General features: G+C 36.4%; 1 protein-coding gene and 4 pseudogenes across 1 annotated transcript; 1 reads left to right on the top strand and 4 right to left on the bottom strand.

The window, feature by feature from the left end:
• Positions 1-13,981: 13,981 nt before the first annotated feature.
• On the bottom strand, positions 13,982-14,935 carry LOC119520824 (annotated as a pseudogene).
• A 21,836-nt stretch (positions 14,936-36,771) lies between these two features.
• Positions 36,772-51,303, bottom strand: LOC119520823 (annotated as a pseudogene).
• Positions 47,589-48,985, top strand: LOC119520842 (annotated as a pseudogene).
• A 7,983-nt stretch (positions 51,304-59,286) lies between the features above and the next one.
• LOC119520727 lies at positions 59,287-60,227 on the bottom strand (annotated as a pseudogene).
• A 7,956-nt stretch (positions 60,228-68,183) lies between these two features.
• Positions 68,184-68,963, bottom strand: LOC119520852 (E3 ubiquitin-protein ligase RNF114). Its single transcript, XM_037818736.1, has one exon. It carries the CDS (start codon positions 68,961-68,963, stop codon positions 68,277-68,279), a length of 687 nt encoding a protein of 228 aa, XP_037674664.1. The 3' UTR covers positions 68,184-68,276.
• Between the last annotated feature and the right edge of the window lie 3,126 nt (positions 68,964-72,089).

Below are 72,089 nucleotides of genomic sequence, written 5' to 3'. Positions count from 1 at the left end.
GCCTGGTCTCACTGATATGAACTCATTTTACTATGTAAACTCATAGATATGAAATATAAGTTACCAGGGTACAGGATGAGGCTAAAAAATGGGGAGCAGTTGCTTATTATGAACAGAATTTTCAACTAGGTTGAACTTCTTTGGAAATGGACAGAGGTGATAGTAGTATGTTATTGTGAGAATAACTAACAGTGCTGAATGCTGTGTGAATGTGGTGGAAAGGCATAGCTTAGGGTCACATATGGCACCAGAAATTTGGAGGTTAAAAGATGGGAATGCATAAAACAGTGAATCTTGTGGTGGACAATGACCAGGATTAACAGTATGAATATTAGAAATCTCTTTCATGAGCTAGAACACATGTATGACACTCTAACTAGAAGTTAATAATAGACAGGTATATACAGAAAAAATATAACTATTTCAAACTATGTACTGCAGTTAGTAAAATTTTAACATTCTTTCATCAACATTAACAAATGTACTATACCAATTCTATGAGTCAATAATGGAGGGGGGTGGTTAAGGGTATGGGAGCATTTGAGGTTTCTGTTTTTGTCCTTATTTCTTTTCTGGAGTAATGGTAATGAAAATGTTCTAAAAATTGAAGAAAAAATTAATTATGGTGATGAATGAAGAAGTATATAATGTTACCATGAACAATTGTGCACTTTGGATCTTTGTATAATTGTATGGTGTGGGAAGAATCTCAATAAATTTCAATTAAGAAAATAAATAAAAAGGCATTTCCTGGACCAGACATTATGTATTCTCACTTCCCATCAAGACAATTAATCTTCTGATAGACAAACTTCATATTATCTAAACTTGGCCATGAAGTTTCTCAGTAAATTGTTTTTGAATTTTCCCAATGAAATACAATTGAACAGGGCAGAGCTCACTCAAAATGAGTCTTCTCATTCTATATTACCTAACATTTGTTGTTTGAAGACAGCAATCAAGTCCCCATTTCTCTAGGAAAAATGATAGTATTTCCTTCTGTAATATGATGTCTATCCCTCAAACAATTCTTGTAAGTTTTCTTTGCTGAAATCTACATTTTAATGACTCATTTAAAGTTTTACATTTAAATGAAACTAGCACTACAATTATCTTACCAGTGGCAGACAGGTAGATGATGTTTTTCTTCTTACCATATATAGATTCTTAAGTAATAAGCTTTAGTTTTCCATGAACACAAATTTTATCCTTTCAGTTCAGAAGGAATCTTTATTGTTACCACATCTTTTAAAGGTTCTGGAAAAGAGTAAAATTCTACTACACTCCAGGAAGATTTTGCTTTTAAAAAGAACAAGAGCTGCTAGAATTGAAGTACAGATTGAAGTAAAGAATTGGAGCATATGACATAATTGTAACAGTCTCCATCACTCACTAATGGCATGCTCTATAAAATGTCTTTTATTAAGAACATATTTAGATGAGTATATCAAAAGGAAACAGGGAAAATGTTTGTGGAGTACAGAATGAGACAGAATCACCCTCTCTCAAAAAATACACTCCAAGTATAAGTTTGGCATCCACCATCAAATCAACATGAAGTGGTGTGAAGAAGAGATAGGGTGCACCATCTCTTGGCAGTCATTTGTTAATTAATGGAGCTAACTTTGACAGTTAAATCTGAGAATACAAGTTATCAGGAGATAGAAAGAGGGTAGAGATTGGGCATTTGATACTGAATGGGTATAGGAAGCTCAAAAGTATTGATTTTATAGATCCCAAAACTGGCAGATACTGTGTGCTGGCAGCACAATAGTGTAAGTACACATGACAAAGGTGAGTGTGAGTATACTTGAAAGAGGAAGACTAGGGGCATGTAGGACACAAGAAGCTAGACTGGAATTATAAAACTTAGTGAAACATTGAGTGGACAATGATGGTGATTAAATGTGCAAAGATAAGGATGTTTTTATATAAGGGTGAACAAAAAATATCAATTTTGTAATGAGTTGGTAATGGAAGTTTATGGGGAAAATACAGTCAATGCAAACTAGAGTCTATAGTTAAGGATAATATTACAATACACCTCCACTAGTTGTAACAAATATAATATACCAAAGCTACATATCTATAATAAGGAATATAATGGCAGGGTAAGACATTATTGGTAGTGGCATGGTTGTCTGAAGTTTTTAATGTCTGTTATTTAATTTTATTTTTATTCTTTCATTTTTTTATTTCTCATTATTTTATTTTATTTTATTTTATTTTATTTTATTTTATTTTTTCTCCACTTCCTCTTATTTTATGGAAGGAATGGAAATGTTTGCATGTAGATTGTGGTGGTGAATGCATAGTTATATGATTATGGTGTGATCCACTGATTGTTTACTTAGGATTGAATGTCTTAAAAGTAAACAGAGGGATCCCATTGCTGGAGAAAATATGGAGAGAGATATACCTAATCACTGCTGGTGGGGAAGTAGAATGGTGAATTTCATCTGTAGGGTAGTGTGGTGGTTCCATAAGAAGCTAAGTATGGGTTGTCATTATGTTCCTGCAACCCCATTATATGGAATATACTTGGAAAAACAGAGCAGGGACACAAATAGACATTTGCACACTGGTGTTTATGGCTGCAGTGTTCACCATTTTCAGTAGATGGGGGTTGCCTCAGGGTACACTGATTATGAATGGAATGGTGTATTGTTGTGTGTACATACAATAAAATATTGAGTTGCTACAAGAAGAAATGGAGTTGTAAGGTATGCAAATAGGCCAATTGACCTTGAGGGCAGTACATTGCATGAAATAAACCAGAAATGAAAAAGACAGACTGTATAATTCCTCACTAATATGCATTAACTATGGTGTGCTAACTCCAAGAATTGAAACTGAGAGCATAGATTATCCAGAAAAAGCTTATTGTAATGGTTCCTAGACTGTATACTCTTACAGCAGTTACCTCTATTCATGAGTTTCAACAGTTATTTCTAGATTCTGAGATGCTGATCTCTTGTGTACAACCTGACTAGTCCCTGGAACTTCAAGTCAGTGTGAAACCTGAAACTGAGAGATAGAGTTCAGCAGCTATGAATGTTCCCATTATACCTTACGGAAAATATAAAGAAGCTGAAAAAGAGATCAGACTTAAATATGAGAGATATGAATGTAATAGCCATGGTTAAGACTAAGATAAATCAGACTAAAGAGTAAAGGGTGATAATAATTGTGCTTTAAAACTTCAACTTCTGTGTGGGACCAAAGTTATAGATGTTTATCTGGTAGAAAAACTTTATTTTCTGTTGCATGCTATATAATTTAACTTGGATGTTCAGTTTATTCAAACACCATAACAACATGCAACCTTGAATAGGAGTGAGATTTGGTTAATTTATACAGTTTTTGTGAAGCCTCTGTATATCACAGAGTAGTTTGGGCATAGGCAAAAAAGTATTTGAAAGACCACTTAAGGGAAAGGGAAAAATGTGGAAATATTAAATTTATATATCTGGGGAATTCCTTATTTCCTTGCAAATATCAGGGACTTAAAATTAAGTTTTGGGATTTGTCCATATGAAGCCTGTTATTGCAAAAGAGAGGCTAATTATACTTATAATTGTGCCTAAGTGTCAACCTGAGAATCTCTTTTGATGCTCATATGTGGAAGCTCACTCTAAGCCAACTTGGCAGGTGGACTCACTGCCCTCCCCCTACATGGGACATGACTCTCATGGGTGTAAATTTCCCTGTCAATGTGGAACATGACTCCCAGGGATGAGTCAGGACCTGGCATCCTGAGATTGAGAAAGACTTCTTGTCCTAATGTGGGAAGAGAAATGAAACAAAGTAGGGTTTCATGTGATGAGAGATTTCACATGGAGTCAAGAGGTCATTCTATAAGTTAGTTTTATGCATTATATAGATGTCCCATTTCAGTTTGCAATGTATTAGAATAGATATAAGAGAATACTTGAAACCAGTGAATGGCATCCCAGTAACCTTGATTCTTGAAGATAACTGTATAACTATATAGCTTAAATGGTGTGACCATTTGTGAAAACATTTTGGCTCACACTCCCTTTATCAAGTGTATGGACAGATGAGTAGGAAAATAGGGACAAGAAAGTAAATGAATAACAGGAATTGATGGGATATGTTGTGTTGGGTGTTATTTTTAATTCTACTATTTTATTTTTATTTTTTATTTTGATGATTTTGGGGGGAACATTAGATAGTTCAAAGATTGATTGTAATGATGCACAACTATATGATGATCCTGTGAACAACTGATTGTACACTTTGGGTGATTCTATTTCATATGACTATATCTGAATAGAATTGCAGGGAAAATACCAAAAAAACAAACAAAAAAGAATCCATGTGCTATTTAATAATATTAAAAGGAAACAGGAGACTTCCAGGAAGATGACAGATTAGGAGAGGCAAAGCAAAATTCTCCTCCATGAAAAGGACTATATTAAGTGCAGAAAGTTCTCCAGAAAAGCTGTTTGAGGATGTCACCAACTGCACAGGGACATGTACACCACATAGTGAGGCCTTAGCAAGACAGAGAGACTGCACTTGTAAGGAACTGTGAGTGTATTCAGCCTGGACCACTTCCAGGTATGGGTGGCTAGAACTGGCTGACGAGCATGGATCAGGCAACTTTCCAAGACCCAGGCACTCATCTCAGCAGTTGGCTGGAGAGATAACCCTTCATATCCCCATGGACAAGAATTCTGTGAAGAAGACTGGTAGCTGGAGCCAGCTTTCAAGCATGGAGCAAGCAGCTTTCCATGCCCTGTGCACCCATCTCAGCAGTTGGCAGGATAGATAACCCTTCACTGCCCCATGGCCAAGAGCTCTCCTGCCAGAGACTGATAACCAGAACCTGCTGATGAGTATGGAAGAGTGCAGATTTCCAAACATCATGCACCCATCTTGGTAGTTGGGTGGTGTGATAACCCTTCACACTCTCATGGCTAAGAACTCCAGTGCTGGAGACTGGCAGCTGGAGCCAGCTGATGAGCACAGAAGGGAGCAGCTTGCCATGTGCCATGCATCTATCTCAGCAGTTGGCTGGTAGGTAACCCTTTATAGCCCCATGACTGCAAGCTCTAATACTGCAGCATGGTGGATAGATCCAGACACTGAGCATATAGTGAGCATCTTTCCAAACACCATGCACCCTCACAGCAGCTGGCTGAAGAGATGACCCACCGCAGACTTGCAACAGATCTCTCATGGGAATTCAGGATTCTGCCAACTTGTGGTGACTGAAATCACATTTCTGTCACTGAAGTCTGTGGTGATCACAGCTAAGAGGCAAAGGCATCACATGGAAATGACAGGAGACCCTCACCAAACCCAGGGGTTAGCAGGTGCTGGTTGGGCATGTGCTGTGCTGAATGTGAGTTGGAAGGTGAGATATGCAGCTCAACAGTCACAGAGGGTCCATTTGCACCATCCAGAATTGCCAGGAAAACTGTGCCCTGGAGCAGAATCCCTGCCAAACTGCAGGTCCTGCCCCTCCCATAGGTCTGGCAGTCCCAAATATACAAGGAAACTGGTGTGCTGGTGGGATTTCTTCCAGGTTTGGACCACAACCAGCACACAGAAAATGAGAGGGAGAGCTCCCCTGAGGATAAGAGGTGACTCAAGAGCAGCATATATTATTAAGATGGGGAAAGTGCCCTCCACCAATCTGTAGCTCTGCCAAATTATAGATAAATGTTCAAATAATCCTCCATAACCCAAAATAACCTTATCAAGATAAGCAAATGCCATGAGGCCAACAGCAAAAACAAAAAAAGCACATGAAGAAACTGGAAGTTATGGACTACCCAAGTTAAAAAACCAGAGGAGACACAGAACTTGGAGCAATTTATCAAAGAAGTACACAGAAATCTACAAAACAACTTCAATGAGCTGGCTAAGGACATAAAGGAAAATAAGACTCTAGATGATCATAAAGAAGAATTTGAAACAGTAAATAAAAATAGCAGACATTATGCAAATAAATTACACTTTTCATCAAATTTAATATATACTTGAGACAACCAACAGCAAATTTGAAGAGGCAGAAGTGAAAATAGGTGAAAAAGATCACAGGACAATGGAATGCAAGCATATAAAAAAGAAATAGTGAAAAAAAAATCAAAAAGGACCTCAGAGGAATGAAAGACAACATGAAGGCCAAAAATATAAGAAACATTGGTATCCCAGAAAGGGAAGAGAAGAGTAATGGTCTAGGAATGATAACTGAAGACATGGTTGGGGAAAATTCCCCAACCCTTCTAAATGACATACCTATGAAAATCAAAGATGCCCAATGAACTCCAAATATAATAAATCAAAATAAACCCACAGTGACAAACATGATAAACAGGTTTTCAAGTGCTAGAGAGATGGACAATCTCCTTTAGGTGGCAGGAGAGTAGTGATTCACCACATAAAAGGCAAACCACATAAGAGCAAGTACTGAGTATGCAGAAAGTGCTATGGAGGAAAGAAGAAAGTGGTATGACAGTTTTAGTATTCTGAAAGAGAAAAATTGCCAACCAAGGATCCTTTATCCAGAAAAGCTCACCTACAAACTGAGGGAAAGTTTAATATTTTCACAGTTAAGCAAATGATGAGGAATTTTTTATAAGGGGGACTGCCTGCAAAATATATTAAAGTGATTAATTCTGATTGAGAGTAAAAAGGGAAAGAGGTCTGGAGAATGGACCAAAACTAGAGTATTAGTAAGGGAAATTTAAATGGAAGGAATGAGAGTAGGGGAAAGAAATCTTACAAATAAAAACCAAATGAGAAGATGGTTGATACAAGAACCACTTTCAAAGAAATAAATGGAATGTGAGTGGATACAACTCCCAAATTAAAAGATACAGATTGGTATAATGGATTAAAAAGTATAAGCCATGAATATGCTGCAAAGAAGAGACTCATCTTAGACCCAGTTACCCAAAGAGATTGAAAGTGAAAGGATGGAAATAATATTCCATGCAAGCTACAGCCAAAAGAAAGCAGGGATAGCAATACTAATATCAGATAAAATAGACTTTAAATGCAAATATATCATAAGAGAAAAAGAAGGACACTATATTCTAATAAAAGGAAACATTTATCAAGAAGAGAAAACAACCATAAATGTTTATGCAGTCAATCAAAGGACTACAAAATACATGAGACAAACATTGGCAAAACTGAAGAAGGCAATAGATTTTTCTAAAATAATAATGGGAGACTTCAATACCCCACTCTCTTCTATAGACAGAACAACCAGAAAGAAGACCAATAAGGAAATTGGGAACCTAAACTATTTGATAAATTAATTAGACTTATAGACATATTGAGAGTGTAACATCCCAAATTATCATGAATGTATTTGGTACACATCGAATGTTCTCCAGGATAGTTTCTGGAGCATAAAATATCCTCAATAAATTTTAAAAGATTGGAATTATACAAAGCATATATTAAGATAGTAATGAAATGCAGCTAGAAGTCAATAACTATCAAAGAATGAGAACATTCCCCCAAAATGTGGAGGTTAAAGATCACATTCCTAAATAACCATTGGGTCAAATAAGAAATTGCAAGAGAAATTTCTAAAAATCTAGAGACAAATGAAAATTAGAATACAATGAACCAAAATCTATGTGATATAGTAAATGTGGTGCTGAGAGGGAAATTTATAGTTCTAAATGCCCACATTAAAAAGGAAGAAAGAGGTAAAATCAAAGAATTAAAGAACAACTGAAGAAGATAGAGAATGATCAGCAAACTAGTCTTAAAGCAAGTAGAAGAAAAGAATTTAAAAGGACTAAAGCAGAAATAAGTGATATGGAGGAAAAAGAAAAACCAAGAGTTTAAAAATAATACCAAAAGTTGCTTCTTTGAGAAGATCCAAAAGATTGGCAAACTGTTAGCTATACTAACAAAGTCAAAAATAGAGAAGAAAAAAATACAGAGAATCATAAATGAGAGGTGGCATTACTGTGGATCCTGAATAAAGTTAAAAAAATCATAACAGGATACTATGAATAAATGTACTCTAACAAACCAGAAAATTTAGAGGAAGTGGATAACTTTCTGGAAACACATGAACAGCCTAGACTGACACAAAAAGAATTAGAAGACACAAAATACAATCATAAGAAAAGAGATCCAATCAGACATCCCAAATCTTCCTAAAAATAAAAGCCCATGGCCAGATGGCTACATTTGGGAATTTTATCATACTTTCCCAAAGGAACTGACACCATTCATGCTCAAATTCTTTCAAGACTTTGAAGAAAATGGAACACTACCAAATTAATTTTATGAAGCCAACATCACTGTAATAAGAAAACCAGGTAAAGATGGTACAGGAAAGGAAAACAACAGAGCAATCTCCCTACTAAATATAGATGCAAAAATTTTCAACAGAATACTTGCCAAGGGAATTCAAAGATATATCAAAAGAATCATACACCACAACCAAGTGGATTTCATCACAGGTGTGCAAGGGATTTCAACATAAGAAAATCAGTGTAACACAACACATTAACAAATTGAAAGGGAAAAATCAAATGACCATCTCAATAAATGCTGAGAAAGCATTCAGCAAAATAACACATTTTCTTTTGATAAAATCACTTCCAAAAGTAGGAATTGAAGGGAACTTCCCCAATGTGATAAAGGGCATATATGAAAAATCCACAGTTAACATAGAACTCAATGGTGAGAGACTGAAAGCCTTCCCTCTAATATGGGGAATGAGACAAGGATGCCTATTGTCACCACTGTTATTCAATATTGTGTTAGAAATTCTAGGTAGAGCAATCCCACAAGGCAAAGAAATAAAGCCATCCAAAATTTAAGGAGGAAATTAAACTATCATGTATTTGAAAAATAACAGGATATCAATTACAGCTACTTGAGCTAATAAATTCAGCAAAGTGGCATGTGCCGGTTTGAGTGTATTGTGTCCCCTAAATGCCATTATCTTCGTGGTCTTGTGTGGGGCAGAAGTTTTGGTGTTGGTTAGATTTGCTTGGAGTGTGCCCCACCCAGCTGTGAGTGATGATTTTGATGAGATGTTCCCACGGAGGCATGGCCCCACCCATTCAGGGTGGGCCTTGATCAGTGGAGCTATATAAATGAGCTGACTCAAAGAGAGAAAATGCAGTGCAGCTGAGAGTGATGTTTTGAAGTGGCACAAGCTTGCTAGAGAGGAACATCCTGGGAGAAAGCCGTTTTGAGGCCAGAGCTTTGGAGCAGACGCCAGCTGCCTTCCTAGCTAGTAGAAGTTTTCTGGATGCCATTGGCCATCATCCAGTGAACGTACCTGATTGCTTGGACACTTTGTGGCCTTAAGACTGTAACTGTGTAGTGAAATAAACTCCCATTTTATAAAAGCCTATCCATCTCTGGTGTTTTGCATTCTGCAGCATTAGCAAACTAGGACATGGCAGAATACAAGAGTAATGCAGAAAAGTTCATAATATCCCTACATACATACACGTGGACAGGCTGATATTTTTTGAGTTGAGATTGCTGGAGGCATGTTTGTGGACAGGGACGGAGACTCCCAAAGGGCGGTCATGGAGGTGGACACTGAATATTTTTCTTTCTTTTTCCAGTCATTTCCATTGCCATTAGGGAATTCCCTGTTCTGGGAGCCAACGTACTCTGGCTCTGTCAGTGAGTGTGATCCGCCAGTAACTGTAAAGGATCACCCCGAGTCCCCTCTTACCTGCTGCTGGGCATGGCAGAGATTTACCACAGGTGTGGCCAGTGCATTGCTCCACATCCGAAACAAGATTTTAGCAAAGGGAGAATTCTTCCCTGAAGAATTTAGTTCCTGAATTTGCTGATGCCCAAGGGAGTATGCCCAAGTGGAACTGACTGTGACCATTCTTCTCGTATCGCACGAAAGCAGGTCGGTGTAATCTCACCCTGATCTGGACCTACGCCTTCATAAGGATGGAAGCCAAGACTTGCGATGTGTGGGTTTACGTAATTCATGTCTTCACCGTGTTAACATTGTTTCACATTCCTTGTACTGAAAGAGTGTCTTTAAGAACTGGAAATTTATCAGTAAAAAAATGTCAATTTCTTTAATTATTCTTGTTGTATTTCCCTTAGCAACAGAGATGTTCTCTTACGTATTCACTGGAACATTACCACAATCTTTAAATTAACCTGGTCGTAGGACAAGTATGTCACCTAGGGACCTGGTCCACACCTCAACAATTACCCAGTCATGACCTAGCGACCAAGCAAAATGTTAATCCTAATGATAATGTTCGAAATAGAGAGAGGATAAAAACAAAACAGAGTGTCCAGTCTCATATCAAACATTGCATTTTTTTCAGGTATATTTATTCTCTTTCACATGAATATACATCAATTATTTCCTTCTGCTGTATGAATTAGAAGACTGCTGAGCCATCCTTAAAAAATATTCCCCAAATTCTGTTTTGTTCAGAGATTTTTCTTGCTGAAATTGACTTTATGAGCTTTAGGCGAGATAGGCCGATAATCATTTTGCCCACACTGCGATTAGTTTTTAAATGGAAAGCTTAATTTTTGTTTCTTTCAATGTACTGAATTCATGATACGTGTTATCTATAAGCTACGAGAAACAAACAAACATCAGAAAAATCACCACTTTGTACTAAAGCAAAGCAGAGCTTCACAAAGTCAAATAACCGATAATAACTACTTTGCTTCCCCATTGCTCAAGTTTGCATAAATGTGTTATCTTCAAGGCATTAGTTTAAAGATTTCTAACATTATGAACAATACTCTTCCCACAGTTCACGTATTACCCTTTGAGTAGTTTTTCTTGCTGCACAGACCTGTTTCCCGTTTCCGTCTCTTGTCATCTAGTTACAGTAAAACTGCTTCAAGTCCTCATATCCACTTTCAGAAAGAGGCTTTTCTACTGTGCCTAGTGTGCAGAATCATTTAAAATCCCCACAATGGCTTACTGAATTTTCCTCCTTACCCCAAACAGAAGTCCCTGTACCCACGTGTGCCCAGTACACAGCAGGGAAACCCACGGTAAGGAAAGTCAGTGAAGAGACTCGGAGAAGCCCTGGGGGTGGTGGTGGGGAGGCGGCATCTCTCATTGCACTTGGTCTGGGCTCGCAGGCTGTAAGAGCATGGAGCCGTGCCCTCCCGCCCCCTCCCCGGTCAGACGGGAGAGCGGCAGCGGAGCACGGAACCCGCCCCGGGCCGACGAGGAGGGAGCGCTCGGCGGCGACGAGCGCCGGGCGGAACACAACCCCACCGCGGGACCACCGCCAACGGGGGCGTGGCGTCACGGTGGACCGGGAGTCGCCGCCGGTGGCCGGCCACGTCACCGCCATCCCCTCCGCAGCGCCGTCGCCACCGCCAGCTCCCGGGCGAGGGTCCAGAGGTGTGGGCATTCCCGATCACCGGCGGGGGGCGGGGAGCGGCGAGTGGAGAGGAGCGGCGAGGCGTGCCCCTTCGTGCAGGAGCCAGCAACGCGCGCACGGGCGCAGGCGCCTGAGCGGTGGCGGGGTAGCCCGCGGGGAAGAGAGCCCCGCGCGGCGGCAAATCGCCCGGCGGACTTGGGCACCGCGGGCAAGGGAGAGGAGACGCAGCCGGCCCTGGGAGGCGATGCACGCGGGGACGCGGGGCCCCAGTTCACAAAGGCTGACGAGGCCGGTGACGCCGGGAATACGGCAGGCGGCGAGGAGGTGCCGCAGAGACGAGGTGGCGACGAGGGCCCGAGAGCCGCCGGCAGGGTGATGAGGGAAGCCGCGGACACAGCCGCTCCGCCCGGAAATCCCAGGGGCCTCACCGCCCGGGGCACCGATTTCCCGAGGGCGTCCCCACCAGGCCTTGGGCACCGGCCGGCCTCTGCCTCCCTACGACACCCTCCCGGCAGGGAAAACCAGCGGGCCCCGCTGACTGGCTCGAGTCCCCAATGTCAGCCGCTGCCCCCACACCGGGGCACACACGGGGCACGCCCGTCCCGTGGGGAACGTCGCCGGCATCCGCACCGCCAGCAGCCACGGTCCGGGAAGTTACGCCCGCGCGTTAAGGCTGACATCGGTGCCGTACGAGCAGGCGCGGGGCCTCGGGCAAGGAGAATGGCCAGGCGGCATGGAGTTGGGAAGAGCGTAGCTCGAGGACAGGCCCGCGGGAAGCACCTACCGTAGGCTCCGCGGCACAGCCCAGTACCAGGAATCGGGCGCGAACTCTCCTCCATGCAGGGGGCGTTCTGGCGGCGCCTGGAACCCGGACTGTCCTTGTGTATCCTCCTTAGGCCACCCATGCCCCCTGCTCCCTGATCTGACCCAGTGCCTCCATAAGGAAAGAAGCTAACATTTTGGATGTGTGTTTATTTCATTCCTTTCTTCACAGTGTTAATATTGTATCATATTCCTTGTATGGAAAGCTTTTCTGCTGTGCCTAATGTGCAGAATCAATTAGAAACCACTTAACTGATTTGGGATTTAGTCAAATGAGCAGAAGGAAAAGTAAATGGAACAGTGGAATTGACGATGATAGAATGAGAGATTATGTTATAGATTGTGAAAATCTCAGCTGAGCAATGAATGAACTGTGGAAATGAGAATAGTGTTGAATAATAATAAAGTGCCACTTTTCTTAGATTCATGAGAAAAAGCCGTTAAAGAATCGGTTTTGTAATAGATGAGTTAGAAAAGAAGGGGGTGTGAATGCAGTGGTGAACCACGGTACATTTTCAAATATCTTTGAGAGAAACCTTGGTGAATACGTAAATGTGGGAATTATGGGGAAGAAGGAAGATGGTTCCTATTGCTACATTAAAACAGGATGGACAAATGAGCTAATTCCTCCTTTACAGTCTCTCACACATTTATTCAGGTGTAAGGGGATCGAGAAGGGAAAGTCTCACTTGGAGCTTGCAGAGCACTGCTGTTCTCCCTCATGGATTTTGGAATGGGAAGAAATAGTGAATAGACATTTACCTGATGCTAAATAATTATTAGGCCTCCTCCACCATGCCATCTCATCCAAGAAGACTATTATCCTATTGCTCCAATATTGAAGCCCCCTCAACTCACCATAATGAGCACCCCATAGATCATTTAATTTGAAAAAGTTTATTGAAAACTATGTGCAACCTTGGGAGGGGGGAAGATAAAAAGTTAAATTACAGCAATTACTATCCTTAAAATATGCCAATTAAGTCACAAAACCACTGAGTTATTCCTCCAGAATTGTCATGGTTCTCATATTATTATAATGCCTGATAAGATTCTCTCACATATCTTATTTGATGCTGTTGACATCCATATGAGCATAGTAAGTTATATGTATTAGATGCTGTGGTACACTGCCCAGTTTTGCTTTTCAGGGTTGAAGTATTGAAGTAGTTATTTCCCCAGCTGCCCAGCACACCAGCAGCTGATGGTTCACAGCTGAATTCTTCTTTGGGACTTGCCCCTGCTCAGAGGAATTGCCTTGCCCAAGACTATGCCTAAGTGGATAGCCCACATTCAGAATTGGCCATTGGGGAAGTACAAATACCTGACACTTTTATCACAATTTGAGACACACTGAAGAGTGGTCCCAGCTCCAGAGCTCCATATAGTTTAGCTGAATCTGCTGTTACAACTTTATCACAATTCAGTTTCTTCTGTCCAATCCTGTTTCCCTCATTCCTTTACAGGTATTGTTCCTCTGTGCACTCCTCAATAACCTTCCTGCACATCCATATCAGTTTCAGAGTCTGTTTGCATGGAACCCAACCAAAGTCATCCATTTATATATAATAAAACTGAGGCCAGTAGAGCTAAATATTGAAGCTGTAACTTAAATTCCACTCTGTTAATTCCATATGTTTTGATATTTTATTAGACCCAGCCATACCATGTATATATAGCTAAGATGCCAGGAGACAAAACAATACAATTCATTTTAAATCATCTGCCTTAACACAATTAAAGGCTTAATTAGAAGATAAAATTAATTAAAAATTATAATTTCTTCTATGTTAAGAGGATGGGCTTTAGAGTACGTGTTTCTGTAAGTTTTTTTTAGGGCTTCTTTCCCATCCTTATTTTTTCAAACTGTAGATAAGGGAATTTAGCATAGGGATAACCACTGTATAAAAGACAGAGACAACCTTATCCTGCTCCATTGAATAGCTGGAGGTGGGTGCAGATACATGAAGAGAATTGTCCCAAAGAATATGGTGACAGTCATGAGGTGGGAGGCACAGGTGGAGAAGGCGTTTTTTCCTGCCCTCTAATGAGGGCATCCTCAAGATGGTGATAAGGATGTATAGGTAGGACACGAAGACAATCATAACACAGCTAATGACACTAAAACTGAAGAAAGCCATGATGACAATGCCATTGATATGGGTGTCAGAGCAAGAAAGTTTGAGCAGAGGTGGAGTGTCACAGTAGAAGTGGTTGATCCAGTTACAGCCAGAAAAGAACAATCTGAAAGTCATCCCCATGTGGATGGCTGCATTCCCAGAGCCTGCTAGGAATGAGGTAACCACAAAAAAGAAGTAAATTCTCCCAGACATGAGAACTGGGTAGAGCAGAGGATTCCAAATGGCTGCACAGTGGTTATATGCTATCATGGCCAACAGGAAGCACTCAGTCCCCAGGAAGGAGCCAAAAAAGTAGAACTGGGCAGCACATCCATTGAAAGAAATGGCCTTATTCTGAGACACGAGGTTCACTAGCATCTTAGGAGTGACAGAAGAGGAGTAACAGGCATCAACAAAGGAGAGGCTGCTGAGAAAGTAATACATGGGGGTGTGGAGAGAGGAATCAATCTTAATCAACATGATCATTCCCAAATTACCCACCATGGTTGCCATGTAGATTAACAGAAACAATCCAAACAGGATAACTTGTAGATCTGGGTTTTCTGAGATTCCTAAGAGGATAAATTCTGTCACTTCTGTCTGATTCCTACCCTGAGTGTTTTTTATATGTCTGATCATCTGAGCTGTGGTAACAGAAAAGATAGAAGATGGCATTTGGTTAGAGGAATATATGATAGTGCTATTAACAAATTTTTACTAATATATGCTCATACATGCTCTAACAGAAGAGCATAAAGTGAAAATGATGAACTTGACGTCAAGTCACAAAGCCTGTATCTGAGTACTAACTAGCTTCCTTGAGCAAGTGACTTAGTATCCATTAACCACAATCTGACATTCCTTCCAGCATTAACCATTTATTGAATAATAAAAAGGAATTAAGATATAACTCTTTCCATTACTTATAAAAAATAAATTGTGAGATCAGTTAACATACCCTTTAGATGCAAGTTCTGGCCAAATATGAGGGAATGAATTCAGGCCACTGAATATTACTTTGCAGTACTAACATAATTAATAAAAAAAGAAAAGTGAGAAAAATTAATCAACAGCATCAAATAAGAGAAAGAGCTGAATCTTCTAGGTGTTAAAAAAAAAATTGCAAAAATTGATGGCCAAGTAAAGATGGAACCATACAGCTATTATGGTTCCAAACTCATTCCACTTCCCCAGAATCAGTGTCTACAAGAAAAAACGTGTCAATAAAGCCCTGAAAATTTGTAATATTTTGATATTTAGAGAACTTGATGATAAGAATGAGTAGACATCCCAGACAAAAGTGATAGAATTTGACAACTCACTGAAAACCTCTAACATGATGTTCCACAAGATACAACAGAACCAGGAAACACAGCAGCAGCACTTGAAATTTTCCAGCCATCACACTGAATTGGGGAATAATTTAACTTCAGGTGATCCAAATGGAAATAAGATTCATCCCTGATAAGGTGTAATGGACCCTGATACAGGAACAAAAAAATAAAATATCAGAATAGATGAGGAGTCTAGATCTTCAAGTGAAAGTATAGGCAGCAGCTCCAGTGGTAGTCCTCTCCACTTCCACTTCAAAACCTCAACTATCCCATGACCTCAGTCTATTGGACAGTAGTTAAAACTACAGTTGACCAGCCCTCAAATTATAGCTCAGAAGTTAAGATAAAATGGTAAAAATCCCTTACTACTCACAACAGGGAGTCATCTGAAACTGTCTGAAATTGAAACATGGGACCAAATTAAGTTATCTTTGCTAATATTGGAGATAAAGGATCTACTGGACACAGCTGGGGAGAAAGGTGGGCAGTAATTAGTCCATTATCCATAGAAGTGTCTACACATGCTCTGTTCCAAGTAGTTTACATGGGATAAGGGCTTGATAGACTCACCCATAACAAAAGCTACCATGTTCACAGAGTGCCATAAAACTTTCAAAGTGCCATCACTTCCATTATCTTATGTCAGCATCATCACAAATCAGTGAGGGAGATGAACAGGTACTTTCTTATCTCAGATGAGGTCAGTGAAATATAGAGATTTCTCAGCTAATCAGCTAATCAGTAGTAAATCCTGGGATAAGACATAGGTCTCATTCTTTTTATTATTGTTATTATTATTACTATTTTATTATAAATTTTATTTTTAAATTTCCTAAATTCACAAAACACCTTATACCAACCAAGTACCAACCCCCCATTTCCTCTTCCTCTCCTCTCAAATCTACTTTGTGACTCTATGAATTTGCCTTTTTTAGATATTTCATATAAGTGAAATCTTGTAGTGTTTGTCCTCATGTGCCTTGCTATTAGACTCAGTATCATGTTTTCAATGTTCATTCATGTTGTAGCAAACATCAAAATGTCATTCCTTGTGGACCCAGCATTGTGGGACTGCGAGTATCTTCTTGACCAAAAGGGGGATGCAAAATTAGATGAAATAGTTTCAGTGGCTGAGAGATTTCAAATGGAGTCGAGAGGTCACTCTGGTGGACATTCTTATGCACTATATAGATAACACGTCTTTGGTTTTAATGCATTGGAATAGCTAGAAGTAAATACCTGAAACTACCAAACTCCAACCCAGCAGTCTGGACTCCTGAAGACAATTATATAATAATGTAGATTACAAGGGGTGACAGTGTGATTGTGAAGACCTTGTGGATCACACCCCCTTTATCTAGTGTATGGATGAGTAGAAAAATGGGGATAAAAACTAAAGGACAAATGGGGTGGGATGGGGGGATGATTTGGTTGTTCTTTTTTCACTTTTATTTTGTATTCTTGTTCTGGTTCTTTCTGATGTAAGGAAAATGTTCAGAGATAGATTGTGGTGATGACCGCATAACTACGTTATCATACTGTGGACAGTATATTGTATATCATGGATGATTGTACAGTGTGTGTATGTATTTCAGTAAAACTGAATTAAAAAAAAATTCATTCCTTCTTATGGCTGTAAAAATTGGTGTACATTTTTGAGTCCCTGCTTTCAGCATCATTGAGTATATGCCTAGGAGTGTAATTGCTGGGACATATGGAAATTCTACATTTAACTCTACAAGGAGCCACCATATGGCTTTCCACATTGGCTGTGCCATTTTACCTTCCCAAACACAGGCCTCCTGGTGCCAACTCATTTCCTGTTCTTGAACACCACAGTGCCTTTCTGTGGTGGTTTGAAAGTTTATGTACCCAGAAAAAACATGTTCTTCTATTTAATCCATAACTGTGAGTGTGGGTATATTGTAAGTGTGACCTTTTAATGAGGCTTCTTCAGTTAAGTTGTGTCCCACCTCAATCAGCATGTGTCTTAATCCTATTACTGGAGTCCTTTATAAGAGAATGAAAATACGACACAGAAAGAGAAAGCCCCAGAAGAGCTGAAGGTAAATGGAACCTAGAAGAGAAGGGAAAGACCAACAGATGCCACCATGTGCCTTGCCATGTGGCAGAGGAGCCAAGGATCACAGGCAACTGATCATCAGGGAGAAACCATCACTTTGTTGATGTCTTGATTTGGACATTTGCCAGCTCCCAAAATGTAAGCAAATAAATTTCCTTTATTTAAGCTAACTCATTTCACAGTATTTGCCATAGCAGCCTCAGAAAGTAAAACACTGTCCCTGTATTTCACTGACACAGATATACATCCTACCTCCTCTTCCTTGGTTTGCTGCTTGAACTTCAAAGAACTGTATTATTAGAAGGAATGAAAAAGAAGTAACAGAACTTCTTCTCTCATTCTGAACCAGAAAATTTCCCTGAAAATATTACTGTATCAGAAATAGTGCAAAGAATGGATTGCCTCTGACACATGCTAAACACAAAAGGAAGGGTAGTGCTGAGTAACAATAAGTAGTGGAATATATTAGAATCTGTTGAGCACTTCTTATATCCTGTAGGCATTGTGTTAAGGCTTTTGCTTGCATCATTTTATTTAAACCCTGTGGGAAAGTAATGTTATTATCCCATTTTGGTAGATGGGAAAGGTGAGGTACTAAAGATGAGGTTGCCATAGGAAATTCCTAGAATAAGTAAATTCATAGAGACAAAAAGTGTATTACAGGACATCAGGGACTGGGTATAATACTTCTGTTTTGGGTGATGAAAAGAAGCACAATATTTTGGATGTAATAAATACTACTGAATTTTTCACTTGTATGGGAAATTTTGAGTTCTATATATGTTACAAAAAATAAAAAGCTAAAAAATTAACTTGTCCATAATCACAAAGTTAATCTGAATTTAAACCCAGGAAATGCACTTCATATTCTCTTAATATTTGAGATCATTTTGAATGACCCCCTCAGTTAATAGATGAGAGAATTAACACACAGAACCCTTGATGTTATAAGTCTTAGGGCTGCATTTATACTGTAGAATATGTTTATCTACAGAAAAAACAGCCATGTATTTTCTGAAGTGAAAAAGTAATTACAGTTGTTGGAAATCATCTTTTCTGGAAATCACTTTGATTTATTTGTGATATTAATGAAATACCATTTGTTTAAAATCTGGTGCTGTCAATTACATACTTTCATCCCCGCTCTATGCAATATATCTTCTTCTACTTTGATTTTCCAGTCAATTCTCTAACCCAGAGATTCTTGATCTGAGTTTTCATTTTCTGTGAGTTCCTGAAATTGGTATTGGAATTTCTCGAGATCTTTCTAAGTGTTTCAAAAAAGCCTTTAAAATCATGTTTTTTACTGCTGCTTATATTTCATCTAATGTTTCACAAATCTTATAAGAATAAAAATGGACTGAGCATTTATGTAACTTATTTTCTTAGCCACCCAGTGCTCTTCAAATTTGGTTCAATGGGTGGTTAACAGAATTAATAAGTGTGTGATTTTTTCTTCTTGTCAGTAAGTTGTACAGACAAAACCCTTTATAGTTTCTACTCACCTTTTGTAACTGCTTGAGTTCTCTTTTCTCCCTTTGCTTGTTCCTGTCCAATGCATAAACTCAACAAGAAAAAACAAAGGTGGAAAAAAAATCCTCTTTTAAGAGAACACACTAACTGTAATTCTTCAGGTTAGGCAGTTGGCATAGCTAGAATGCACCTTAGAGGTGGCCATCCATTTCATATACAGGAAAACTGAAACTCTTCACACCTTCCCCTTCATAAGAAAGTTTCTCTCCATTCTTGCCTACAGGAGAGATATCTTCTTTCTTTCTTTTACTTTTCTTTAAAGGTGAACACCCCGCATTGATACATCAGAGTAAAATACATTTCAAACTATAGAGCAGATCACTGCAGTGCAGCTGTAATTTTGACCACAACTATTCCTACTTGCATGGTCTCTACACTGTACTCTAGAGGAAATATCTTTAATTATTTCAAATAAGATATATCTTGTTTTCTGGTCTCTGGGGACAGCTTCCCTCATGTCACTTCATTGTGGTTGACTCATTTCTTCCCTCTGAACTAAGGACATAATACTATTTTTCACATTTCTCTCCTTCTCCTTTGGGACAGCTGGGCTCAGTGGTGAATGAGTTTTCAGTCCCACATTCCCAAACACCATGTCTCCCTTGGAAGCTAATGGTTAGTTCTCCTAGGGAGAATTGAAAGAATCCACAGAACAGCTGATTCCCTCAACCCCTGTTCCCACTGTCTCTAAGGGATATGTTTGCTATAAGGAATTGTGTGACCTGAATTATGGGGAGTGGTCCCAGTGGAGGAGGCATGGGTAGGTGGAAAGAGCCAGGGCTGACTTGATTAGAACTCTGGCTATCTGGTTAATTGATAGTGTAGCTACAGGTATTTCATTGTATCTTTCTGTGTCTCTACATTTTCATTTTAAGTGGCAATTCTGATGACTACCTCAAGGGGTATCTGGAGATAAAATAATGAAGGTGTATTACTGAGCCCAATGTCTGGAATATTTAGATGATTAATAAACTTGAATTTAATCCACTACTACCTGCTTCCTCACTCTACAGAAAAAGAAATAGTTATCAGCCTATGTAGCCTAGATTCTGACTTACAGGTGCCCCAGTGACCAAATGTATCCTCCAAATAAGAGACACAGAGTCTGAAATTGAGATGCATTAATAACTGAAGATCATTTAAATTATGTATACTACTTTGAGGAGACACTCATTCTAATTTGCCTCTTGGGACTATGTGATTAATACAATTTGTTCTAGATGCTGGGAGACACAAATGCTTAAAATACTTGTTTCATCTCCACAAATTCAGAAAATTGAATTATTATGCATTATTTTGGTTAAATCATGTCTTGTTTTCTATTTGTTTGTTTCTTTTTAGTAAAATAGAATTAAATACAGTAGGTTACTATCAATGTAAAATCTGAAACATAATGGTCACACAATGAAGATTTATTTGAAAAATACATAAATCACCCTTTCACATCTAAGTGTGAATTAGGTGTTATATGGGATTAGACTGTGATAAATTAAAGCAGATTGTGATTTGCACAATGACAGTGTGGACTGAGGTTGGAAAAAAGATCACATGGCACTAAGAGATTATTGGGAGGGACACAGAATATTACGAACCTAGGTAATAACAAAGTGGTAGACTAAAACCACTGGACCACAAAGTGTGATTGGGTTGAGAACATGACAGGTTCTAGGAACTTATCAGCCCCAGACTGTGAAGCAGGACACTTCATACAGCTCTAAAATAAGCAAAGAATCCATGTCCAATTCTATGTTGACTGTCTTTAAAAGAGGAACCAGACATGTGACACTACATCATCTTGCCACTAGGATGGGGACCATGAGAAGTAAGGTTGCAATGTGATCTCCATGGAGAATTCTGAAAATTCACATGACATTCAGCTTTGTGACCTTGATGTCATAAGAGATGAACCATTGAGAATTAGGTTGCTATGGACTTTTCTTGGAGTAATATTGGCCTCTAAAGCTAAATAAAAAGCAACAGGCATCTATTGAGCAACTAATAGAGGCAATGCTGGCTAATAAAGACATGACCTCCACTCTAGAGGAGCTTATAAGTAGTGTAAAGTATGAAGCAGCATTTTGAATGATGGAGACACATTTATTCATCCAGTCCTCTCCCTGGTCATAAGTAGAGAAGTCTAGGGATGAATAATAATAGCAACTAAAATTAACTGAGTATTAATTGCCAAGTGCCCTCCTAACATATGTACTTTTAAAACTTTTTAAGCATTTCCATCTTAGATAAGTAAACTGGGTTCCTGAGCCTTGAATCTACCTCCATTTTACATCTAAACATATTTTACATATAAACATGGTGTATTATTTCATGGAAGTTACATATAACAAACTTGCCAAAAATACAGCTCTTCAGTAACTCTAGGGGAAAAAGTGGCTCAGAGTTTTACCAAGAGCTGTTCAGCATTTTGTAACTGATACCATGAGCAAGAATGTTGCAAGATTGGTTGAGTTGCCTGGATAACACACCTTTATGAGTCTGAATTTTTACTGTCATGTTTATGGAGATTTTTTGCATACCTGTGCAGGCAGTCATAACTGATCAATTAGTTACTAAAATAACATGTTATTTTATTATAAGTTAATTTATTTGGCCAGTGCAAACTGTAGCCACAGTCTAACTCCTGTTGCATTTAAAAAATCATAAAAACTGTACACAAAAAGAGACAACTTAGTAAATTAGCAAAATATAAAATTAACCAGTGTGGACCTTGGAAAGCTAATGAATTCTCTTTCACTCCCTTTATCTGTAAATTGGAGATTCACTCATTTCATCGGAAACCAGAGACAATACTATTATGATCAGAAGATTCAACTGGCTTGCATATGTGAAAGTGCCCCACAGAATCCCTAGGGAATAAAAGGTCTCAAGAGATGCCAATTTCCTTACCATGTCTACCAAACTATGATCTCATACAAGATCAAATCTAATTAATTTGTTTTGTAAATTTAAATTTCAGACACTGGTCACAATGCTAGACTAAGATTTTTTTTTTTAATTGTGTCCTTTCATGAGATTTTTAAGGCAATTTTGTTGAGATATATTTACATACCAAAAACTCATCCAAGGTGTACAATCAGTTGTTCACAGTATCATCATGTAATTCATTCATCACCACAATCAATTTTTGAACATTTTCATTACCCCAGGAAATAATAAAAATAAGAATATAAATAAAAATAAAAGTAAAAAAGAACCTCCAAAACATCTCAAACTCCTCTCCCCACCACCAGTGTATCCCATACACTGGATAAAGGGAGTTTGAGTCACAAGGTTTTCACAATCACACAGTTGTCCCATATAAGCTATATAGTCATACAATTGTCTTCAGGAATCAAGGATGCTGGATTGTAGTTCAACAGTTTAAGGTATTTCCTTCTAGCTATTCTAAAACACTAAAAACTAAAAAGGGATATCTATATAATAACCTCCAGAATGACATCCAGAATGACCAGAATGACCTCCCAACTCCATTTGAAATCACTCAGCCACTGAAACTTTATTTTGTTTTCATTCTTTTCCCCGTTTTGGTCAAGAAGACTTTCTCAATCACATGATAATGGGTCCCAGCTCCTACCTGGGAGTCATGTCCCACATCCCAGGGTGACTTATACCCCTGGGAGTTGGCTTAGAGAGAAAGGCCACATCTAAGGAATGAAAGAGTTTCTCTTGGACACAATTATAAGTAGTCTTACTCTCTCCTTTGCAGTAGCAATCTGAAGATTGCAAGCACCAAGATCAGGAGATTGGCTTACTAAAGTAGTAGTCTACAATGCTTGCAGGAATATAAGGAATTCCCCAGGTGGGGAAGTTTAATATTTCCAAATTTTTTCCCAGTCCATCAAGGGGGCTTTGCAAATACTTTTTATTCTCTGCTGAAATCACTCTGGGATGTATCAGGGTTTCATGCTAACCTGTACAAACCAACCAGATCTCAACCCCTGTTCAAGGTTTCATATAGTTATGTTACTTGTGTAAGCTGACCTTTCAAGTTACATTATATAGCATGTTACAGAAAATATAGATTTTCCATCAAATAAACATCTCTTCCTTTCATCTCACCTAGAAGTTGAAGTTTTAAAATGCAATCAATATCATCCTTTTCCATTTAGTGTGGTTTACCTTACTTCTAACCAAGTACATTGTGTTCACATCTTGAATTAAAGTATGATCTATTTTTCAGCTTCTTTAACATTTGTTCTATGGGGTAATGTTGACATTTGTAGCTACCAAACACTGGCTCTGAGTCTCAGGTGTCACACAGATACCCAAAGTTCCAGGGACCAATGAGATTATGCAGAAACAGCTCATCAGCTCAGAATTTAGAAGTAAATCTTACAACTCATGAATTGATGTGACTGCTGTAAGAGCTTTCAGTCTAGGAACTTTACCATAAGCCTCCCCCTGATAACCTGTGCTCTCAGATTCAATACTCAGAGTTTGCACATTATAGTTAGTCCATATCAGTGAGGGATTATAATGTTTGTCTTTTTGATTCTAGCTAATTTCACTCAACATACTGTCCTCAAGGTCCATTCACCTAGTTGCATACCTCAAAACTTCATATCTTCTTCTTCTTCTTTTTTTATGGTTGTTCCCTTTCTTTAATTTTTTAATTGAAATATATTCACCTACCATACAATCATACCAAGTATAAAACATTTGTTCACAGTATCATCATATAGTTGTGCATTCATCACCACAATCAATTTTTGAACCCTTTCATTACTCAAAAAATTGAAATATGAATAAAGAGAAAAGTTAAAATATCACCCAAAGCATCCCTTTCTTAGTTTGCTAATGCTGCCAGAATGCAAAACACCAGAAATGGATTGGCTTTTATAAAAGGGGGTTTATTTGGTTACAAAGTTACAGTCTCAAGGCCATAAAGTGTCCAAGATAAGTCATCAACATTCAGGTACCTTCACTGGAGGATGGCCAATGGTGCCTGGGAAACCTCTGTTAGCTGGGAAGGCATGTGGCTGGCATCTGCACCAAAGTTCTGGTTTCAAAATGGCTTTCTCCCAGGACATTCCTCTCTAGGCTGCAGTTCCTCAAAAATGTCACTCTCAGTTGCTCTTGGGGTGTTTGTCCTCTCTTAGCTTCTCTGGAGCAAAAGTCTGCTTTCAAAGGCTGTCTCCAAAATATCTCTGTAAATTGAAGCTCCTCTCTCTGCTCCTGTGCATTCTTCAAACTGTCCCCTTTGGCTGTAGCAAGCTCACCCCTTCTGTCTGAGCTTATATAATGTTCCAGTAAACAAATCAAGGCCCATGCTGAATGGGTGGGACCTCACTTCCTTAGAAATTATCCAATGAAAGATCTTGCCCACAGTTCGGTGGGTCACATCTCCATGGAACACTAAAAGAATTACAATCTAATCAACATAGATACATCTGCCCACACAAGATTACATTAAAGATAATGGCATTTTGGGGGACATAATACATTCAAACTGGCACAATCCCATACCGCTCCTCCCCCATACTATTCATTTACTCCCCCCCCATTTTTCTATTCCTTTGTCCATACACTGGGTAAAGTGAGTGTGAACTATAAGGTTTTCACAGTAACACAGTCATACCATATAAGCTATATGGCTATACGATCACCTTCAAGAATCAAGAATACTGTATTACAGTTCAACAGTTTCAGGTATTTCCTTCTAACTATTCTAATGAACTAAAAACTAAAAATGGATATTATATGTATATATATATATATATATATATATATATATATATATATATGTATAAGTGTTACCTTCAGAATGACCTCTCAAATCAATTTGAAAACTCTCAACCACTGAAACTTTATTTTGTTTCCTTTTCTTCCCCATTTAGGTCCAGAAGTCTTTCTCAGTCACTCAATGCAGGGTCCAGGCTCATTCCCAGGAGTTATGTCCACATGGCCAGGGAGATTTATACCCCTGGGAGTCATGTTCCACATAGGGAGAATGGCAGTGAGTTTACCTGCTGAGTTGGATTAGACAGAGAGGCTACATCTGAACAACAAAAGAGGTCCTCTCATGGTGACTCTTAGGTACAATTATAAGTAAGCTTATCCTCTCCTTTGTAGTAACAAGCTTCATAAGGGCAAGCCCCAAGATTGCGGTTTTGTCCTACTAAGCTGGTAGTCTCCAATGATTGTGAAAATATCAGGAATTCCCCAGTCCTTCCAGGGAGATTTGCAAATACTTTTTATTCTCTGCCCAAATTACTCTGGGTTGCATTGGGGCTTCATGCTAACCTGTAAAATGAACAAGGTCTCACTCCCTTGTCGGAATTCCATGTAATTATATTTGAGTGAACTGACCATAGAAGTCAACTTATATAGTGTGCAACAGAAAATATATACTTTGTACCATATAAACATCTCTTTTTATGGTTCCCCACAGAAGCCAAAGTTTTAAAACACAGTTAATATCATCATCTACCCTTTAGTTTGATCTATCCCAAACTCAAACAAGTTCATTTCATTCATATTTCCAATCAAAGTCTGATCTCCTTTACAGCTTCTTTAACAGTTACTTCATGGGGCAATGCCAACACTCACAGCTGGTGAAATCTGGCTCCAAGTCCTGAGCACCTCACAGACACCCAAAGCTTAGGGACTGAAGACATCACACACAAACAGCTCAGAGTCTCAAAATTTAGAAATAACTGTTACAACTCATGAGTAGATGTGCCTTCTGCAAGAGCTTACAATTGAGGAATATTTACATAAGCCTTCCGGTTATAACCCATGCTCCCAGATTCAGTTCTCAGAGTTTGTATATTATTATTAGTCCATATTAGAGAGGCTTTATGATGTTTGTCTTTCCATTTATGGCTTATTTCACTCAACCTACTGTCCTCATTGTCCATTCACTTCATTGCATACCTCAAAACTTCATTCCTTCTTGCTGCTTACTCATGCAAAACCATTCTTATATTTATACATTTAATCACACTCATTGAACACTATAGTTTTCACTAAGTTTTATCATTCCAGTCTTTATCTTCTATCTTTCCTACTGACTTATATGTACCTCTAACCTTCCTCTTTCAACCATATGCACAGTCATCTTTTTTCAGTGTACTTACAATATTGTGCTACCATCAGAAAATACTGTGTTATCCATTTCTAGATCTACACAATCCATCCTCTAGAACATTCCATACTTCAACATCAAGTGCCCAAACTCCACCCTCTATCTATCTCCTGCTATCTTCATTTCTATGCTCTTCTCCAAAACTCTCTATCCTGTCTTTTCCTATCTGTCTGTAGCACAAACTTTAGTATTTCCTGTAGAGGAGGTCTCCTGTCCTTGAACTCTCTAAGTGTCTCTTTATCTGTAAATATCTTAAACTCTCCCTTATTTTTGAAGGATATTTTGCCAAATGTAGAATTCTTGGTTGGCAGTTTTTCTCTTTCAGTATCTCAAATATGTCATACCACTGTCTTCTCCTTTCATTGGTTTCTACTGAGAGATCTGCACTTAGTTTTATCAAGTTTCCCTTGTATCTGATGGATTGCTTTTCTCCTGCTGCTTTCAGAATTCTCTTTGTCTTTGCCATTTGATAATCTGATTATTAAGTGTCTTGTAGTAGGTCTATTTGGATAATTTCTGTTTGGGGTACGCTGTGCTTCTTGGATTTGTAATTTTCTGTCTTTCATAAGGGTTGGATAATTTTCATTGATTATTCACTCTGTTATTCTTTCTGCATCTTTTACTTTCTCTTCTCCTTCTGGGAAACCTGTAACACATATATTTGTGTGTTTCATGTTGTCATTCAGTTCCCAGAGACTCTGCTCATATTTTTCCATTCTTTTCCGTATCTGTTCCTTTATGTGCAGGATTTCAGATGTCCTGTCCTCCAGCTCACTGATCCTTTCTTCTGCCTCTTCAAATCTGTTTCTATATGTCTCCATTGTGTTTTTCATCTCTTCTATTGTGGCTTTCATTCCCATAAGTGCTGCTTTTTTAAATAAGTGATTGCTTTTTTCAAACTTTCAAGTTCGTCCTTATATTCACCCCAATATCTTCTTTATATCCTTCATCTCTTTTGAGAGATCTTCCCTCAACTCATTGATTTGCTTTTTGATTTGATCCAGCATATTTACTTGAAGATCTTTAATTAGTTGCATCTACTCTGGTATCGTATCTGAGGTGTAAGTTTGTTCCTTTGACTGGGCCATATCTTCATTTTTTTCTGGTATGATTTACAATTTTTTGTTGTCTAAGCATCTGGTTTCCCCAATCAGATTTTCCCAGAACCAATGGAACCAGGTCTTAGAAAGAGTGTGTAATCAGTATGAGGTTTCCCTGAGCATGAGTCCCAGAAAATTGTCAGAGTTCCCTGTGAGGCCTCTAGATGCTGTACTTTTTCCTATCCTGCCAGGAGGTGGAGATTGATAGCCCACAGGTCTCCACTGGTATGTCACACCACTCAGTGCTCCTTTGAGCATGAATTCTGCTGGTTTCTAGGTCCATACTTTTTAAAATTTCAAAAGGAGGCATAGCCATGAGCTTGGTTTTTAGGAATCTTATAGTAGGTTTGGATTCAGAGAATGCTAGAATTTGAAGTTTCCATAGAGATAGGGAGTCTGTATTTTCTGCTCCATTCATTTCACAGTTAAGGAAGCTGCATCCAGTTCAGCAACTCACCAGTGATACACAATGTGTTAACAGCAGAAACAAGACTGCAGCCTAAACCTCCAGATTCTTACCCTAATATTCTTTTCATATAACCATGCAAAACAGGTGATATATAAAAATCTGAAATACAGTGGACCTGTTTTTATTTCTATAACACAATACCTTTATTGGTCTTCTGTTAAATATTTGAGTTCATTGTTAACTAAGGAGTTTGCTTATTTACTTCTGCCATTTCTGCAAGAGTCAGATGGGCTGAATTTTTACTAGATGATACTAAAAAGGAAATTGTGAATGTTTACTTTTGTCAGTACCTGATTTTGAATTTTATAGTATCATCTTTATTTACTTTATCATTTAATGAAAGTGTTGTAGAAATAATATCACACCTTTCCTACAGGTTAAGGCTTCCATGATATCTCTATGGCAAAAGCATGACACCTCTTTTAGCTGAGAGAGATGAGAACACATTTGTCTACTGTATCCAAACATCTATTCTAACACGATGGCCAAGGGCACTAAGCACCTAGCACATGCAGTCACTGAATTCAGCACTTTACGTATACCCTAACCAATTTATACATATTCTAACCAATTTTTACATAAAGTTATTAAAGTAGTCATTATTAACCCTATTGAATAGGTAAGAAACTCAGACTCCAAAAAGGTAAGTAATGTGCTGGAAATCACTAAGGTTATTTCAAGCAACCTTGATTTGTTTGTTCACAATAATTAAGTAGCAAGCAGGATGTTTTATGATTGGTGAAGCACCTTCTCCTACACTGCCTCATTTAAACAGCACCTGGAATATATGAGGGAGGAAAGAATGATTTTATAATGAGATTTTCTGGTTGAGTGAAATGAATTGTCCAATGCAAAGCCAGTTCAATTGTGAAGAAGAGTTTCAGACTGAAGTCTTCTAAATCAAAGCCCCACCACCTCCACATAACTGAGTTTGACCTCCACATATATTTCCAGGTGTGCCAGTTTGTATATATTATGTTCCCCAGATGTATTAGTGTTGATTAGATTGTAATTCTTTGAGTGTGTTTCCATGGAGATATGACCCACCCAACTGTAGGTGATAACTCTGAGTTAGATAATTACCATGGGGGCATGGCCCTGCCCATTCAGCCTGGGCTTTGATTAGTTTACTAGAGCACTGTATAAGCTCAGACAGAAGGAATGATCTTGCTACAGCCAAGAGGGACACTTTGAAGAATGCTCAGGCACTGAGAGAGGAGCTGCAGAAGAGAGACAGTTTGAAGATGACCATTGAAAGCAGACTTTTGCTCCAGAGAAGCTAAGAGAGGGCAAATGCCCCAGGAGCAACTGAGAGTGACATTTTGAAAAGGAGCTGCAGCCAATAGAGGAACATCCCTGGAGAAAGCCATTTTGAAACCAAAACTTGGAGCAGATGCCAGCCACGTGGCTTCCCAGCTAACAGAGGTTTTCCAGGCAGCATTCACCTCCAGTGAAGGTACCAGATTGTTGATGTGTTACCTTGGACATCTTATGGCCTTCAGACTGTAACTGTAACCAAATAAACCACCTTTATAAAAGCCAATCCATTTCTGGTGTTTTGCAATCTGGCAGCATTGGCAAATCTGAACATCAGGCTTCTTTCTTACTCTGTCCTTATCCCCATCAAAGGAGGTAGCACACTGTGTGATAATTGTAAGTGTATGTGTCTGTTTCCTCCACTGGACTCAAAACTCCTTAAGGACAAGAAGTATGATCTCTGCATTTAGCAAATATCCTGTTAAATATTAATTGACCAACAAATATTTGTGAACAAATGAAGGAATGTCTAATGTTCATTAATGCAGCAAATATATAACGAATCTTGTTTTTTCCCTTGCAAGTATTGTGTTTTATTAAGCACAGTCCCTTACCATCCAAAAATGTAATTCTGTAAGAGTATGATATGGAATGAGTGACTAGTATGTTTAACAATCCACAGGAAAGTAAACAGAATGGTGGCAATTAATTATAGGTAACAGACATTCAATACTTAATATGCTCCATACCTTTGTTTTAGTACCTTACAAGCCTCAGCTCTCTGAATCCTCACACAAGTACATGAGGGGCTTAGTACCATTATCTCCATTTTACCATTTATAATCTGAAATAAAGAGAAGTTGAATAACTTGTGCTAGCATATACAACTAGTAAGTTGTGAGACTGGGATTCAAACAAGCCAAGACAAGAAATAGTCCTTGATAAAGAGTGTTACATTCTAGCAAAGAAATGTGACAAATTCACACATTATTAACATTCTCTGAGTAAAAGGCATTCATCTATAGTTTATTATGCAACAAATGTTTATTGAGATGATACAGCCATGAAACAATCAGACAATAATATTAGAATATTAGAATAATAATACTGAAAGTCATACAAATTAAAAACACCTGTAAGTGGGAGATCATAGAATAAGAGGATATGATTTATTCAGAGAGATTGGCCCATGAGACACTGAAAATAGAACAGGATAAAGATAAGAAATATCAACCTAGGCAGAAAGTTTGTAAAATATTATAATCTTATTAACATATAATCCTTAATATTGAAAGAAAAAGAAAATGACAAGGGACAAAGCCATACCGTAAAGGGGTATATTTACATATTTATCTTGGTTTTTATATAAGAAATAATCAAAACAAGATCTGAGAAAAGCAAAATCAATTGGATTGCCCTAACAAAACTCTGCTTGGCTTAGGTCCCATCACTTGGGAAAATGCTATTCAGCACCACTGGCTTCCACAATTTGTACATCTCAGGGGGAAATGCCAAACTGGAGTGGGAGGTGGCCATGAAGTGGGTGGCTCTGAAAATTGTCTAGCAGGAAATGTAATACCTGGAAAACCTAGAGAGCAAAATCTTAGATGCCTCACATCAGTTGTGTTTTTACTGTGATCTCCTATATCAGAGAATGGAAACTTCAGGTAGGGTACAGATCCAGTTTCATTAAGACAAAGGATGATGAAAGCATATACAACTGATGGCAACTCACAAAGCATGATAAGTCATGTTTATTGAATACTTGTAATGGTGATGAAAATAGAGGGTTCCTTTGGGACTATATGTAGATTGTAAATGACCTTTTTTTTCCTTTCCATTTTCTAAGCCACAACTACTGGATAAACAGAGCTGGTTTCTTGGGCCTTCTAAAGAAATGATTGACATAGACTCTAGAGAGAATATAGACATTGATGTTCATTTAAAAGTCAAATTCTCTCAGAGATACATAAAAAATACTCTATTGTTTTGAACTTCCAGATCATGAGTGGTGGATTTATTATGAAACTATCATATTAAAGCAGGCAATATTGATGCAGAAACTGAAAATTGGCCTTAGAGTAAAGAACCAAGAAACAAACCAATAAAAACTTGATACACAACAGAGTTCAAATTAAAAATGTTCATGAGAATAGTATGGAATATTCAATAAATGGAAAATTGTTTTCATTAAGAAAAGAGAATTAAACTTTGCTTTGCACCATGTATAATTCCAGTAACAATAAAAACAAATTTTTAAAATATTGGAAAAAATAAAGAAGAATAAGTAAATAACAGGAAATATATTATAGAAAAGATAAACAAAGAAAAACCATGGAAAGAAGATTGATAAATATGAACTACAATAAAATGTAAGTCTTCTGCATCACCAAATATATTATACACAAAAAATAATATAAACAGTTTGAAGATATTTGTATTGCTTATAATATTGAAAGCTTTGTACCTAGTACAGGATATGTAAGGATCTACTGAAAATGGATAAAATAAAATATAAAACAATCAGTTTAAAAGTGAAAAATGGATATGGTCATCTAACTGAAAGAAGAGTAATTTTGAATTAACAGAAACACATTTAAAAATATTTAATTTCATTCTTAATGAAGGATCCAAAACCTTAAGCACAAAATGAAAATATATTTTATGTTTATCTGATTGACAAACATTTTGAATTGTGACAATATATTGGTTTAAGAAGGATGTGGAGTAAAGGGAACTCTCACACACTATTGGTGGGAATGTAAATTAATAGAGCAACTTGGCAATATATAATAAATTTAAGGACATGCATATCCTCTGACTTGGCAAATACAACAAGTTATATACTTGAGAGGAAATCTTTCAGAGGTATCAATGCAACTACACAAAGATGTCCATTGCTGGATTTTTGTATTATCAAGGAACTAGAAAGAATGTAAATTTTCATCAATAGTAGAATGGATAAATACATTGTAGTATACTTACATATTGGCATAGAATGATGCAGAGAAAATTATTGTTAAATAAATCAGCATGGATAAACCCCACAATTTTTCATGGAGGATAAACAAGTTACAAATGGATACATAAAGTTATTTCATTTATACCAGGTTTTGAATCACACAAAACAGTACTGGATAATTGTGTAGATAAACACCAAAAAATGATATGATTCTACATAAGCTTAAGAACATGAAAATCATAAAAGAGTTTACTTAAGAATATGGGTAAAGGAATAGAATCAGCAAGGGGAGACTCAACTATATTATCTTATAACTTTCAAAAAATATCTGCAACAAATAAGGCATTGTATGCAGATTTACTAATAATTAGTTGTGGAGACACAGATGGTCTTCATGTTATTTCTAAGTCTGGTTTTATGTGGCAAATAGTTCACAATAAAAAATTAAGCAATGGAAGCATTACAATAATTTAATACTATAGGTAAATATTAACTAGATTATGGGTGGGAAAGAACTTAAATTCTTCAGAGCAAAAAAAGAAACAATAAAATGAAATATAGCTTGAAAATATTTTAAATGATAAAATTTTATCATTTCAAAACATAAATGAAAAATTTAAATGTAAATGAAAGAAAGTACTACATATAACCAGAACTGAGTTTGTAACTTCCAGAAAGCGGTCTTAAAATGAATAAGAAAGAAAACAATATTAGCACCACAATTTGAAAATATGTGAGGCAAAGAACCTAAAAAGGAAATTCACAACATAAATTCAAATTAGCAGTAAAATATGAAAATGTTAAATAATTAAATATATGTACACATATATATGTATACATACATAGATATATAGACATAGATAAAACTTCAGAATGTAATCCATTTTTTAATGGAAAAGCAGTGATCGTGAAAGAGTGGAGAAGAGGAGTCGCATATTGGTGGGGATAATGGAGGTTAAAAAGGAAATAATTTGAAAAGTTTGGCATCTCCTTCAGAGGCCTTATAGACAGCATAGATAAAATAGATATTTTCCTAGAAACACATGAACAACCAACACTGACTTGAGAATAAATAGAAGACTTTAACAATCCAGTGACAAACAAAGAGATTGAATCAGTCATCAAAAACCTCCTAACAAAAGAAAAAAAGACCAGGACATGATAGTTGTTTCACAGATGAATTCCACCAGTCATTCCAAGAAGAATTAATAACAACCCCACTCAAACACTTCCAAAAAATTGGAAAGAAGGGAACACTACCAAACTCATTATACAAAGCAAATACATCACCCTAATACAAAGCCTGAGATGCATACTACAAGAAAAGAAAATTACAGAACAATCTCCCTAGTGAATATAGACTCAAACAATCTGAACAAAATACTTGAAAATCAAATTCAACTGTACATTAAAAGAATTGTACACCATGAGCACATGTGTTTTTTTCCAGGTATGCAAAAGTAGTTCAACAAAATAAAATCAATTAATGTAATACACCACACTTACAAACTGAAAGAGAAAAACCACATGACCACCTCAATTGATGCAGAAAAGGCATTTGCAAAAGTCCAGTGTCCTTTCTTGATAAAAACATTTTGAAAGGTAGCAAAGGTAACTTCCATGACATGATATAGGTTATATATGAAAAATTCTAAGCAGAGATTGTAATCCAGGTTGAGAGGCTGAAAGCTTTCCCTATAAAAGTAGGAAGAACGCAAGGATGCCCACTGTCACCACTGTTGTGTGTTATTCAATTGTGCTAGAAGTTCTAGCTAGAGCAATAATTAGGAAAAAAAAGAAAGAAAATAAAATAAATAAGTCTTCCAAATTAGAAAAGAAGTAAAAAATTTCACTATGTGAAGATATCATGATTCTATACTTAGAATGTCCCCCAAAATTAAGTACAAAGCAACTAGAGCTAATAAACTTAATAAACAAGTTCAGCAAAATATGATGCAATACAAATCAACACAAAAATCATGGTGCTTCTATACACTAATAATGAGCTGTCTGAGGAGAAAATCAAGGAAACAATTCCATTTACAATAACAACTAAAGGAATTAAATAGCTACGAATAAAGTTAATCAAGGGCATAAGGTATCAACATTCAGAAAACTACAAAACATTACTAAAATAAATCAAAGAAGAGCTAATAAATAGAAGGACATTCTGTGTTCATGGACTGGAAAGTTAAATATTCTTAAGATCACAGTTCTATTCAAATTCATCTATAGACTCAATGAAATTCCAATCCAAATCCAAACAGCCTATTTTGCAGAAATGGAAAAGTTAATTATCAAATTTATATGGATGGGTTGGGGGCTTGAAATAGCCAAAAACATCTTGAAAAAGAAAAATGAAGTTGGAGGACTCATGCTTGCTGACTTTAAAGCATATTACAGTGCTACAGTGGTCTAAAGAGTGTGGTACTGACATAAAGATAGACATATTGATCAATGGAATTGAATTGAGAGTTCAGATATAGATGCTGAGATCTATGGTCAATAGATACTTGACAAGTTCTCCCAGGACCATGCAACTGGGACAGAGCAGTCTCTTTAATAAATGGGGCTAGGAGAACCTGGTATACATATCCAAAGGAATGATAGAGGGACCCTATCTCATGACCTATACAAAAATTAACTTAAAATGGATTAAAAACTGAAATATAAGTACCAGTGCCCTAAAACTCCTAAAAGAAAATGTAGAGAATTGATAGGCAGTGGTTTCTTAGACTTATTCCCAAAGCACAAGCAATGAAAGAAAATATAGGTAATGAGATCTCCTCAAAAGTGAATACTTTTATCCTTCAAAGGACTGTTAAAAAGTTAAAAAGGCAGCCTCCTAAATGGTACAAAATATTTGGAAACCACATACCTGAGGATAGTTTGATATCCAGAATATATAAAGAAACCTTACAACTCAACAATAAAAAGACAAATGACCCAATTTTAAGATGGGCAAAGGCATGAATAGGCATTTTCCTAACAGGAAATACAAATGGTTAAGAAGCAAATTAGAAGATGCTCAAATTCACTAGCTACTAGGGAAATGCAAATCAAAACCAGGAGATATTGTTTCACACCTACTAGAATGGTTAATATTCAACAAACAGGAATTTACAAGTGTTGGAGAAGATGTGGCCAAATAGGAAAACTTATTCACTATTCCCATATGCATAAGAACAGAAAGCAGGGATGCAGACAGACATTTACACACCAATGTTCATAGTGACATTATTCTCAATTGCCAAAAGATGGAAACAAACCAAGTGTCCATCAGGCAACCAATGTATAAACAAATGTGATATAGACATACAATGGAATATTATTCAACATTCAGAATGAAGCCCTGAAGCATGTGACAACATGCATGAACCTTGAGGGCAGTATGTTTAGTGAAATAAGTCAGGTACAAAAGGACAAATATTGTATGATTGCACTAATATGAGCTAAGTATAATAAGTGAACTCACAGAATTAAAATTGGGAATATAGGTTTCCAGGAGATAGAATGAGGGTAGAGAATGCAGAGCAGATGCTTAATGTATGCAGAATATTTAACTTGGTGGAATTTAAATGTTTGGAAATGAATACAGGCAGTGGTAGGAAAATATGGTGAGAGCATATAACAGCACTGAAATATGCATGTGATTGTGCTTGAATAGGGAAGATTAGAGGCATGTGTGTCACTAGAAGGAAATATGGAGGATAAAACTTGGTTCTGTAAAACACAGTGAACCCTGTGGCAGAGGATGACTGCAATTAATAGTACAAACACAAAAATGTTCTTTCATGAACCAGAACAAATATCTGCCACTATTAAAAGTAGTTAATAATAGAGTAGTATATGGGGAAAATCTACCTATTTTAAAATATGACTACAGTTAATAGCAATATTTTAATATTCTTTCATCAATAGGAACAAATGTATCACACCAATGCTAGAGGTCAGTAATAGGGGGAAAGAGAGGTATTTTTTTTTGACTAATGAAAATGTTCTAAAATTGATTGTGGTAAAGAAAGCACAAATATGTGATGATACTGTGAACCATTGATTATAAACTTGGAATGGATTTATGTTATGAGAATATACCCAAATAAAACTGCTAAAAAAGTTTATAAGGAGGTCACTGTAGTGGAAATATCATTCTAAAGATGTTTTTGGAGAAATAAAATGAGATATATCCATATATCATAAAAATATATATAAATTATATAAAAGAATAAAAACATGCCTGCTGTGGTTTGCTGATTTGTGGAAGAGTTTGGAAATTATAAAGCACCATGAAGCGTAATATGTTGTCTTTACCATAGCATGTCATAATTCTCTTTTTCATAAATTTGCACAAGTGTAAGTATCAAAGATGAATCACTTATTCTTTTTTTGATGTAGGCCAATAACAGTACATTATGGTTTGTCTCTCATTTTCAATACGTGTAAGTATGATTTAATTCATTGTGATGATGTATTCAACCAAATAATGTGATGCATTCTTCCAGCTTCCGTAAGAGAATTAATAAAGACAAAAACTACTCAAATATACAAAGTGAATTGTAATTTAGGGTGCTAAGTAATACCTCAGATAATGATGATACATTATGTACCTTCCTCATCCAAAAAAAATGTGTATTATTTAGCAACCAATTTCTTTTGAATATATTCCCTTATTGCTCTTTTCACATCTTTGTTTCTCAAGCTATAGATAAAAGGATTTAACATAGGACTCACAAAGATATAAAAAACATCTACAATTTTCCCTTCCTCTACAGATGTCTTAGAAGGGGGCCTCAAATACATGCAGAACAGAGTTCCATAAAAAATCGAGACAGACATCAGATGGGACCCACAGGTGGAGAAGGCTTTGCACCTCCCTTCAGCTGAGCAGATGCCTAGGATAGCTGTGAAGATGAAAATATAAGATATTAGGATAATGGTGAGAGAACAGGTGAGGTTGAAACCAGCCCCCACAAACATGGCAGTTTCATTGACATAGGTATCTGAGCAGGCAAGGACTAGGAGGGGCGGGTCTGCACAGTAAAAGTGGTTGATCTCATTGGGTCCACAGAAGGACAGATGAAGCATCAGGATGGTCTGGGCCAGACCATTGACAAAGCCATAAATATAGGGAGCAGCAACCAGAGAGAAGCAGGTACATCTGGACATTTTACTCCCATATAACAAGGGTTTACAGATGGCAACATAGCGGTCATAAGCCATTACTGTAAGCATATAATAGTCAGTGATCCCCAGGGCAATGAAAAAGTGGTATTGTATAAAGCAACCAATGAAGGAAATGGTTTTTCCCTTGGATAAGAAATTAACTAGCATCTGAGGAGTGACAGTGGTGGAGTAACAGACATCTACCAAGGAGAGGTGACTGAGGAAGAAATACATTGGAGTGTCAAGTTTTGAGTCACTTCTGATTAACAAAATCATGGTCATATTGCCTATTACTGTGATAAGATATATCACTAGGAATACCACAAAAAGGACATGTTGCAACTCAGCTTCATCTGTCAATCCCAGGAGAATAAACTCAGTCACAGATGTGTGGTTTTTCTTTAACATTGTATTTGCTTGGCTTCTAATTAGGTCTAAAGAAAAGGAAATAAAATTCATTGGTATGTTGTCATTTATCTATTTCCCATGTCATTGGATACTTCTTCCTCTTCTGTCAAACTTGTAATTATATGTGATGTAAGAAATAGCCTGTTAAGCATATGATTTATAATTTAAACATCTAAATTGATATAGAGCTCCTTAAGTGTAAAGACAGTCTTACGTTCATTTTTAATGGCACCATTTCTGGGACTCTTTCTATTTGTCCATTTACAATTTCTTTGGACAGGGGCATGAAAATTTTGCTTGTCTTTTTTCATTGAAATTTCAAACCTTTGTTTTATGGCATAGCTTTTGATGGAGTATGTAAAGTATTAGTCTTGAAACTTGCCTATGCTATGAGCAGCTGAATAAGACCTGGGCATAACTGAATCTGATATATGGTAAACATGCTTGTAGAACTGCATCTCCTTTCTTGCCATTTGGAACATCTTCAAGCTCCTCCCTCACCCTGCAATGCTGTCCATTTTTCCAATCTTGTCTACCTCAGTTGGCCCTCTAATTACCAAATTTTACTTAATTTTTAAGATACAGGTCAGGATTTCCTCAGCTTTGTATTATATTCTGTGTGTACCTGAAAAGGCAAAAATTGGTACTTTGGAACCAAAACAGATCTTACCATTCTTATATGTAAAGCACAAATTTGTTTATAAACACAGTCTATAAACAAATATTTACATGTGTATGTTTATCTACATCTCTACGTATCTATAGAGAGATTTCTATTTATTTAGAGACAGGTATAATTTTCATGGGGGACGAAGGGGTGATTAGGGAAAAAATAAGGTATAAAAGGCTCTCTTCTGGGATGCAACAGAATAAAAAGATTGGGAAACATTGCCCCAGATCAAAATGACCTCTTGTAATTACCTCAACACACCTCCTTGCAAATTATTAAAAACACTATAATATGAATTCAACTTAAGTTATTTAAAACATGGACAATGGTAATAGGCAAATAATAGTTACATTAACTGAACAATCTAGATGGTATTTAAGACATCCTGAAGTACATCACCCTACATTTAGCCAGGATGAAAGCAGAGAGATCATCAAGGAAACATCTCCATCCTCCTTCAGTGGCATATAAGGTTATGTACATTTTTAAAAACAGATTCAGTGGCAAGTTTGGAAACAGGTCACTTTGTATGGAATGCTGTAAATTCATCACCCAAATTGTATTGTCCATTTAATTACCCTATTCTGTACATGAGGTCTTTGGACCTTTTGACTAAAATAATATGCAAGTCATGCTAAATAAGTCAATAGATTCATAATTATTTTGCATTTTACTTTTTGAAAACTCAGAATTTCAAACTGAATTTTATCATTGCAATTGTCAAATAGGCAAATAACCATTTTTTACAGAATGAAGTCATAGAAAATTTCTCCTTCTCTGCTCTTTATGTCTCATGATTTATATAAAATGCCACCTTGCTCATGTCACTTAGCATAATATGACACAAAGACAGACAGATGTCCTTGGTATTTTTTACACCTATATTTATTGAAACATTAATCAAAAGTTAAAATACTTACTATCCCCATTTATTGATTCTTGATTGTGAGAAACTGAGGTAAGACAAAAAAATGAACTTTCCAGATAATTTAACTGAGCAGCTTATGGTAATAACTTTCATTTAAAGGAGCACAACACAACATCCTGTATGGTCTGATCAAGGAAAATTTAGAGAGAAGCATTTGTAGGTGGACATATATGGCTCTGTGGAGACTTTTTACTCCAAATATTCACCTTCACCGTGGGGCTCTGTCATCTGAGTGCTTGTTGCAAATGCTCAGTGTCCCAAAGAGTCTCGAAGATTCGTCTTCAGCTTTAACAAGGGTGGTGTCTCCTTTAAATGTAGTCATGGGTTAAGTTGAAGGGAAAAAAGAAATTTAGAGAAGACATACTCCTGGGATAAATTTTAATTAATTTTAGTCAAATCAACAAATCATTGGATGGATAGATAGATAGACACACTGAGTAACCCAGAAATGTTCAATGCATCCTGAAATGGTTAAAGCACATTACACAATAGTATGCTCATAATTTAAAACAGTAGCCTTGTTGAATCAGAAGAAATCAGAGAAGTTATTGGATACCATCCCCTTATTTGTGCTCATGAATGAATGTAGAATAAGAATGCTTAATTATTGAGAGTTAGCAGAGTGTAGCACTTATTGGGAAATATTCTGAAGCCAGAATCCCTGGTTGGGAATCCCAATTCCTCTAGTTTCTACCTCTGAGCTTTGGACACATTATTAATCCCTTTGATTCAGTTTACTCATCCATAACATGTAGTTAAAAATAGCAACTTGCTTCATGGAAGGGATTAATTCAGATAAAACTTCATAAATATGCATGCCGTGTGGTATTCTTTAGTAAGTTGTAGCTACTATTATTACATAATGACAGAGTCAGGTCTAGTCCAGAACAAGATTCAGCATCAAAATATGAGCTCATTAGAGACAAGGATTTTGTCTACACTAGTTTCAGCCTCAGCAGCACCTAGAACAGTGCTTTCCCAATTGTAGGTGGTAAATTATTGTGGATGGAATGAATGTTCTCTTAGGTCTATTTTCCTTCCCATTATGTAATGTCCTCCATTGTACATTTATAAATAACTGTACTCTGAAAATGGGGCATAATTAGCTACTCAATATAACAGAGGCATTTACTAATTCATCAGAATATGAATTTCAGGCTTTTGTTTCATCTTTACTAGTTAAAAGGTTTAATCTAGATAATAAAATCTAAAATATGTCTATTCCTACCTGAGAGAGTAATTTCCCAGAGCTGTCATAGACTAGAAGAACCTTTAGCATTTATAACCAATTTTTCATATAGGGACAAATCCCTATGGATCAATTATTTCCAGCAGAAAGGTTTTCTTACTCTGAAGAACACCTATTACCTTTTATTCTTCTGAGAATCTCAAGTGCATTGAGGACATGATTTTTACCCATTCTCCAATATCATTAGGGAATTAAATCTCCTAAGAATGGTGAGGCACTAGGATTCCTTATTTATTTTAATTTAAGCTTTCACATTTTTTTTTAAATTTTTGACTTGGGAAATATCACGTGCTTTGGTTTACAACATGTAAGAAATATTGTAAGGCATATGTGGACAATATTGGATTCTGAAATTCCATCACAAAATCAATTAACTTTTTGGTAAACTTGACTAGTCATTTACTGATTCTGAACCTTGTAACATATCCTTTAATTTAAATATTATCCATTGGTGTATTTATTTATAATTCAGGTGTTTTGGTGATTCTCCCCTTGCACCTTCTAATTCCAGCCCAGATCTGATATCTATTCTTTTCTTTTTTGCTTTGTGCACTTGGAGTTTAACAACTATGAGCCAGAACAAAAGGGCTCTTTGGTGACTAGTTTCTAACTGATTTTGCCAATGGGAGACACCAACAGTATTTCAGAGGTGGGAAGGAAAGGAGAGGAGCTCAATATCTTTCTCATTGTCTTCAGGCTTCATTATGAAGATGTTAAAATGACCAGCCCTGCAATGTGAACTTGTGTCCAGGTATATGTTAGTGAAGTAGGTGGCAAAGGTCTTTCTTCCTTATTCCAGCTGTCATGGGGCTATAGTGAGGAACCCACTTTCTGTCTTCCTTCAGTCCCAGTGGTGGAAATTGCTTTCTGCATTTAACCTCCAGGTGCTTCAAATTCTTTGGCTTATTTCCTTAACTTTGCTCCATTCTATATCTTTTCATTAAACCCTCTTCAGGTAACCCATCTGAGTGGAATGCTGTTTAATGCCATTTTCCAGACCCAGGCCAAAGCAGCATGTAGTAGTTACTCAATAACAATGGCAGCAGTAGCAACAGTAAAATAATTATTATAATGGCAATTATTGTTTTTGTTTAAGTTTGGAATATTTATGAGCTCACCATTGTTGGAATGTAAAGGAGCCATCAAATGACAACTCCTCTGGAACCCTGAAATAATAGAAGAATACACATAGGAGTCAGTTATTACAAAATTACTACCAGTGTTACAGCTAAACTTGAAGTTGAGAATGTGGCTTATGCATATACTTTTCTGCTCCTTTCTTTCACTTGAAATCTCTCAGACACAGCAGAACAGCTAGATGAACTATTGCTCCCTCTTTCCCTTTTCAGAGAATGTCTACCCTTTGTCATTTAGAGAAGAAGAGAACATTTTGGATTCAAGCAAGGCTGCTGCTATGACCATTTCAATGATGTCACAAAACTTTTTTCACCCTACTCAGGGAGGGACATGGAAGGTGTAGGGAGTGGAATCTGAAGTGTCCTCTAAAACTTTTCCATCTAATATCATTTAAATCTTACTCTCCATCCTTTGTAGCCTGCCTTGCATCCCTATGTTGATAAATCCACTTGAATTAATTTAATTTAAACTAATCTTGAAGTAGATCCCAGAGTCTAACAAGGGATTCTCTGTATCTTGCATTTAAAAGATAAGAAGAAATGATCTTAGGTCATCATGAGATAAACACTTTTTATGTGAAAGGCAATTGTGTTTATAACCCTCTATCCACTATCACTGTTTAATTACCCATTCATGATCTCTTCATTAAATATTATTCAGTACCTAAAATTTTGTGCAGATCTCTACAGGAGATACCAAGATGAAACTAATATTATTTCTGTCTTTAGAGCATATACACTTCAGTAAAATAAACGGAAAATCTAAAGAAGGAGGCAAAGGTCAAGAAGGAGGAAAAGAAAGTTGTCATGCAGAGGGAATACCATTCCAGCTGAAGGCATGTCAAGCAGTGTTATGGAAAATGCTTTATGTTTTTGAAGACAGGAGCACCTTTATAAATGCTGTAAAATTGATACTGATATACAAATGAGCATAGCAGGTTTTGCATTTATTAAAATGTACTATATGCATCTAATGATTAACTAATAAATTAGGATTCTGCTCATTAAAATGTGACTTTAGTAAACACATCCAGAGGGAGGCATAATGATATGTCATGGGTGATTTTTTTGATGGATTCCTCAGGGATGAGGTTCTGAAGTTTAGTAATTTGGGCATAAATTTTCCCATTTCTGTGTCCTTTGGGGAGGCTAAGAAATAACTACATCTTCACTGGTCAGTCTGACAAATTAGAAAATCAAATGCCCCTATGACAAGGTACATCATATTGTTGATTTCTTCCTATTTCCTCTTATCAAACAGAGATAGAAGTTACTAAGACTATAAGAATTGCCACACTAAGTCAAAACCATAGACTGACAGACCCTGTACATTTTCTGAGAAAGACAGAACATGCAAATATCCCTCACCCAATTTACAGATCCATATTTACAAATAGGCTAAAGTTTGGAGTAGATGTATATGTTGAGCATTACATGTAATCAAAAAGTTTATAAAAGAGTTATGATCCTGAAATTTAGAGTCATCTATGTCACTACAAGGAAAAGTGGTGGTTAAAACACGGGAATGGATAACACAGTGAATCTTGTGGAAGATGACTGGGATTAACTGTTTAAATATCAAAAAGTTATTTCACAAACTAGATCAAATATATGATGTTATTACAAGGAATTAATAATAGAATGGTTGATAGGGAAAATATTACCTATTGCAAACTATGGAGTATAGTTGACAGTAATGTTTTAAAATTCCTTCATCAACAGTAACAAATGTGCCTTGTCACAATCATGGGTCAATAATAGGGGGACACAGGGAGTATCAATAATCATTTTAAAGTCAACTTCTCTCAGATATCCTTCAAAAAAATAATACATTGTTTCAGACTTCCAGATCATGAGTGATAGATTTATAATGAAGCTATCATATTAAAACAGATTGTATTGATGCAGGGACTGATAAACTGGCCTTAGAATAAAGAAACCAGAAACAAACCAATGAAAATTTGATATATGACAGTGTTAGCATTAAAAGTGTCCTGAGAATACTATGGATTATTCAATCAATGGAAATACATTTTCATTAAAAAAGAAAATTAAGCTTTGTTTTGAACCACTTACAAGTCAAGAAACAATAAAGACTTAAAGAGGAGAAAACAAAATTTTAAAATATTGGGAACAAGAAAGAGAATATTTTAATAGGAAATATTTTCTGTAAAGATAAACAAAGAGAAACCATAGAGAGAAGATTGGTAAATTTGATCTACCTTTAAATGAAAGTCATCTGCACCTGTAAATATTTTATACCCCAAAATGAAATATAAATTTGCTTTGCATATAACATCAAAAGATGCCTACCTACTACAGAGTACATAAGGAGCTATTGGGAATGGATAAAAATAAAATATAAAACAATCAGATTAAATGTGGTCAATGAATATGGTTATCCAACTGAAAGAAGAGAAATTTTGAATTAACATAGACATTTAAAATATTTAACATCATTTGCAATGAAGGATCCAAAAACTTAAGCAGAAATGAAAATACATTTTACATCGATCAGATTAACAAATATTTTGAAAATGGCATTATATTATATAGGCAAGAATGTGGAGTAAAGGGAGCTCTCCCACACTATTGCAAACTGATAGAGCAATTTGTCAATATATAGTAAATTAAGGTGCTCACATCATTAGACTCAGAAACTACAGTAAAGTATTTACCTGAGAGGCAATCTTGCAGGGGTATCAATTATCAATGCAGAATTCATGAAGATTTTTATTGCTGTATTTTCTTATTATCAAGGAACTAGAAATAATGTAATTTTTCATAAATAGTAGAATGGATAAATATAGCATATTTATATGTTGGCATAGAATATTTCAGCATGAATAAAACTAAAATGTTCAATGGAGGATAAACAAGTTATAATGGATACTTAAATTTATTTCATTTATATCAGGTTTCAAATCATGCAAATAATACTGTATAAATATATTTATAGATAAACACCTAACAAATGATATAATTTTACACAGGCTTAAGAACATTAAATTCTTAATCAAGTTTACTGCAGGAAATGGGTAAAGAAATAGAATCAGCCAAAGTGGACTCTACTTTCATATCTTTTAACTTTCAAAAAAATCTGTAAGAATGTGGCATTGAGTGAAGACATAGTAATAATTAGTTCTTTCACACAGGTGGTCTTTATGTTATTTTCTACTTTGGGTTGCATGTTGTAAATAGTTCACAATAAAAAACTGAGCAGTGAAACCATAAAACAATTTGATAATATAGGTAAATACCAAATAGATCATAGGAGGGAATAAATTAATTGTCAGACCAAAGAAAGAAACAATAAAGTGAAATATAGCTTGATAATATTTAAAAATAATAAATAGTGGCATTTAAAATATACAATGAAAAATTAAATCATAAAATTTAATTTTATAAGCACACATATCTTGTATCTTCAAGAAAGAGGTCTTAAATGAAAAAGAGAAAAAACAAAATAAGCACCCCAAATTGAAAATAGGCAAGGCAAAGGACCTATTAAGGAAATTCATATCATAATTTCAAATTAGTGATAAAATTTGGAAAGGTTATAAGCAAATATACATACACACATATATGAATGCATAGATATGGATAAAGTATCAAAATGGAATCAATTTTTAATGGAAAGACACTGATAATGAAAGGGTGGAGAAGAGCCATCATATACTGGTAGGGAAACACGTAGGTTAAAAAGGAAATCATTGAAGGCTTTGGCATCTCCTTCAAAAGCCTTATGAGTAGAGAATTCAGATAAAATGGACAACTTCCTAGAAACACAGGAACCACCTACACTGACTCAATAAGAAATATAATACCCCAACAAACCAATCACAAGTAAAGGGATTGAGTCTGTCACCAAAAAACCTCCCAACAATAAAAACACAGAACCAGACAGCTTCACAGCTGAATTCTACCAATCATTCCAAGAAGAATTAGTACCAATCCTGCTCAAACTCATCCAAAAAATTGAAGGGGAGGGAATACTATCTAAGTTATTATATGAAGCCCACATCATCCTAATACCAAAGCCTGATAAAGATACTGTAAGAAAAGAAAATTACACACCAACCTTTCCAATGAATGTAGATGCAAAAATCCTCAACAAAATATTTGCAAATCAATCCAACTGCACATTAAGAGAATTATATACCATGACCAAGTGGGTTTTATTCCATTTATGCAACAGTGGCTCAAGATGAGAAAATCAATTAATGTGATATACCACACTTAGAAATAAAAGCATTTTGAAAGGTAGCAATGAAAGGTAACTTCCTTAAAATGAAGAAAGGGCATATATGGAAAACACACAACTAACATCCTACTAAATCGTGACAGACTTAAAGCTTTCCTCTCTAAGACTGGGAATAAGATAAGAATGCCAACTTCCACAACTATTATTCAACATTGGGCTTGATGTTGCAGCTGGAACAATTAGGCAAGAAAAAGAAATAAAAGGCACCCAAATTGGAATGGGAGAAGTAAGTAAAACTTTCACTGTTTACAGACGACATGATCCTATATTTAGAAATTCCTTAAAAATGTACAACAATGCTACAAAAGCTAATAAAAAGTATTCAGCAATATGATGGAATACAGGATAAACGGTAGTGTTTCTATACCCTAGTAGTTAGCTATTTGACAAATAAATCAAGATAGAATTCCATTTACAATAACATCTAAAAGAATCAAATACCTAGGCATAAACTTAAACAAGAATGTAGAAGATTACTGAGAAAACTATAAAACATTGCTAAAAAAATCAAAGAAGAGCTAAATAAATTGAAGGACATTCTGTGTTCATGGATTGGAAGGCTAGATGTCATTATGTTGTCAGTTCTACCCAGGTTGATCTACAGGTTCAAAGCAATACCAATCAAAATCCTAACAGCTCACTTTGCAGAAATAGAAAAGCCAACTATCAAATTAAACTGGAAGCTTAGTGGGTTTCAAACAGGCAAAAGTATCTTGAAAACAAAGATTAACATTTGAGGACTCATACCTCCTGACTTGAAAGCATATTAAAAAGGTACAGTTGTCAAAACAACTTGCTACTGACCTGAAGGTGGACATGTTGATCAATGGAATTGTATTGAGTGTTCAGAAATTGAGGCTCAGATCTATGGTCACCTTATTTTTACAAGTTTCCCAAATCCACTCAACAGAGAGAGAACAGTCTTCAATAAATGGTGCTAGGAGAACTTGATATCCATGTCTAAAGGAATGAGAGAGAGACCCTATCTCACAAACTATACAAAAATTAACTCAAAATTGATTAAAACCTAAATATGAGACAGTACCATAAAACTCCTAGAAGAAAATGTATGGAAATAGTTACAAGATCTAGTGTTAGGCAGTGCTTTCTTAGAACTTACTCCCAAAGCACAGGCAATGAAAGAAAAAAAATAGGTAAATGAGATCTCCTCATAATGAATACTTGTGTACTTCAAAGGAATTTGTTGAAAAGGTGAAAAAACAGTCTACTCAGTTGGAGAATATATTTGGAAACCACACATTGGATAAATGTTTGATATCCAAAAAATATAAAAACATCCTACAACCGAACAGTAAAAAGACAATCCAATTTAAAAATGGTTAAAAGACATGTAAAGACATTTCAAAAGAGGAAATACAAATGGTGAAAAAGCACATGAGAAGATGCCCAACTTAACTAGCTATTATGGAAATGCAAGTCAAAACCACGAGTTGTCATTTTACACTTACTAGTTTGGTCACTGTAAAAAAACAGAAATCTACAAATGTTGAAGTGAATATGAAGATATAGGAACACCTGTTCACTGCTGGTGGGAATTTAGAATGGGTCACCTGTTGTGGAAGACAGTTTGGCGTTTCCTCATGAAGCTAAGTACAGAACTACCCTATGATATGACGATCCCACTACTAGGTAAAAAACACAAAAGAACAGAAATCAGGGACATGAACAGACACTTGCACACTGATGTTCATAGCGGCATTATTCACAATTGCCGAAAGATGGAAACAACCCAAGCGTCCATCAACATACGAATGGATAAGCAAAATGCGGTATATACATATGATTGAATATGATTCAGCAATAAGAAAGACTGAATTCCTGAAGTATGTGACAGCATGGATGAACCTGGAGGATATTATGTTCAGTGAAGTAAATCAAACAGAAAAGGACAAATATTGTATGAGCTCACTAATGTGAACTAATTATATTAAATTCATAGAGTTAAAGTATAGAATATAGCTTACTAGGAGACAGAATGAAGGTAGAGAATGGGGAGTAGATGTTTAATGTGTACAGGATTTTTAATTAGGTTTAATTTAAATGTTTGGAAATGGAATGAGCAGTGTTGGTAACACAATTTGGTGTGTGCAATTTAACCGTATTGAATTATGTGTGTGATTGGTTTTGAAAGGGGAAGTTTAGAGTCATGTGTGTCACAAGAAGGAAATCTAGAGGTAAATCTAGGGCAGTATGACACAGTGAACCCGGTGGTGGACGATGACTGTGACTGCTATTAGAAATATAAAAATTATTCTTTTGTGAACTAGAACAAATATATGTCAGAATTACAAGGAGTTAATAATACAGTGGTATATGGAAAAATATGCACCTGTTGCAAACTATGGACCATAGTTAACAGTAATCCTTAAATTTTTTTTTCGTCAGTAATAATAAAAGGGCCAGTGCGGGACGAATGACATCATTGGCAGAATCGTGTCGTTGCGGGCCAATGTTCTCCAATCCTGGACAGCAGCTCTGGCAGACCCAATGAGGGCATCCGGAAGGCGGGCCCGGCCAGCGCCGGCGGGGAAAAACAGTGGGTAGAGGGCGCAGGTCCGGGACCAACTGATGAGCGGCTCCCTGGGGACGCGGCTGCGGCCGGCAGGGCCCGGGCGTGCGGGCGGCGGGCTCGGGCATTGGCGGCGGCAGCGGCTCGGGGGAGCAACCGGACTCGGTGGTGAGGAAGGACAAGGCGGTGGGCTTCCTCAAGGGGACGCCTGAGCAGCCCCAGTGCGGCTTCAGCCACGCCACGGTGCAGATCCTGCGGCCGCAGGGCGTCAGCGAATACGCGGCGTACAGCGCGCTGGACGACCCCGAGCTCCCGCAAGGCATTAAAGATTATTCCTACTGGCCCACCATCCCGCGGGTGTAGCTCAATGGCGAGGTTGTGGGTGGCTGTGACATTATTCTGCATATGCACCAGAAAGTTGACCCGATGGAAGAACTGTAAAAGCTTGAGATCCATTCCGTCCTTTTAAATGAAAAGAATGAAAAAGACTCAAAGTAAGGGTGGCACGGGTCCTTGCTGAGCAGAATGTTCCGCTCTCAGGAGAGGAAGCTTTCAGTGTCAAAGACTCACTGCCAGAAAAGCCTTACCAATTTGGGATTTTATTATTAAGACGACAACTGCTTGTACTAATTCTTCAGGTCTGTGAGCAATTGGGTGATTTTAGTCTGGTATTTGGGCTTAGAATATTCTAAAGTGAATTATAACCTCTGCACTGTAATAATTTAATGCTGTAATATGATTTTGCTGTAAACAAAATTTGTTATTGTATTGTCATTTACTCTTTACCTGATTCAAGAGTAAAACTCGGAGCTTTTGAGTCGTCATTATCATTCATGGCTCCTCTGCAATTGAGTCAGCCTGCAGAGATAACATGCCTCCCCTCCCCAGTTTTATAACTTTTTCTGTTAAGGAAATAATGGACAAGAAAGAAAATATTATAGTTGGGGTGATTTTCTTTTTTTTTTTTAATGAGCTGCCAACTCGGTCATACCGTGAGTTGTTCATTGTGAATAGCAGTAACCCTGTAAAGATTTTTGTGCCTGCAACTTTTTGCTTTTCTGAATTGAGTGATTGTTATATTCTATTAAATTTGCCACAAAAACTGCCATCAAAAACAAAACAAAACAAAAACCAAATGTACCACAACAATGCTAGGTGTTAGGGGTCAGTAATAGAGGGGATAAGGTGTGTGTTTTGTTTTGTCTTGTTTTGTTGAGTAATAGAAATATTCTATAATTGGTTGTAGTGATGAATAACAACTAAGTGATTATACTGAAAACCATTGATTGTATACTTTGGATGGATTGTATGGAAACCCCAAGATGTGGAAAAATAGTTGAATGTATAAGTTTTTATATTTTAAAAGTAGAAATCTCTGAAGAGTTCTGCAACTTCCCACAATGAAAGAAGCATTAAAGAATTTCATAGCTATTACTGAAACTATAATTTTTTATATCATGTTATGAAACAGAATTATATATGTTGTTATTTTTTTCCACCACAAATTGAACTCTAAATAGGCAAGTGAATAACTATTTCTAAAATTCATCCACTGACTTTTTGAATAAGAAAACTTCTTTTTATTTTAGCTAAGTATTTGAAACTTTTTGATTATCCTTTTTTCAACTTTCTATTGTAATAACATTTATGCAACTCAAATTTTCCCATTTTAACAACTTTCAATTATGCCATATCAATTAATCCTCACTACTTACATCAGCAGGAATGGGTCAATCTACTGTTTTTACCCCTAATTTGAATCTTTCTCTCTTTCTTTCAAAACACAAGTCTTTAGATTAACTTCCCTATGATCTTCGCAATAATGTGTGGACCAACAAATAGGTTTGAAGCAGAGAAGACACAATTAACTCAGTTTTGTTTTGTTAAACATGTTTTGCTGAACACTTTGTTCATAGCTTCTTTTACATCCTTGTGCCTCAGACTGTAGATCATGGGGTTCAGCATGGGAATCACCATGGTATAAAACATGGCCACCATTTTCCCCTGCTCCACAGATTCCTCAGTGGGCTGCCTCAGATACATGAAGATGAGGGTCCCATAAAACATGGTAACAGCTGTTAAGTGGGACCCACAGGTGGGAAAGACTTTCTTCCTCCCATCAGCAGAGCGCATGCATAGCACAGCTACTACAATGAGGGTGTAAGAGATGAGGACTACTGAAAGGGAATATGTGAAATTAATCCCAGCAATGACAATCATTGTGCATTCTTTGATATGGACTCCCCCACAGGCAATCTTGATGAGAGGAGGTCTGCACAATAGAAGTGGTTGATTTCAAAATTCCCACAAAAGTACAAGGTGTGCATCCACAGTGTGCATATTAGCCTAACAGAGAATCCATAGACATAAGGTACAGAGATGAGTCAAACACAGACAGCCCTAGACATTTTGCTGCCAAAAAGCAAAGGGTGGCAGATAGCCATGTAGCAATTAAAGGCCATCACTGCCAAGATGTCGACTTCCACGTGGACAAGGGCAATGAAAAAGTAACTTTGCACCAAACATCCCACATAGGAAATGGTTTTTGTCTCAGATAATAAGTTTTCCAGCATTTTGGGGGTGATATTGGATGAGAACCACACATCTTCAAAAGACAAATGGCTCAAGAAAAACTACATGGGGCTCTGGAGCTGGGAACTGATGCTGATCAAAATGATCATACCAATGTTCCCTAACTGAGTGACCAGGTAAACTATGAGGAACACCACAAAAAAGAGAACCTGTAGCTCCTGGTGACTAGTCAACGCTAGTAGAATAAATTCTGTCACAACTGTGAAATTTGGCATCTTTAGCATAGACCCAGCCTGTATTGCCTATGGAGAAAGATAAAACACAAGGAGAATTTTTTGGTTGCTGAAACATTTGAGTCATATTTATCTACATCCTAAATGAAATCACTTAGATAACAATGTAGATTTTGCCCAGTGTTTAAGAGAGAAATAATACAGTCATAATAAATGTTTTCTTCAGTACATCTTATAGACAACTACCATTTATCTTTTTTCCAGTTTCTTATCTGCAAAATAGGTAGATAAGATTGATTGCTAACATGTATAGTATTAGAATTAGGCATTTATGTCTCTGCTACATTATTACAGTAGGCATACCTTAAAATCACATAGCACAAACATGCCCAAAGTCCAGATGGAGAGTTGCAAGACAATGATGAAATCCATTCCAACATATTATTTGATAGAAAAGAAACTTGAGACCCAGAAATGTTAAAATATAAACCCAAGGACAGCCATCTAATTAGTAAACACTCCATCAAATACCATTTCTGTGTATCATAATTGCCTCTCTATGTAATCAAAAATGCAAATACATGTGATATTGCCCATGTTTACATGCCTTGGAGGGTAAGGTTTCCCTGTATAACTTTATGTGACAATAAGCATATATGTTGGTCTTACAACATGCTCAGTACAGAAAACTTGGAAAAGATTTTAGGAAAAAAATTACCTAAAATTCACCACCCGTTCATAGGCCATCACAGTAAACATTTTGAGATACTGTCTCCAAACCTTCTTTCTATGTCTACATTTAAACAGGTGAAATAATACCCTATATATACTTTTCTATCTTACTACCACATAACATTATGAAAAATTATGTACTTTTAGGAAAAAAGGTATTTTATTCTTTTAAGTGCCAAGCATAGCACAGTGCCCAGCATGTAGAGTATTCAACAAATGTTATGTGATGAACAACCCAAGTTAATGAATTGACAAATCTTCCATGAAAGCATTTAATGGAATTTGCTGAGCAGGCCAATCCAGGCTTGTTCTTTACTCACATAGAACAACTAAATCCACTGGCATAAAATCACTGATTTTGGGCCTAGGAAAATGAGTGAAATCAGTAAAATTGTTTGTGCTATTTAAGGTCTACAAGAGATAATGTCATATAAAATGTTTTTTCCCAACCACTGAGGTTTTCTTTGAAATTTATTTCACTTTTTATTTCTAGGAATTCTATTTGATTATTTTAGAAGATTTGTGATAATTTTCCCCCAGAACCTCACTTCCCATGTCTTTGATTCATTTTTTTTCACTCATCATTTTATATGTATACTTTTTTTAATAGTCTGTCATCTGGACACATCTCCAATCCCTTATCCAAAATCCTTGCAACCAGGTCTAATTGGAATTGAGAATTCTTCAAATTTGAGGAAGGTAATAGAGTAAATGTACAGTATATTCTAAAACACCACCAGCAGGCTCTGGGGAAGCATGTCCTAATCAAACAGTAATATCTTTGCAGCAAAACATATGAATAATCATAATAAATAGACTGTTTTCTTGAGTGTTTCATAATTTTTTATGGTACATTTAAGAATCCCTGGTGGCTGGGTTATGGAAACAACCCCTCAAAGGAGTTTTCAGTCCCTTTAACCCTGTTTTATCACTGGTTGGGGATAAATTTTTGGTTGATTTCTCTCCATGTAGGGAGCCTAGAAAATGGAAGTCATAAAATTCAAACTCTGAGGTCACTGAGGTACAGGTCTAGCATTCTGAATTTTCAAAGATTATTTTTTGCTACCCAAAGACCAAAGATATAAATAAGTGTCCTTGTTTGGCTCCTGTGTCAGTTTCCATGTTTTTGTTTTCCATTTTTATTTTTGCTTTTCCTAGCCAAGCATTTCACTAAGGTGGTGCTTTAACGGTCCCATCTTTTATGTCTGTGTGGGCATGAGAGGATCTTATTCCCAGCTCTCTGCCTTCCCTGGTCCCAAGCCTTGCCTTTTTTCCTGCAGGATTGATAGCATCCAATCCTATCAGTTACTGATAAATTCCCAGGAAGCAATAATATCAGCTTTTATGTTTACCCTCTTTCTGTTGCTTCTTGGTTTCTAGTGCCTTGTTTCTGGCAAGGTCACCTGGGCCTTAAATAATGTATCATATTTTATGCAGCATGTCCTGGTGTTTGTATACAAGGAGGGCTCTATTGCCAGACCATACAATCTTTTCTTTACATATTCTTCTGACATCATACCAAACTATTTTATCATATGCTTTCAATATTTGAGATTCTGTCTCATATTTTATTTTGCTATGCACTCATCTGGTTTGCTTGCTACCAGATGCATGGGTGAAATAAGAGGGAATTAACAGCATAAACTCATTTTGTTTTTATTATCTCAGAAATGTAAATTACAAATGGATCAATCACTGAACATCATTATCAAAATATAACAGTAGATAAATATCAAGGTAAAATGTCATTGATGTATTTTATTAACTATAGTGGCTCATTTCAGAGCCCACTGGCTTTCAGAACCAATTAATACATTCCCTAACCATTTAAATCCCAATTTAATGTCACTACAAAGAAAATATCCACAAACAATATTTTCTCCAGTTGTGTTTTCTCCAAGTGTGTTATGAGTGCTTAAGGAAGTTTCTGTAGGATTAATAACATCATGGGAATCTGAGCTCTCTGTAACAATAGCATTTGAGTGCTTAATACGTACTGATGTGTAAATGGGCCTTTGTTTATAATTTGTTTCATTAACTTATTCTACAAACATAAAGGACAACTAACAATATGTCAGATATATTTGTAAGATTTTTCCAAAACTCTTCTAAATTCTGGAAATGTGTGGGTGAACAAGATATGCAAGAATCCTGCTGTCATCATAAGTCATTTTTGTTGAAGAGAAATAAAGCATTAATAAATATTTTAATAGTAGGAAGATTTGTGACAAAAGTTTAGCATGCCAATAAGATTGCAAATAAGGGGGAAAAGATGCAGACAGTGTGGTAAAAGAATTCTCTTAGGGGGTGACTGAGCTGGTCTGAAGCAGCCAGCTATGTGGAAATATGGGGGCAAGGAGTGCAATTCAGGAGCAATGTTAGCTTGGCATGTTCCAAAAATGAATTGGTAGACAGATTCCTTTGTATATTAATAATTATATGAACTTTATAATCATATCATGGTCCCTTCACATAGGAACAGTGTTCACTTGGGAAGTTAATATCTATGGACTATTTTTTTATCATCAAAATGTTTAGTGTGAGAAATAAACATACTACTTTAAAAATGAATTGGGTGCATAATATAATAAACACTGAAGTTTCAGTTCTGCTCTAAGTTTCCCCTTATATATGTCCATGAGTGCAGCGTATCTATGTTGGTTCATGAGCAGAAATAGCTAGATGAGCACTGTAGACTTTGGAAGTAGAGTTAAGTTCATGTATTTTCCCATGTAAAAACTCCTGATCTTGGTAGCATGAACTCTTGATTCTCTAGCTGATGGAGCTACACTTGGGTTAATTGAACTACTCATTATTTTTGGAATAGAATATTATATAAAAAAATCAAACATCTTTAGAAATATAATCTAATACTACCTATCATAAAAGATCAGTTTTTTAGCCCATTCTCTTATTTTGTTTTAGGTCCTGTATCATGCATGAATTTCTCTTCCTCTACAAAGTGTCCTTAGCTCTGTGGTAGAGTGTGTCTTATTCCTCTTGGAATCCCTTAAGGTGCTAAACTCAGTTGTCATATTTATATATAAAACAGATACTCAGGAATATTCACAAATACATTTTTTTAAAAAGCTTCCTGATACATAGATCAACATCATACGTTATATTAAAAGTTCCAATATTTTAAAAATAAGAAATACTTTTCTAGTAACAATGGCAGCAGTTTTAAAAAATAATGAACAGCTAATTTACTGACTGCTCTCTAAGCCCTTTGCATGCAAAGATGCTGTGAAACTGGTTATATTAACACCTCCATTTGACAAATGAAGAAACCAAATCACTGAAAGATTCAGAGTCTCTTGGGGTCAGGTAGAATTGACAGGATTGAGATGCAAACCAGCAAATTGACTCCTGTATTGTACCCTTAACCACCTTATATAGCTGCCTCTTCAATAATCTATTCTATTATTCTATTTAATTTAATTAAAATCTCTGTTTGCCCTTCCAGACAGAAGAAAGTTATTCTGCTGATAGCTCATCTTTGATGGACTAGATGAGCTTTGCATGACTCTCCCCAGTGCAGGCTGGGTTCATTTCTTCCCTACTCCCTCTAAAGTTAGGTGATCCCAACAGCCTAGGATCAAATGGCTCAGTGCTTTATATTACATATTACACATCATATAATTTATCTAGACAATTGGGAGGATGGGCTATGCAATTAAAAAGTAAAAACTCTTTTGTATTAACATTTCAGGAATTTCCCTTGGAGAGAAAGAGTAAAGGAATAATCACTGGTCCAAACTTTCATACGAACTCAATATTCTCAATATTTAAAAATACATATTTTAAAAGAACAATGGGAATATCAATTGTCTTTAGTTGAAAAGAACAGTGAAAGGAGAAAAAATGGGGAATAATGAGTTCTGTAAATCCCCATTATAATGAGTACATTCTACATAGCTTTCGATATGCTATGGGTAAAAATAAGAAAGCATATTAGAAATATAACTTCACACATAAAATACTGTGTTCAAGGAAAATCTAAGGTTAAGGTCTTCACCATATCTTCAAAATGGATAGAAATAAGGTGATTGGACTGTATTAATCTAAATTGCAGAGAGTTCAAAGCCTGCAAACTTACCTTCAACAGAGGAGAACAGCAAAGGAGTAATCTCTGAACATTTATAATAGAATCTTGCACATTGGGAGCATCTCCCTAAAGGAACTTCCATTTAATTATGAAAGGAATGAGAATTTAAATTCAAGAAACATATTAGGGTTAGAATAAGGAAAGTAGAATTAATTAGAAGAAGAGTCCTTACAATAAAATCAAGCGATGGAAAACTGTCTACCAGTTTCACATGGGTTCTGCCATCTTATCTTCACACTTGGAAATCAAGCATCTCAGGAAAATATTCTTGGTTTGTATCATGAAAAATTTTGATGAATTGCTTTCTTTCCTGGGCACTATGTCCCTAATAAGTACCATTTTCAGGATAGATGATCATAGCAAAGAATGGGTTTTGCATCACATGGCCATTTTCATAGACATCACATGTCTCAATTCTATGGATCACCTCACAGTAATGTTGGAGGAGGAATTCAAGCACAGGTCATTGGTGAAGTAGTAGATTGTGCTATGAAGAATTTACCCTCTGCACTTATACTTAACTGGGATGTAGAATAGCATGGCCTTTCATGTGAAACAGCTCTGAAATCACACCTTGTTACTCCCACCTTAACTATGTGAGCTTGGACAAGTGAGATAATTTTAAGCTTCAATTTACTCACTTTTAGAATGGGAAAATGCTGTGTTACTGCATGACTCTGAGATAATTATGGGATAACTCTCAGCCCAGTGTCAGCCTCATATGAAGTGTTAAAATATAATGGAATTGTTTCTGTACTTGCACCTCTATGCAGTTTACAAGAATTAATTCACCACTTCTAGGGAGTTGTGACTAATATTATCCCCATTTTTGAAGAATAAAATGTGCGTATTGAAAAGTAAATATGAGCTTAAGGTTTTTGACCAAGTTTACAAAGTGAACAAGTGAAAGAATAAGGTTGGCAACCCATGTTGTTCATTAATTCTAAACTATGTAACGTCTCTATGTAGTCTGGAAAACTGTGGGCAGAATTGTGTTCAAGTAAAGCTTTCTTTTGCATCACTCAGTTCCCAAGCACTCTGAACTCCTGAGTTCCTTCCCATCAATTATGGAGAAAATCCATCAGGTGAACTCATTTGCCTCAGAGTATTATGAATTAATACCCATTCTCTCAAGAAAATATAAATTTGAAAGGAAAATAGTATGTGAGTTTGTATGTTCCTGTGATTGTGTGTGTGTGTGTGTGTGTGTGTGTTGGTTTGGGAGAAAAAGAGAAACAGACACAGTCAGAGAGAGAAAGAGACAAAGAAGCAGAACAGGAGATAAATATGCTCTTTGGTTATATGTTGTAGATGATTAAATATAATTAAACTGATAGCTGTAAAAATAACAATATCATCAATTTAAAAATATTTTTGCAGTAATTTCCTGAATTTTCAGCAGTTGGCTAAATCACTTTGAGTTCTGCCAAATGAATCAAGTCCTTTGGACATTATATGTCTGAGAGGTCTTGTAAGTCAGAGACTACAACCTACAAAAGTGATGTTATGTACATGACTTGTCCAAGATCACCTACATATTAATTTGAAATTTGAAAACTCAAATAGGAACACTGACCTTGGCATCATTATTCTTCATGTAATACCAGCTCTCCAAAACTGAAAGCAAGAAGTGTTTCATGTTTAAAAAAATAGGTAATGAAGACAATCCAAACAAATCTGCCAACATACTACCACATTTTAAAATGCTTTAACATCCTATTTTGAAATGTATTCATAATCAGCACCCAGTTTGGTCTATCAATGTTTCCCAGTAAATGACAATCAAATGATTTTACTGCTAACATTAATTACTTTCAACTCATTCCTAAAGTAACATTAGATTAAGTTAGTTCTTAAAGTCTCTAGGGGTTTTAATTTTTGTGACAATAGGCACAGTAATATTACAATTTAAACTAAATCAGCAATTCATTTGCACATACAAATTGTTTTTAAAATGTTGTCCATGCCATATGTGTATGTGTGTGTGGAAATGAGAGCATACCTGTTTCTGGTTTCCCTTGAGGAAGATAAAAAATTCAACAAAAGACAAAAAAGAAGTCTTTTCACATTACACCAATCTTGTTTTATATTTGCATCATTGAAGAGAAATATGTAATTACTTTCATGTGCAATTAAAAATATGCATATTACATTTCATTAGCTATTTATTATCTGCACCAAAACCAAAGGTGGTTGTTTGATTGATTTATTGACTGATTCATTCACTTGTGAATAGACTTTAAGGAAGTATATTGTTGCCACAATTGTGTACTTTATGAAACCAGGTAAAAGAGGTATCAAAATATATCAATATTTTCATGGCAGAAAATTACTGTTCACAACAAACAGTCCCCCATAAATATTATTTCTTTCAAATATAAAAATTAACCAAAGAATTTAGGCACCATATCTTAGTCCCAGATGTGCAAAGTATTCTGAAATAAATACCAATTCAGTTTGTTAAGTGAAGTCTGGAAATCCATGCTTTTTTAATTACACAGATATTTGCTAATTCTATCCACTCTTCTATCAGACTGTAAGTCAAAGCCAGTTTGGCTAGGGAAGGTGAGGAGTGTACAATCTGGCGTATGGTAGTTACTGCAATCTGTAAAGACAGATACCATAGTGTGTCTCCCAGGAAACCCCAAGACATGGAAAAATAGTGGAATGTATAAGTTTTTATATTTTAAAAGTAGAAATCTCTGAAGAGTTCTGCAACTTCTTACAATGAAAGAAGCATAAACAAAATTCATAGCTATTAGGGAGACTATCATTTTTTATATCATATTATGAAACAGAATTATATGTTATTTTTTCCACCACAAATTGACCTCTAAATAGGCAAATGAATAACTATTTCTAAAATTCACCCACTGAATTTTTGAATAAGAAAACCTCTTTGTATTTTAGTTAAATATTTGAATCTTTTCAATTAATTATCCTTTTTTCAACTTTCTATTGTAATAACATTTATGCAACTCAAATTTTCCCATTTTAACAACTTTCAGTTATGCCATATTAATTAATCCTCACTAATTACATCAGCTGGAATGGGTCAGTCTACTGTTTTTACTCCTAATTTGCATCTTTCTCTTTTTCTTTCAAAACACAAGTCTTTAGCTTAACTTCCCTATAACCTTCACAATAATGTGTGGACCAACAAATAGGTATGAAGCAGAGAAGACACAATTTACTCAGTTTTGTTTTGTTAAACATGTTTTGCTGAGCACTTTGTTCATGGTTTCTTTTACATCCTTGTTCCTCAGACTGTAGATCATGGGGTACAGCATGGGAATTACCGTGGTATAAAACATGGCCACACTTTTCCCCTGCTCCACAGACTCCTCAGAGGGCCACCTGAGATAAACAAAGATGAGAGTCCCATAAAATATGATGACAACTGTCAGATGGGACCCAGAGGTGGAGAAGGCCTTCCACCTCCCTTTTGTTGACCGCATCCATAGAATGGCAATGACAATGAAAAGGTAAGAGATGACAACCACAGTCAGTGAATATGTGAAATTAATGCCTGCAACTATGATCATTGTATATGCTTTTACAAAGGTCCCAGCATGGGCCATTTTGATGAGAGGTGGGTCTGTACAGTAGAAGTGGTTGATTTCAATTTTCCCACAGAAGTGCAAGCCATATGTCCATATCATTGCTGCCAGACTAGTCAGAAAACCATATATGTAAGGGAAAGAAATCAGTCAAATGCAAACAACCCTTGACATCTTACTGCCATGGAGCATAAGGTTGCATATTGCCATGTATCTATCAAAGGCCATTGCAGAAAGAATAAAAACTTCTACATGTACAAGGGCAGTGAAGAAAAAACACTGCACTATTAACAACCAACATAAGAAATAGTTTTTGTCTCTGATAACAGGTTTTCCAGCATTTTAGGGGTGACATTGGAAGAAAACCAAACATCAATGAATGACAAATGGCTGAGAAAAAAGTACATGGGGCTATTAAGCTGTGGACTGACCTTAATTAACATGATCATACCAATATTGCTCACAATGATGGTAATATAGATGATGAGAAAAATGATGAAGAAGAGTACTCGCCATTGCTGATGACTGGTTAATCCCAAAAGAATAAACTCTGTCACATCAGTGAAATTAAGCATTTTCACAGTTCAAAACCAATAAGGTAAAGGCTTTGTGACATCTAAAAGGAAAAAAAGTGAAAAAAATCAGAAATTGTTCATTTATTAATTTATATATTTATCCATGTTTCCTGTTATTGTCACTTCATTAAATGGCTATGGCTGCACTTTACCATTCTTTTCAGCAAATAATTTTTGGGGTACCCATTAGCAGGTTTTCTGAAGGTAAGTTTGACTAATAAATACACAGACACTATTATATAGCAGTTATACAGAATATTGTGATTGAAACACGATAGTATTAAGTACTTCATTGGCCCAATGTCTAAGGCTACTTCTTAACCAAACATCACTCCCAATGCTGTTTGGTATTTTCATAGTTTTAAGATATTTATGGAGGGTTATAGATACCTTTATACCAAACTCAGAAATCATCTTTTGCCTCTTGTCCCTTTTTCATTATAAAAATATTCTTCATTAGAGATGGAACTACCAAATCAAATAAATCATCAGCCCTAAATCTCAGGTAATGTAACCTTATTCTTGCACTAATTTAAATTGAGAAGGGTCAAACTGATCACAACAGCTATCAAAGCCAACTAGAAGAAGGTGAACCATTTATTCACATTTATGCATTATGCACAGTCCCTGGATAGACACTACCCCCAATCTAACATGTAATAATAATCTACTACAAGTCATCCATTACAGTGTTCTGAAGATTCAAATATGAGTAAGACAAGGAGATTAATGTCAGTATTTACACAGGAATTAATGTAAATAAATACCTTCAAAATGTGTGATATATTATTATAGAGTGATAATAGGGACAGAAATTGGGAAATGATCAAGTCAATTTTGGAGATCCATTGGAATCTGGGATAACTTCCTTGATATTTTGAAAATTTATTAAAAAAATTAGGTTGTATAATATGAAGCTTTTACTAGAACAATATTTATCAAATTATATTCTTGAGAAAATGTTTGTTTCTTGCATGATGCTAATAGAAATTATGGCGAAAAAACAAGTGTCACTTCCTCAAATAATAATGGGAAATATTCATACTCAATCCAACCTCTTAGAAATACACAGTCTTACTGTAATAAACTCAGAGATCTGTGAAAGTTAAACTAGCATTTACTTAGCTTTAAATTTTCTAAAATTATGTAACAGAGATTACATCAACACCATTGACTGTCCATGCTCTTTAGAATAGAGAACAATTTGTCCAATAAGAATACTGAAATATCTTTTCATCAAGACAATGGAGATGGGATTTGTGCCATGCCCTCTGATGGCTGAATGTCATCTCCAAGGCAAATGATGATTCCTAAGATCTTAGTTTTAACCTCCAGAATTAGAACTTTGTTCAAAAACAATTTGTTGGGCTCTATCCATGATTATCACAAGGTAGTGAGTAGGAAAAACAGAGCAGACAGGAAGGTTAACCTCATTGCTATGGTGAAAATAAGCAGATTCTTATCCACAGAGGTGATCCATAATCCACCCACTCCACTTGCAAAGAAAATTTTCCCTTTTTACATTCAAGGAGAAAGCTACAAATCAAAGTGGCTTAGACAGACTCTATATGACTGTCAATTTTCATGCCAAGTAATGAAAATTCATGGCATTAATGAGTGGATTTATTAAAAAAAAGACAGATCAATAACAGCTAAAGTTTCTAAAACTGGATAAACTGCCTTGGAAATATTTAGATATAGGATGCAAAATTGGTTAGAAATTGGATAGGTTCATCTTTAAGGTCCTTTGCTTTACTGTATAAAAGACACCACCCACCCCCAGTCCGAAGGCTTCAGAGGTAATTTTCCCCTTGAAGAGTTTCTCAATGGTCAATTTTACATGACCATGTGGATTTAAGCACACACAGCTATATGGAAATTATGAATGCTTAGAGAAAACAATGAATGAACATACATCTGCTAGGTATAAATGGAGTTTCCTTTAAATTCTACTGACATCTGTGTCAATAACACCCATTTTGGTATTGTTCAACTCACCATCCCCAACAGTATGTATATTAACAGATTGGTCAAAATACTTTATCCACCAATTTATCATTTATATCACAAAAGATAAATTACTACTTTAAAGGAATATATTTATAAGCCATTAAGAAATATAGGTGGCATCAAATAACAGGGAAGAAAATAATCAAAGTATACTTATAATTTTGTATTTTTTTAAATTATAAAGTTTATCAGGTGTGCATAGAACAGGCATGAAGAAGTATTAAATATTTCACTAGTTAAAGAGTTCTGTTTCTATTGTCAGACTTTGAAATTTGGATCCATGACTTATTTTATGAACTTAGGGAAGTTTTATTCCATTTTTTTGTTTTACCTTCTCTGTGCCTCAATAGCATAAGACAATGACAATATTATCCATTTCACTGGGTGCTTGTGAGTATGGAAAGAGATATTGCATATTAACACAATAAATATGCAAGGAATGATAATTATTAAATGCACTGTTGGAAATTGTAGCTACTATTGATAGTTCATAATCAAATAATCAAATCTCTCTTGAAAGTTTACCTCTTTTTTTCTCTCTCTCCATCTCTTTGTCTCTTTCACACACACATGCACACACACAAACACAAACACAGATTAACACATGGAATAATTAATTTATCTCTAGAAAGAATAAAAGAAAAGAAAATCTAAGATTCTGGTTCCACACAATTGTTCCAGATAGAATGTTTAGACCTACCCGAAAATGAACTGAAAAACATTCCCAGTAAGGATGCAGAGTTAAACACTGAATGCTATATAAGAATTGGTAAGCAACTTACACCAAGTAAAAGAGAAGTTGGGAGAAATATATATAAGAGGCATCCCTGAAATGTTTGCCTTAGAAAATAAGGAGCAATTAAGAAGTTTCTCCTAGAAATGACCCTTGGGAAAGCACATCTCTAGAGGAATAGTCAACTGTTAAATTGTTTTTAATTTACTTCTAGTAACAGATTTGTACAATTTTCTTTTTCTCCAAGCTGTAGTTATTTTGAGTGGACCCTGGAATCAAAAAATAAAATTTGCTTTGGGTTTGTGTCATACTAAAATTGTTGATAGGGTTATTCAACCTGTACATGGCCAATCAAGTGTTCTGTCATTCATGATCTGTTCCACTGACTCCCACTTGGTTTTTCCAGTGACAGATGAAGCAAGTATAATCCCTTATAATTAAAATTATAGCATACCAAAGCAGGAAGAAACTATCTGCTTCAACCTCCTTTTTTTTAATAAATAAGGGAAAGAAAGAACATAATAATAATAGCAACAAGAATGCTTTTATTGAAGTTAATGCATGTCAGATACTATGCAAATTTAATTTAATTTATCATAACTATCCCTGAGACAATTATTATATTACTACAAAACTTTGTTCCTCCTTTTTAAGATTTGTGGAAGAAATTGCTGGTTTACCACCAAATCCATTCTATTTCCATTGTAATAGCATTTGATTAGAAAAACACCCCAAATAAATCTTTAATCCCCAGCCTTCCTTGTGATCATATGATGATGCTCTATCCCATATATCAAAAATGGAAGTGTTGCAGAAGAGTTTCTTGTCTTTCTCACAAGCAAGGTGCCTGCTCTACCAGTTTTCCTTTCCATTTCTGTCATTCTGCAACCTGAAATGCACATCTGAGTTCTAGATGTCCATCTAGAACCATAAGGAGGAGAGATGTACCCCATCAATGGCAGAGATTGCTTATTTCTGGACTTTTACCTAACAGAGAAATAGAAATATCTCTTGCTTAGGCCACTGCTGTTTTGACTTCTGTGATTGGAAACCAGATGTAATCCTGAGGCAAGTCTGTTGCAGTGGCTTTTCCACTATCTGGAGTGTTCTTCCCCCAAGACTTCACATAGTTGTGCTCTTCAGTGTTGCCACTCAGAGACCTCCCTGATAACTTCATGAATTCTTGACCATACTTACTGCTTTGATTATCTTACTGGCACTTTTCACTTTCTAAATTTGAATTTGTGTGTCTTTCTATTGTCTGTGCCCTTTCCACCTGAGACTGAACCCTGTGAATGCAGGCATCTTCACTGTCTTGCTCATGGCCCCACCTCAGTACCTATAACAATACTTGTCACATGGAACGTAATCAATAAATATGTTTTAAATGAAGAAAATGGTTAAAGTGGTCATGTTTTTAATAGGGGAGCCACATAGGTAGGAGAGACACACATCTATGTATCAGTCAGATACTTCTCGGAATAGCATTGTGAAGTCCAAGGTGTACAATGAGGCCATGTTTTGGAATTGAAAAGCACTGATGAAGGCTGCACAAATCAGAGCTCTGTGTGGATCTTGAGAGAAGATTTGTGGAAGAAATTGCTAGGAAAAATCACAGTATAATCAGGGGTGAATTCCTTCCTGGAGGCTCCAGGGGCAACTCTGTTTCTTTACCTTTTCTAGCTTCTAGATGATGCCAACATTCCTTATCTTGTGTCCCCCTTACATCTTCAAAGGTAGTAAAGGCTTGACTCCTTATATCACAACATTCTGGCTTTCTATTTGTCTCTATCTTGCATTTTTAAGAACGCTGGTGAATACCTTAGGCCTAATCAGATAATCCAGGAAAATTTCCTTATTTTAAATTACTGTTTGGGTTTGCTAAGCCTGACATTAAGCAAAATACCAGAAATGGATTAGATTATATAAAGGGGGTTTACTTGGTCATAAAGTTACAGTCTGAAGGTAATAAAGTGTCCAGGGTAAGGTGTCAACAATCAGGTACCTTCACTGAAGGATGGCTGATGGCATCTGGAAAACTTCTGTTAGCTCAGAAGGCTGGCATCTGCTTGCTCCCAGGCTGCATTTCATAATGGCATTCTCCAAATTGTCTGCATCAGCTTCCAATGGCCATCTTCAAAATGTCTGTCTCAGCTACAGCTTCTCCAAAATGTCACTCTTAGTTGCTCTCCAAGGTGTCACTCACACCTGCTTTGCATCTGGGCCTGTATGGCTCTTTTTAAAGTACTCCAGTGATCCAGTTAAGACCCACCCTGAATGGGTGGGGCAACACCTCCATGGATATAATCCAATGAAAAGTCTCACCCACATTTGATTGAGTCACATCTCCATCGGAACACTGAACCAAGAAGTTTCAATGTAATCAACACTAATAAGCCTGCCCCAACAAGTTTGGACCAAAGATAATGGCAATTTGGGGGACATAGTACATCCAAACTGGCACAATTACTTAACTTAATCACATCTGCAAAATCCCTTTCTCCATGTAAGATAAGATAGTTACAGTTTCCAGAGAATAGGAGGAGGACACCTTTGGAAGCCTCCTTCTGTCAAACACAGAGAGTAAAGACTTATCATCCTTTCCACCTTTCACATCCCTCACAAGTTCCTCTTTTTGCCAACTCTAACCAAGAAGCATATGGAGAAGGGGATCCTGAGTTTCATAGTTCCCAGTCTTAATCAAGTTGACATGTACAATCTGGTACAAATTCATTTTTTCTTCTTGCCATGAAATCATTATAGGACAATATAGCTTCATTTAATTTTGATATCAAGGTATTTAAAATGTTTCCTTTTAAAATGTGTAAAGAAGAACAACTGAATAAACAACACACTGTTATCTTCTATTTTCTAGTACTTGCCTTACATGCTTAAGTGTCAAAACCACAAAAATGAAGGAACAAACATATCAAAGATTTATCCAGTAGACAGTCTAAATGTGGTTGGTGAGGGCAAAGTGAATAAGTTGCAGCCTGAGTGAAATGTGTGCTCTGGAGGATATCACAAGATAAGCTGAGAGATATTTACTGGGGATCTCTAGAGGTGAGCAAGTTTTGTGGATGTTTCCTCAAAATTTGACACCAAAACAAATGGATAGATTAGAGGAGAAAGATCAAACACAGTAAAATCTGGAATATGCCTGACCATCTCCTTGAAAATCCACTACCCACAGTGAAGATAACCTCTATATAAAAGAACTGACTTTAAAATATTTTGGTTTTGTGGGATGGGAGATGACAAAATAAAACTATCTTTTGTCTACTGTTGACATATGTAAAACTCAGAAAGATTACACAGCACAGGGTAAGTGAATATAAATACAAAGAAAGCAGGAAATATGGTATTAATCTGAAGCAAAGTAGGAGATAAATCGAAAAGCATTAAACAAGAAAGAGTTACTTTTAAATGAAGAAGAGTATCATCCACCATGAAGTTATATACTCAATATATTTAACAAAACAAAAACTATATAAAGAGACAATAAAATAAAAATGAATTTGAAATTTTTTTTTTGGATAAATTAAGAAATTTATTTATATTTCATGGTTTAAAAGCCAGAACATAACAAATTTCACTTTCTGCAAAGTCTTATTAGAAATACATGAAGTGCACTTAATACAAGAAAATAAGTCAAGTTCTCCATACCACTGGTGAGGTGGACCTGCTCTAATCAGTTTTCTCAAATGAAGGTTTTGTCAAATCTCCCACCAAAATCCTACAAAGGTAATCTCAACTCAAGGAGTTTTGAGTGAACTTTTTCCAGAAATTACAGTGAAGAAGCTGACCTTAATATCTGGGTCCTCCCAAGCAACAGCACGTTAGAAAAAATTATTGCCCCAAATGGGCCCAGTCTTCCCTGGTGACGAGGCACCTGCAGCTATTTCCTGGCCGGCAGGGGGAGGCCCCCAGCAGCAGTGCATGGGCCCAATGCACTGCACCATTTGCAACCTCAGCCACTGACTAGAAAAATGTCCATATTTTAACAATGTTGGACCTGAAAAAACAGACCTGATTCTCAAATGTCTTCTGGTTGATTAGATTCTGCTCCTACAGTTAGACTGACAGCTTTTTAGCCTTATATTTATTAATATTTGTAAAATATCTTTAACTTCAAGAAAGTTTCTAGGAGACCACTTTTGTTAACAATTGCTCATCAGGAGATGTTCTGCCTTTATGAAGTCTGTCTTATGTGAGACAACTGGGTGTGAGATCAGATTTTCTATAACCTCTCTTTGTATTTAGAAAGCAGGCTGCAAACCCATTTACAGGTTGAAATCAGGTTCATAAGGAAACCAGTCTGTGATAGAAAAACAATGCTAAATTTAATCTAAGTTACCAAATAGAAGACAGAAGAACCAGTATCCACTGGAATCTCCCAAGTTTCATCCTTCTTACGCATTTGAGGACTCCCTTTCGTACTTCAAGGACAAGAATGTAAGCAAGCCCCAAATAAAGAGGTATAATGGACATTCAAAAGTATCTCATTAGCCTGAAAATCAGAACCAAAAAGTTATTGCCCTCCCACTGCTTAGCTGAACTTCCTCCCCACTTATGGATATATGGGTTTTTAACTTTCCTAACCTAGAAACTTTCACTAAAAATATATGGTTACACCTTATCCTAAAAAGGCACCATGCAGGCATTTAGGACTGACCCAGTTAACTTCAAGGGTGTACAGGGGTAGTAGGAAAATATCACTAATCAAAACTTCCAGCATCAGACCATGCTAAATCCAGAACACTCACCCCAACAGGACTTCTGAAGTGCTCCCTAGGATGGTAACCCCAGCTGCTGCCAAAGACCAACCAACAAGAAATGCCATGGCACACTGGGAGCTTCATCATGGATCAACACACCACTGCCAGAGCTCACACACTGCAGGGACTAGGGAAGGAGACATGCGTTTCATTTGTGCTATTTGTGACCCCGAAAAGATCCTGGCTGGCTGGGAGGACCTGAGGGATGAACACCGGATGGGAGGAACAAGTGTGGAACAAGAACAGGTGGAGAAGCTGGATTCTCTTCCAGAAGTTAGCTCTAGGAAGTAGCTGAAGACAAAAAAAAAGATTAGACGATGTGACAAACAAGGTTAACAGTAAGGGAAGACAGCTTTGGCAAGAGCCCAAAGAAAAAAGAGGACTATGAGCTGGGGACCCTATTCCCCTGTCCTCAATGCCATGGCTCAATCCCTCATCTGTTGTACATTTAAAGCATGTGAGTCAAATGTTTCATGCTTAACATGTAATGGAAGCTCTGGAACATGAGATGGATAGCAGAAACTCTGCTCACTGATCGATGATGGAACGCTGCAGCACCTGATTCATCATGTCCTCTTCATCCACATCGTAATCCACAAAAGTGTCATAAGAAAACTGGTGCCGGCGCTGGATGTGCTCTATGAAGTTGGCGCTGCGGTAGTTGGGGTCTCCCCAGGGCATCGAGGCACATATAGGACAAACCACAGATTTGGTATCCGTGCTATGGGATAATCTGCAGTGTTCCACAAGTCCTTCCTGATCAAAATTCTTCTCAGGACAGTAAGGGCAAGGAAAGGTATAACGGTTTGGGACATTCCTTGGCTGAAGGGATGCATCCTTTGTGGTGGCCTTCACACCTTCCATGATGTAATTCTGGTATTTGGAACAGGTGGCCACGTGGGCCCGGATCTTGGATAGGACGAAATTTTTACAGCAGCCATGGCAAGAAGTCTCTGTGCTCTCGATCTGCCGCTCGAGCTCCGCGGCTCGGACGCCAGGTGCCAGAGCGCTGCGACACACCCCACAGACAGGTTTCTTCGGCTTCAGACATTCCTGCAGGCATGCAGAGCAAAAGACGTGTCCGCAGGGCACTTGTACCGGCTTCTCGTACACCTCCAAGCACACAGGACACGTGAAGCGGCCCAGGGGGTCGGCCTCCGCCGCGGACCCCGCCAGCTGCGCACCGCCCTCACGACCCTGCTGCTGCGACGCCATCTTGCTGCAGCTGCTAATTTGAAATTTTAATATATGTTTTTAGTGTTTCCCAATGAGATAGAAAAAAAAAATGTAGAAAATAAGGTTAATAATCATATAGATTTTTCATATGGAAATCTAAATTTTACAAAAGCACATGCTAAAATTCCCTTTTGCAAAGTGCAAAAGAGCTTGGATAATTTCTAAAATGTAGGAAGAGTAAAGGCTTTTTTTTAAACAGAAAGAATAAAACTTTAAAATTAAATTATTAAAGCAATAATTCATAAACTATTACATTTACCTATATAATTCTTGGATCAAAGAGGAAAGCAAAACTAAAATCACACTAAAAAATAACAGAAGTGGGAATTATGCATTTTGAAGTATATGGCCTGGTCCAAATTTGAAATACAGTCTCATGTTCTTATCATTGTGAAATAAAAAATACTGTAAATTTATCAACCAAGCATTTAACTCCAAAAGTTAGAAAAATTAAAAAATAATCTTAAAGATAGTTGAAAAATGGGTTTCATAAAAATAGAAGCAAAAATTGATAACAGAAAAAATTAAAGCTAATTTAAAAAATCAAGAATCTAGTCCTTGTGGATGACAAAGGGTCATGTAAACACAAGGACAAATTAGTAGCAAATATAAATTAAAAATAGGTAAGTATAAAATATACAATATTATGAATTTTGTCTCTTGGTCATTAAATGTACAAAGTGCTCCAGATCATAGCAGAGGTCTGTTTCACAGTGTCATTCAAGGTCTCAAGTTGTCAGGGCCTCTGCTCTTTAGATTATATATTTTACAAAGACACCTTGAGCAAATATATACAGTTGTTAGATGCTGGTGAGAAGGTGGAGAAGCAATGAGTGTTTTAAACATACCAGTCTGCAAGTTTCACATATAAATCACCAATGCATTTCATTGGTGAGAACTGGTCACACTGTAGTACCTAGCTACAAGAATGGTGGGAAATGTAATTTGTGGTGAGCAACCACTTCAAACCAACAACACTATGCAACAAGAACTCTATGTTGAAAAATATATCCTGATCCTGAGGACCTCTCATCACCATTATTGTTACTACCCTGTTCTTAGCATCGATCACAGGGTTACAGAACTTCCTTTCACCCTAGTGCTCTATAAACCATTCTAAAATCAGAAACCAAAGTGGTCTTCTTAAAACATGTCAGGTCATGCTGCTGCACTGCTCACAACCCTCCATTAGCATTTTTCTCAGAGTAGAAGCCTTTCAATGACTCACAGAGGTCACCCCTTCTCTGTAATGCCTCTGATATTATAGTCCACTATCATGGCTCAGGGTTCCAGCCCCAAAGCTTCCAGGCTACCCTTGAAGCACTCCTTGAATGCTTTACATTGAAGTCCTTAGCCATGGCTGTTCCATATGCTGAGAATACTTCCCCTCAAACACCCAAACATGACTAAACCCCTTAATCACCCTCATGTGGATTTTGCTCAGCTATCACCTTCTCAATAAAATTTACCCTAAGCCTGTGGCATTCCTTGGCTCCTTCACCCTATTCTATTCTTTTCTAGATTTTTCCTTAATGCCACAGTCTAAAATGTTACATAATATACTTATGTTAAATGTTTCTGTGCATCTCAGATCACTGGAATACAAATATCAAAAAATCAAGGAATTTCTCTTTAATTCATTGATATCAAATAACTAAAACAATGACTGGTAAATATTAGGCACTCAGTAAGTATTTGTTAGATGGATGAATGAATTAAATGATGATTTATAAGCAACAGGTTAGAATGCTGAGAAATTGGCAAAAATAAATATAAACAAATTAATGTAAATTTTATTGGAATTTAAAAATTAGTGGGGACAGATTATTAAATTAATGATGGAATAACTGGTTTATATTTTATATAATTAAAGTTAAATTCTGGCCTCAAACCACACATACAGAGGCAAATTCTTAATGAGTTAAATTGTTGAGTGTAAATATTTCACACTCAACTTTTATGTGAATAAAATATTGCATGAGCTTTTACGTGAATTGCTGTATAATCCACCCATGCAAGTTACAATAATATTTGCTGCTGCAACAAGTAAACTGTGAAATCTTAGTGGTTCAACACAGCAGACATGTATTTCTTGCTCATATAACAGTCCAATGCAGATGCTGGAAGGAGGCCTTAATTCTGGTGATTCAGTGACTTCACACTGTCCTCTGGGAACTTTGTTTGCAATTAGTGAACAAGTAAAAAGCAAACAAACATGCAAGAAAACATAGAGGATCAACCTGGAGGACTTATATTGGCCAGAATTAGATTCGGTACACCACCCTTCCACTCATATTCCCTTATAGACACCTCAGCCACTTGGTTACAGAAACTGCAAGGGAAAGTGAAAAATATGTCTATTGTTAAAAACCCAAAAAGAAATGGGAATTGGACTTAGGGACAACATGGCAGACTCTGTCACCCAACAGTTGGAAAGGACCTTTTAATCTTAACACTAATGAAGGAACCAAGAAGATATAGATATTAAAATTATTAGCATGTTATAAAGCAAAATAATCAAAATTAGATGGTAAACAATAAAATTTAAGGAAAAGATGGGTCATATATAATGGATCATCAGTCCATTAATTTAAGTATCAAATATTAATTAAGGTCTTATAACAAGGAGTTTAGAATAGTGGTGTAACAGCAATTAAGACAAAAAATGGCCTCTTCTCTCATGGATCTTAAAGTTCAGTGAGTTAATATTCCGAAACATAGAGTTAATAGAAAACTTCAACTTCAACTAAAAAATATGTTTATCCTGATAGAAAAAACAGATGATACAAATAAACAGAATTAAAGTAATTCAAATGTCCAAGAAACAGGTAATGTTTAACTTCACTAGTTCTCCAGGGTATTTAAATTAAAACGATGAGATATTTCTGCATCTTTCAAATTGACAAAGTTTTACAATCCATGGTGAGAATATACATATGTGAGGTTTTAATTCAATGTTCTTGGTTAGGTTTCTAGAATTTCAGAAATAGGGATGTTTATATTTGTAAAGACTAAATGGCTGTAGAAGATCAAGGGAAATTGGGAACCAGGCGTGGGCAGAAGGGAGGATAATTGGTGCTGTTGGCTTGCTTTCTAGTATGTGTA

This window comes from Choloepus didactylus, chromosome 26 (genome assembly GCF_015220235.1).
Source record: "Choloepus didactylus isolate mChoDid1 chromosome 26, mChoDid1.pri, whole genome shotgun sequence".
Taxonomy (NCBI): domain Eukaryota; kingdom Metazoa; phylum Chordata; class Mammalia; order Pilosa; family Megalonychidae; genus Choloepus; species Choloepus didactylus.
This window is presented reverse-complemented; position numbering and strand designations above follow the sequence as displayed.

What these genes read in the sequence shown, in the direction of transcription:
- LOC119520852 (XM_037818736.1), bottom strand. Translation starts at nt 68,963, where the DNA reads ATGGCGTCGCAGCAGCAGGGTCGTGAGGGCGGTGCGCAGCTGGCGGGG.